This window comes from Myotis lucifugus, unplaced genomic scaffold (assembly GCF_000147115.1).
Source record: "Myotis lucifugus unplaced genomic scaffold, Myoluc2.0 scaffold_3, whole genome shotgun sequence".
Classification (NCBI taxonomy): Eukaryota; Metazoa; Chordata; class Mammalia; order Chiroptera; family Vespertilionidae; genus Myotis; species Myotis lucifugus.
In genome coordinates this window covers 10,130,855-10,202,943 of record NW_005871051.1, presented here as the reverse complement: position 1 = coordinate 10,202,943, position 72,089 = coordinate 10,130,855, and the positions used below count along the sequence as shown (strand labels likewise).

At 39.9% G+C, this 72,089-nt stretch overlaps 1 protein-coding gene across 1 annotated transcript; it reads right to left on the bottom strand.

Annotated features, from left to right (window-relative positions):
• Positions 1-54,314: 54,314 nt before the first annotated feature.
• Positions 54,315-66,143, bottom strand: ZDBF2 (zinc finger DBF-type containing 2). The gene is made up of 6 exons (XM_023763241.1): positions 66,084-66,143; positions 63,075-63,135; positions 62,807-62,963; positions 58,733-61,392; positions 58,305-58,615; positions 54,315-58,193 (listed from the first exon to the last, which is right to left on the bottom strand). Exons 1-6 carry the CDS (start codon positions 66,141-66,143, stop codon positions 54,315-54,317), a joined length of 7,128 nt encoding a protein of 2,375 aa, XP_023619009.1.
• Positions 66,144-72,089: the final 5,946 nt, after the last annotated feature.

The window sequence follows — 72,089 nt, the reverse complement described above, 5'->3', positions numbered from 1 at the left end:
GCCCCCTGGTGGTCAGTGCATATCATAGCGAGCAGTTAAGTGGCCTTAGCATATCATTAGCATATTACGCTTTGGTTGAACAGCTGACTGGACACTTAGCATATTAGGCTTTTATTAGATAGGATTTTTTCAACTTCGTTGAGATATAATTGACATGTAACAATATAAAGGTTTAGGGTGTACAAAATGATTATTTGATGCATATACATATTGTGAAATGATTACCATAATAAGGTACTTAGCACCTTCATCACCTCACATAATTATAATTTTGTGTACATGGGTGGTAAGAACATTTCAGATCAACTCTCCTAGCAACTTTCAGGTATATAATACAGTATTAACAATAGCCACCATACCAAATATTGTATCCCCAAATCTTATTCATCTTATAACTGGAAGTTTATAGCCTTTAACCAACATCTCTCCATTTCTCCATGAACTCTAATTGCTGTGGCCCCCTTGGCTGCCATCTCCTCATAGGTTACAGGGAAAACTCAGTCCATATTCTCTTGTACAAAGTCAAAATTTTCCCTAATGGCATTTTGATGGAGAAAGAAGAAAAAAGTAACAATACTTTTCAAAGAAGAGAATGGAAGGAAAGAGAAGGAGACGTAAAAAAGGAAGAGGTAGAATTTTTAACAACATTGGAGAAAGCTTGTGACTGCTAATTTTTTTAAGAATACAAAATTATACATACAATATGGTCTCAATTATGAGAACACACACACACACACACACACACACAGAGACCTGGGTCAGGATTAACAGAGATACTAACAATACTTGCCCTTCTGAATAGGATTTTTCTTATTTTCAGTTTTCTTTATTTTCCAAAGTTTAAAAGTAGTATTTTCATAATGGAAAAAAATCATAACTGAGACAAACTGGATTTACTTTAAAATAAGAAGGAAAAGAGAGCAAAATGCACCAATTTTGGTGACTTTTTTTCTAGATAGAAGAATTCTATGAGTTTTCATATTAAGACTAAAAATTCCACCTAATATCCAAAATGTCACCCCTCACCATCATCACCACCACTAAAATTGTAGTGGTGGATCCCAGGATCCAAAAGACTTGTAATTTCAAATAAGATGCTGCACACACTAAGTCTGCCTTCTCACTTACACTGACTTGAAGACTCTGTTGATAGTCAAAGGCCCTCTGGCATTTGATATAAATGCCAGAAATGGAACTCCAATTATCTGAATTCTTAATACTATGAAGCTGCCAGTAAGTTTTCAGGGTGGATGTTGAACTCTATGGTAATACTTAAAAATCCATATAACTCAAAGAAAATGGGAAAGTTATTTTAAACAGCCCAAAGAACAAACAAATCTGTAGGGGTTACTAGACGTAGAAACTTAACTCTCTTTGCTAGACTTGTATGTAGCACATGCTCCACTAGGCTTCCTCTGCCATCTTGTATTGATAGATTCAGTATTTGTAAGATTTAAAGAAATCTTGTCTAAAGATCTTATCTAAAGGAACATAAACAAAATAAAAAGTCTTCCCCAAAACAAACATTTGCCTCTTTTGTTCACTGATTCCCCTGTAAAATTCAGTGTTTCTTCTTCTATGTAAACCTTGCATTTGTCATGGCTAACTCAGTTTTCTGCTATTCTGTTCATACATATTGAAGAACTCAATGACATAATTGCCTTTGCTTTTCACTCAGTTGCTTAGGGCTTATAAAAATAAAACACAAATACCCACAGCTGTTCTAGGCAATCACTCAGCTCTTTGAGAAAAAAATACAGATATAGGGACAGGTGGCCTCACTCTCAGCACATTAAGAATCAAGGGTTCAGGGACTGCAGCTGTGTTTCCAGGAGAACTCTAGCAAAACTCCCAAGTTTTCTAGGTTAACTATAGTTACCTATGGACACACAGGATCAAGGGAGAAGCCTTTCTTGAGTCTTGCTTTTCCTGGAAGCTGACCAACTGCTATCCAAGGTCTTTCTCCCTGGGAATACTTCAGGATTTCTGATTACCCAGTGGAGATAGTTCAGCAGTCCAGAAAATGGGGAGTCAGCAGCAGGCTGTCAGGTGGTGACGTTGGTAAAAAAAATTCACCAGGAGATCTACCTGCCCTTCCTACAGCCAGCCTGATTGCAACAACCTGGCTTTCTGAGTATAATTGAGCAAAGGCATGGAGACAGAGCAAAAGAAGGTGATAGCTCAGATGGTTCTGAAGGAGACTAACTGGGTGATACTAATTCTACTCAAAATACTCACACACCCAACCTACTCAAAAATTCTGACTGCTACCAGAAGAAGTGAGATCACAGAAGTCGTGACTCTTGTTTTAAACACTGGCTGCCCTAGTGTTTCAGCTGTGACTGTCCCCAAGGCTTTCCTTACAACCCCTTGAATCTCAGGGCCGTGCAACTGTTTTCAGCTTTATTTACCTCTCTGACTTTAAATTCACCACAGAATTAGGTTGGGAGGCCCCGCTCGGTCCCTTAGCCTCACGGGCCACAGCCCTGGCCAGGTCACCAGTTCTCCCAAGTGGTGAATGAATTAAATAGCAGATTAAATCCCTATACCATCTTTCTCTCCTAAATTACCATTAAGCTTTTCCAAACCAATTGAGCCATTGACGCATGGACTATATTGGCACATTTCTTTTTTTTTTTTTAATATTTTTTTTTATTTTTCGCTTAAAGTATTACAAAGGGTATTACATAAGTGTCCTTTTTTTCCCCCCCCCGCCCTTGACAAACCCCTACCCTCCCTTACCCCCCAGTGTCTTATGTCCATTAGTTATGCTTATATGCATGCATACAAGTCCTTCGGTTGATCTCTTACTCCCCTCCCTCCTGCCCCCCAACTCTCTCTGGCCTTCCCACTGCAGTTTGGCAATCAGTTTGAGGCAGCTCTGCCTCTGTATCTATTATTGTTCAAAAGTTTGTAATGGTCTTTATTATCCATGAATGAGTGAGATCATGTGGTATTTTTCCTTCATTGACTGGCTTGTTTCACTTAGCATAATGCTCTCCAGTTCCATCCATGATGTTGCAAATGGTAGGAGTTCCTTCTTTTTAACAGCAGCATAGTATTCCATCGTGTAGATGTACCACAGTTTTCTAATCCATTCATCTACTGATGGGCACTTAGGCTGTTTCCAGATCTTAGCTATGGTGAATTGTGCTGCTACGAACATCTGGTTACATATATCCTTTCTGATAGGTGTTTCTGGTTTCTTGGGATATATTCCTAGTAGTGGGATCACAGGGTCAAATGGAAGTTCCATTTCCAATTTTTTGAGGAACCTCCATACTGCCTTCCATAGTGGCTGCACCAGTCTGCATTCCCACCAGCAGTGCACAAGTGTTCCTTTTTCTCCACATCCTCTCCAGCACTTGTCGTTTGTTGATTTGTTGATGATGGCCATTCTGACAGGTGTGAGATGGTACCTCATTGTTGTTTTGATTTGCATCTCTCGGATGATTAGTGACTTTGAGCATGTTTTCATATGCCTCTTGGCTTTCTGAATGTCCTCTTTTGAAAGGTGTCTATTTAGATCCTTTGCCCATTTTTTGATTGGATTGTTTATCTTCTTTTTGTTAAGTTGTATGAGTTCCCTATAAATTTTGGAGATTAAGCCCTTATCAGATATGACGTTGGCAAATATGTTTTCCTACGAGGTGGGTTTTCTTGTTGTTTTGTTGATGGTTTCTTTTGCTGTGCAGAAGCTTTTTATTTTGATGTAGTCCCATTTGTTCAGTTTCTCTTTAGTTTCAACTGCCCTAGGAGCTGTATCAGTGAAGAAATTGTTTTGGCATAAGTCTGAGATTTTGTTGTATATTGGCACATTTCAAACATTTTTTATGGCAGCCCTTTTACTCTACTTATTCTTAATTTCCAATGGAAAAAAATTTAAGACTAATCAAGAAATAATACAAGAAAAATCTAACGAAGGAAAAACCTAATGGTAATGTCTCAGATAGGTTAATAAATATTTATTAAATGAATGACTAGAAAACCATTACCAACTGAAGTCAACACTGATGATGGACTCATAAGAATCAGTTCTTCCAAGCATTATGGGAATTCCAATCATCTTTTATGAGTTCCAAATTTTAGTAATCATTAAGTGGATAGAGTGTTCTGGGAATATGGCAGAGTAGAAAGCACCAGGAATTAGTTTCCTCACCTAGGCAACAATTGTACTGGCAAGGTCTGTCTGATGTAACATTTTTAGAACTCTGGAGTCTACTAAAGGTTTGCAACTTTCAAGGAAAAGCTTGGACAGTAAATTGTGGTCAATTTCAGTCAATTTTATCTCTCGGCGCAGTAGCAGCTACCCATTGTCAGGAGGCTATACACGTATTCTAAGAGCTACTTTCATGCTAAGCCTCGGGAGCCAGGATGGCTACGGTAAAAAGGACACCAAGTACTGGGGATCTGTGCTCTGTTAACTGTTTGGTCAGGGATAAAAACAGAAAGACCAAAGATCAAAAAGACTATTTAAATCATTGCATTTGGGCTAAATTTGTTGTGTTTTTTCTTCTTCTTTCTCCTACCTTGCAGGAATTTGTAAAGGAGACCACTTCAGTTTTGAAGAACTAAGGAATCTACATTTACTTAACACATTCAAGTGATAGTATAAGAAAATGGAATGATTTCACAGCAAAAGAATGCAAGAACTCTGATTAAAAACATGAGTCTATATGGCTCATTTGAATATTACTTATTATTGCCTTTTGTCGGGTCCTGGAATGATTGACTTACAGACACTGGAGCTGGAAAATATTTTTGCTCGTGTTTCAACCTTCCCCATTTTACAAATGAGCAAACATCTTATTATTTGTTCATCCCAGTTTGGTTCCTTTAAGACCCATCCCCACCTCAGCAAAGCATGCAGAATTCATGTAAAAGAGGTCCTCCACTAGGTTACATGATTCCCACACCTTCACTCGCCCTGGGCCCCAGTCCTTGCCCCAGGCTCTCAATCTCTGTTAATGCTTCACCCAGACACTCCCATTGATGCATAACTCAGTGTAGTATCCCCCCTCAATGGTTCTGACTGTAGAGCCAGCTCCATTTCTTAAGCAGTTGCTCAAGCTTTGACTCTAGGGTAAAAATAATCATATGAGCATCTTTCCAGGTAATTTTCCTCTTGGTTTGACCTGGCCCTGAAGACCTCATATATTGACCAGTCGGCAATATTCTCAGGTGTATTTTGACCTTGACAATGAGAATAACTCTCTTTTTTCATTTTTCTACATCTTGATCTCTTCAACTATATAGATTATAAATTTTTTGAAACAAGAATTATTCATTTTTATATTCTTCTCCACATTAATTATTATAGTTCCTGGCATATAACAAGTGACAAAAATATTGGTTAATTGATCTAAACCGCTCCCTGATTACCAATACAACCCCCACACCACGTTCTGATGAGCAGTGTAGGCAGCTGCTGGTTTGATATAAATTTAGAGTTTAGGAGAGCTCTCCCAGCTCAAGGACTGTTTCTCTGCCAAGATACCTAAAATAACCACATTACTCACTCCTTGGAGTCAAGGCCTTGAAAATTCTTGTTAAAATGCAAATGTCATCAGAGAAGGATAACATGAAGTTATCAATGCCTATTAATAACATAGAATATTATTAGTTTAGCGGGGAGTAAGAAAGATCCATGATATGGAAGGGCAGACTTAAATCAGCCCCCAAATTTAAAACCTGGTGAAATCAGGAAAAGCATCTTGGCAATTGGTGAATGCATATTAAAAGGGAAAAGGGATCTTAGAAAACTCAAATGAGATGATAAGAGAGGGGGGAAAAAACAACACTTGATACAGTGCAAAACAAATAAGAATGAGAATAGCTAATATTTTTAAGTACATATTCTGTGCCAAATAGTATTCCAAGCTTTACATATATTAACTCACTTTTCATTTCCTCATCTATAGAGTAAGCATAATTATTATTCCACATTTTCAGTTGAAGAAACCAAGGTAGAGAGACATTAAGTCATTAGTTAGAAGGTAGAGCTGGAACTTGGAACAAGTCTAGCTCTAGAGTCTTTTCATCGAATATCCATACCACAACATCACTGTGTTTATTGTAGTTTTCATTCATATGCTTATGATTTTAACCACAGAAAGGGGGCCATTCATTCCTCTTGATCTTGATCGCCTTCATCCCATATATCTATTCCTTTCTGTTTCCCCTACAACCTGGTCCAAGTTCTCTTTACAGTGGGGCCTTGACTTACGAGTTTAATTCGTTCCGAGACCGAGCTCGTTAAGGAGCTCGTTTAACTCAAATTACTCTGTCAACTCAATGCAAAAAATCGGCCGAGAGACAACTGGTATCTCAAAAAACTCGTTAGTCAGGACACTCGTAAGTCAAGGCCCCACTGTATTTCTTTTCTAGGAAGCACTGACACTCGGCCAGTACCTTATCTCATTTAAGCCTCAGATAAAATATTGATAATTTCTACATAAAGAAACTGAGGCACAGAAAAGTCTGTTGTCTGCCCCTCACCCCCAAGTTAATTTATGAACATTAGTCCTGGGATTTGAACCCACAAAGACTGATTCTAAAGCCTTTATTCATATTCCCCATGAGGCCCAACTACCTGGCTATCCTAAGAGTTTCCTAACTTGCCTCCCTTTTGCTGGTCTTTTCCGTATCCTGACCCTTCACATCATAAACCCTAAGGCAGGGGTCCTCAAACTACAGCCCGTGGCCGAAACCGGTTTGGCTCAGTGGATAGAGCGTCAGCCTGCGGACCGGGGGTCCCGGGTTCGGTTCCGGTCAAGGGCATGTACCTGGGTTGCGGACACATCCCCAGTAGGAGATGTGCAGGAGGCAGCTGATCGATGTTTCTCTCTCATCGATGTTTCTGACTCTCTCTCTCTCTCCCTTCCTCTCTGTAAAAAATCAATAAAATATATTAAAAAAAAAAAAAAAAAACTACAGCCCGTGGGCCACATGCAAATACAAATACTGTATTTGTTCCCGTTTTGTTTTTTTACTTCAAAATAAGATATGTGCAGTGTGCATAGGAATTTGTTCATAGTTTTTTTAAAAACTATAGTCCGGCCCTCCAACAGTCTGAGGGACAGTGAACTGGCCCCCTGTTTAAAAAGTTTGAGGACCCCTGCCCTAAGGCCTCCCCTCTGCACTCTAGCTCCTAATCTGCCATTCAAGGAAATGGATGCTGTTTCATACCACCATATATTATTTCTCACCTATTAGATTCGACAAAATTTTAAAGATTGAGGCTACTGCCTTCTTCATGCTGCTCCAGGCACAAGTGCCTATAGAAAAAGCTACTGATTTGACTATATATTTTTAAAAAGTTAAACATTTCTGCATGGCCACAAACAATTCAACAAACAAAGGCAACCCAAGAAAATATTTATACCATATGTGACAAAGGTCTACTTTTCTTAATTTACAAGAGCTCTTAGATATATGTGCCCCCAAAAGAGGAAAAATTGGCATGGGCTATCAACAAGCAATTCAGAGGCTTCAATCCAATTTAAAATGTTTGAACTTAATCATAATTAAAGAAATGCTGCTTGAGACAGTGCCTCAGTGGTCCCGGATCTGTCTCTTGTTTCAACTGTGTTTGGACAGAACAGACCCAGGGATGCCCCTTCTTCCAGCCTCCGACCACCCCCCAGAGTCTTATCCAGTCACCACTTTCGGAACCTCCTCAGCCTCCAAGACCAGACAACACTGTTTTGGTTATGTCTTTTCTTAACTTCTTGTTGCTGAATAACCATGAGCTCCCAAATTCGTCAGAATTTATCCACATGGTTAGAGTCGCCATCATCTGCTTCTACGAGCCTCCCACACCTACCTCTCTCTGGGCTTCTATTTTGACCCGGATGATGTGGCTCTCGAGGGCATGGGCTGCTTCTTCCTCGAGTTGGCAGAGAAGAAGTGGGAGGGCTCTGAGCGTCTCTTAAAGATGCAAAACCAGCTCCGTGGCCGCATTCTCTCCAGGACGTGCTGCAGCCTCCCCAAGGTGAGTGGGAAAAACTCAGGGCTCCACGGAAGCCGCCTGGCCTTGGAGAGGAACCTGAACCAGGCCTCTTTGGAGCTGCAGGCCCTGGTTCTACCCACGCAGACCCTCAGCTCCGTGACTTCTGGGAGAACCACTTCCAGGGCGAGGAGGTGAAACTCATCAAGAAGATGGGCGACACCTGCCTCACTTCGCAGGCGGCCGGCCCCCAGGTGGGGCTGGGTGAGTATCCCTTCCAGAGGCTCACCCCCAAGCATGACTAGGAGCCTGTGGAGCCCAGCAGCCTTTGAGGGGCCCCTCTGCATCCCCTGGCGTCTGGCTTTTACCTGAGCCTCTTTCCAAAACTACTAGCCATTCTTTTAACCACCCTGAAGCCCTCTCCTTTGCATTGGACCAAATGAAACAATAAAGCTTTTAGCAGTGAAGAAGGAGGAGGGGGAGGGGGAGAGGGAGAGGGAGGGGGAGGAGGAGGAGGAGGAGGAGGAGGAGGAGGAGGAGGAGGAGGAGGAGGAGGAGGAGGAGGAGGAGGAAGAGGAGAAATGGTGTCTCATACCACAACATATTATTTCTCACCTATTAAATTCAACAAAATTTTAAAGATTGAAATTTACTTTTGCAGAAAATTTGGGGAAAGATACTTTTATAGACTATCATTTGGAATAGGAATTGGTGCAGCTTTCTTTGTAGGGTAATTTGAGAGTATTTACCAAAATGTAAAATGCACATACCATTTGACTCAACATTACTACTACAAAAAAATTAACTCTACTAACTTAAACAAGGATATGCCCAAGGATGCTCAGTGTAACTTTGGGGGGGGGCTAAGTGGATTATAGAAAATAAATTATGATGTCATGAATACATTTCCAAATATATCTATGCTAAACTCCAATGGTCTCCCAATTGACTTCTACACACCAGAGGTACATAAAACAAGTGCAATATAGGAAGAAAATATTCAAATTAATATTCAATATACATTTATATAGGTTATCTTATTCTTCTTAAATTCATTTTTATGTATGTTTTTAAAGGTACATAATAAGTGAATGAATGTAGTGGTTGAAGGGGTTCAGAATATGGCACCCCAAAATATGGCCCTCCAGCATAAGGATTATTTTGAACTAAAAGCAATTAAGAAGAAACAGACACAAGCAAGACTCTCTACCCTGCACCTGTCTACCAAAAAGGGCAGGATGATTCTTAATCATTGGAGACAACTCTAGACTCTTGTGAACCCAAAGATGGCTCCAGAGAAGCCTACATAACAAACTTTGCTGAAACAAAGTTATCTTCCAGTAGTTCCCCCCATATATTTACATTTCCACAATTTGCTCAAAGTCCTCTTCCTTTGTCTGGTCACTTCTCTAAAAATTTATTGTTCTTTATCAAGATGCTCTATCAACCCTGCTGGCACCTGGATCTTGGACTTCTCAGCCTTCAGAACTCTGAGAAATAAATGTTGTTTCAGCCATCCAGCCTATGGTATTTTTTCATAGCATCTCTCATTGCCACACAAGGCCCTTAGCAAGGGGGCTTTAAAAAAAAAAAATATATATATATATATATATATATAATTGATTTTTTACAGAGAGGAAGGGAGAGGGATAGAGAGTTAGAAACATCAATGAGAGAGAAACATCAATCAGCTGCCTCCTGCACACTCCCCACTGGGGATGTGCCCACAACCAAGGTACATGCCCTTGACCAGAATCGAACCTGGGACCCTTGAGTCCGCAGGCCGATGCTCTATCCACTGAGCCAAACCGGTTAGGGCAGCAAGGGGGCTTTAAATTACTTCTCTCTACTTCTTCCCCACTCCTTTGCTTCCTCCCCAAACCAATGCACTCAGATTTTCTCTTGGGAGATACTCCTCCGTGGGTCTCGTGTGCTCCTGCATATCATGCTGGGTGTGCCAAGAATGCAAGGCCCTAACCTAACTGATCTTTACCAGAACTATTTCTTAGAGTTATGTCTGCAGCAAGCAACTTTTGGAAATCAGGCAATCTCTCTCTTTCCTTCTCTCTCTCTCTCTCTCTCTCTCTCTCTCTCTCTCTCTCTGACAAAGAGCAGGCTTGCTTACTGCTTGCTATAAAACAGCAGGTTTCCAAGCTAGTGTTCCTCTCCTGCTATACAGCTCACTTCAGTTTCCAACATCCATCTGGGCTCTCTGTGTCCCTGTCACAGGGCTTAGGAAACAAGGGAACTGACACAAGTATGTTGACTGATGCTTATGCTAAGGCTGTGAGTAATATAGGCCTTTGTATCTCACCCAGGAATCTTGTGTCTTCTGCCAACATCCATGAAACCATAACGGACTAAGTTATCAGCGTGTGAGTAGAGTAAAATCAAATTTTAGACCTGACAACGGAGCCCCTTTTCTACTTTTGTTCTACTGCTTACATATTCTCTTTGCTTGAACTGTTCTTTCTTCCTGTTTTTGCTTGTTTCTTCTTTTTTTCCTTTCTTTTATACTTATCCCATTTTAAAATTTCTTTTCCTACTGATTTTTAAATTATACTTTATATTTTTATCCACTTATTCTTGTCATGTTTATGACCTCCCTCCAAAAGTTTAATCAGTGTCTTCTTTCTTCTCCCAAATTCTACAAAGATTTTAGAATGCTTTAACACCAATCACACATTCTCTTTCTCCATGCTTTGGTTGTCCTTTATTTTAATTTAATTCCACTTCATTTTAATTTCCTCTCCCTTTGTTCTGTTTTGTTTACTCTAGACAATTATTCAGATTTATCATATGCTTAGCAATTGTTTTGCTCACCATTGCTTCTGGCATCACTGTCCTTTCTTCTAGATTTAATTCCTTTCTTAGATAGTAAAGTATCTCTTCAGTAGCTTTCTCAGCAATGGCTTATGAGTGGTCAATTCTTTCAGCCACTTTATCTGAAATGCCTTTATTTCATTCTAACTTTTTGGAGGCAGCAAGAGCAAATTTTTTCAAACATTAGTGCGCATAAGAATAATCTGGGGAAATTGGTCAAATGTACGTTCTTGGGTCCTTAGAGATTCTTTTTTAGTAGTTTTGGAAGGGGCATGACAGGAATGTACATGTATAAATATGTAAAGGCCACTTTGAGAAGAAATAGGGCTGTAAACAGAGGGATGCCATGGAAACGGTGTTTAGTTTGTTTTGTTTTTTTGCATTTTTCCTTATAGAAGTAACATACACTCTAATAGGAATTTTAGAGAACAGAGAAATGGGGAAGAATAGGTCATTTAATTCTATCCAAATGCAACTGCTGTCAATTACATACAATTGATCATTATCAGTGGATTCCATATTTAAAAATTCACCTACGCCCTAAAATGTCTTTGTAAGTCCAAAATCAATACTTGTGGACATGCACACAGCAGTGAAAAATGCCGAGTGGCCCATCAGACCTGCGCTTGTTTGCAGCTCTCCTGTTCCCCCTCTCACGCACAGGTGGCTGAGGAGGGAGTCAGTAGGGGGCAGTGCAGTGCAGGGCAAGAAGCACCAGCTCTGGGGTCAGCCAGACACGGGCTTTCAAACTCAGCCTTGGCACTTGCTATTGGGGTGGACTCAGGCAAATCACTTTAACACCATTGAGCTTACTTTCTTCTCTTTTGTAAAATAGAGGAAAAATAAAATCTACCAGGATGACGTGCTTTTAGGATTAAAGATTATCATCTATGCGAGGTACGTGTATGTATAGTACATATTTCCCCGGGGAGCAATGAATCAGTATTAGCTCATTCCGTGGTTCCCAGGCTTTATGGAACATAACTACCATCATGAGAATTGACTGTGTTTCCCTCTAGATCTTTAAACATGCAGAACTTGTTTGTGATGTTGTTGTGGAGCTTTGCATGCTAAATGTACGACCCAAGGCCAGCTCCTCCACTCCCGATCGCCTCAAAGGCAGGGGTTTCAACCCGGCTGCACATCGGAACAACTGGGGGACTCTTACAAAACACCGAAGCCAGACCCACCTCCAGAGATCCTCATTCAACTGTTAGGAGGTGGGGCCCAGGTACCAGCAGCTTTTGATAGCTCCCAGGTGGTTCCAGTGAAAAACCTGGGGTGGCATCTCCATTTAATCTCCTTGAAGAAGCAGCTAATGGTCTCAGTGCCCTGTGGAGCCACCCCTAGGCTGCTCCCTCAGCCTGTGGAGGAGTACCCCCCGCTCCCCGGCTCTGCACCGGCCATGCTGATTCCTGTGCCTGCCAGTGCCTGGGACTCAGGCCTAGTGTCCTCCCCAAAGCTGCTTTCTGTGTCACTGACCTCAGGGGACGGGTGAGGTGAAAAGGGCCCCATAGAGCCTTTACTGACCGGCCCCTTAATCTCCCCTCAACAATACCACACAGGCTGGAGGAGAATAATGGGCTTTCTGGAAGATTGGAGGTCATGAAAGGGAATCGCAGAGCAGAAGAAAAAATGCAAACCATGCACCAGATGTGACTGCTCTCATAGTCCAGAAAAAGAACCATCACCACCAAACCAACGTACGTGCAGACCCGGAACCCTGCCTTCTGCCTCCTTCCTCCCTCGGCCAGTCTACAGGACACGCCAAGTCTGAGTTCCTCCGTCCAGAATAAGGTTCCATGGACAATGGAAAGGGGTCCATCTACCCTTGTGAGGTAAAAGATGCCTCTTCTTTCTTCCTGGTAGATGCAGCGGGTGACCACGGAATCACATACACACACACACACACACACACACACACACACACACCCCCTCCTCAGACAGAGAGCAGTCTCTGTTCATACCAAGGGTTTAGAGAAACATTTTCTTAAATGTGAGTCCATATGGTTTTCATGTAAACTGAAGATAACATTTTATCTTTATTGCGCAAAGCAACATCAGCCTCTTTACCCACAACTATGTCTTATATCCCTGTTTACACACCCTTCCCGGAGGCCTGCTGGTGCCCAGCTGGACTGTTTCTGGGGCTTTTGCGAGATCTGAGCCACCCATCTCTGAGGGCCACACTCTGGTTCCACAAAGGAACAGCAAAGCCTTGAAAGTCTCTTTCTTTCTTTCCCATTAGATTAAGTTGATTCCTTAGGCAGGGCATTTCTGAGACTCTTGTCAGTGGTGGAGACAAGAGGTTTATCATCCTCTCTCTCACCTCAGGGTGGGGTGGCAGAGATGGAAGGAGGAAAGAAAACTTTTTTTCTGTCTTTTATGTTTTTGGATATTTAATACAGTTCTGTATTTTAACATGTTTACTGAACTTTGTTGCATAAGCACGTTTTATACTGTAAAATAGGGCAATTAAGTATTTGAGTTGCTGAAAAATATTACATTGGGTAGACCAGGGGTTACTTCACTATTCCCCTGTGTGTCTGTACATGAAGTGTATTTCCAAGTCTTTATTATACGAATCATGCTGTGTGAAACATCTCTGTCTGTACAGCACCTTGCTTAGGACTACTTGCCGAGAAATAGAACTGCTGAGTCACAAGACAGATATAGTCTTTAAATTCTTGATAAATATTGGCAAACACTTTTCAAAAGACGTACACACTGGCACCTTCGCCAGGAGACTGGATGTGAATGGTGTTTAAACCATTGGTGGGGACATGGCATGATCCCACCTGCAGTTTAGAAAGGTAAGTCTGGCTTCATCCCTTGGCCTGGTTCAATGGAACTACGGCCGTCCAGGTGTAGCTGGTGGGGGCCTGGTGAAAAGTAGAGAGAAGGCTTCATCAAGAGGCCTGGCCACCAGACAACCAGGGAAGGAGTGAGACCCCTACGGGCCTTAAAATGGCCATGGATACATCACAAAGTTGAAGAGAACCTGGAGCGGTATCTCCCTCTATCACAGCAGAGACATCATGTAGCGTCCGCTCTAACTGAGTGGAGAGGACTGAAGCCTGGAGGACTCTGGGATGCTTTCTGTCCACGTAAAGTTGCGTTATGCTGGCATGTGCGTGGATACTAGAGTAGCAAGAAGCACACCAAGTGCCCAAATGTATTTTATAGTCAAACTTTTGTGTTTTGAAAAACAAAACTCCTTACTTTGTTTCTAATTGTGAAAATAAGCCATGCTCTCTCCTACTTCTAATTGGCATGCTGATTGTCCCACAATCTAAAGAGCTTTAATGTCTTTTTGATAGTCCATACAACCTCGGGATAATTTCCCTCAAGACCATTTTAGAACCTAAAAATAATAGCTAAAGCACTAGAGTTCCCTTTCTCTTGATTAAGAAATGTAATTTGTATCAATCATTTTAAATTGTCCACTTACAACTAACTAGAACTTATATCTCTCTTTTAAAGTCATTAAAACTTTGATATATTAACTCGACAGCAACAATTTCAACCAAAAAGGATAATAACCATCATCAAAAAAATCATCAAAATGATACTAATCTTCAGAAAAAGGAGAATGCTACCCTGACTGGTGTGGCTCAGCTGATGGGAATGTCGTCCTGTATACCAAAGGGTGTGAGTTTGATTCCAGGTCAGGGCACTTATCCAGGTTTCAGGTTTGAGGCAATCAGTCGGTGTTTCTCTCTCCCCCTCTCTTCTCTCTAAGAAAAATGATTATTTATGTAGTTTTACCTAAGTTGGTTTAACCTTCACATCTATGAAAACGTGCCTAAAGACTGTTTTAAAAATCAAAGATGTCTGTAGGGAAACATGCAGCAACACTTCTTCAGGATAAACCTTAGATATTACTATATCCAGCCCTTATGTATCTGTCTCTATTGATTCTTGTATATGCGATGCTTTTTGTAAAAATTGGAAATGGCTATTTTTACAGCTATTACCCTCATGTTTGCTTTGCCCCCCCCCCCCCACCCCGCTGCTACAGAATCTACTTACTCCACACCCTTAAAATGTTCGGTCTCATTTAAGGATACACCAAAAGCTACGGAGATTGAGCACCTTCAGGGACACAATCAATTTCTGCAGCTGGTTTTCCACAGGCTTTAACTGGCTTTCTTCTAGCACCAACTCAAGAATTTATTAGATTGAAAAATACGGTGTTTTGACCATTCTTTTGACAATCAAGTAACAGGGAGGCAATGACTGATATTGTGTCAAAATTGTGAAATACAAAAATTGCTTTTCTTGCCAAATATACTAAGGGCCGTGCTTTATCAGGTAGCAGTGGATAATTGCCCAGTAGCCTGTGGGGAAAACTTCACTTCAAAAAAAAAAAGTTTTTATCAAGATAGGAATAGAAGCAGGAATAGGCAGCTACTATTGAAAACTCGACTGATAGTCCTAGAAGCATAATTAGTCTGTTGTTCTTGTGGGAAACCACCCGTGCATACACCATGTGTCATACAAGCTGTAACTGCCCGGCACTAATCTGTTATCCTAGTTGCTCCCCACTGGGACCCAGAAATGCCATTCCCAAATGAAAATTACTTCCTAATTTAGGATAAAAAGAGAATAATTGAGCAAAAAAAAATTAGTTTCCTGAGCCATTTTCAAAATTTAGCAGACAGAGTAGATTCAGAAAGACCTGGTCCACACACAGGCTTGCCCCCACACAATCCTCACTGCCCTCCAGTCTTGAGAAGCTGGCAGTGGCCACGAGGTCCCTTTGGGAGGGAGAGAGGGTGGTAGTAGGGATAAGTTAATTTATACATGAAGCCCTTGGACCTGTGTCTGGCACACAGGAAGCACAGTGTGTTAGCTACCCTCATCATCGGGACTGTTGTTGTTGGCTTTCTTCTTGTTAGGAAATGGTGTGTACGTCTTATTCCTCGTCAATACTCTGGGACATTCTGGAAATTCTGGGTCAGTGGAGGAGACTCCAGAAGGTCTCATCTCAAATAGATGCACAAGGCTTATAGGTGCCTCTAATCTTCTCCACTGACAAGGCAGCGTCTCTGGTGGTTTTCTCATGAGAGATCATTCCAGTTTTCTTGCTGCTTCTGTAGCCCCAGCCCCATCTGCTCTCTGCTCTATCACAGTGTCGCCACAAGTAGCAGGCGCAGCGTCCACAGAGCTGCCATTCTCATCCATGACTGCTGATGTTGCCTTTGCCATTTCTATCCAGACGGCTAACGGGGATCTCACCACCAGTACTACAACCCTTCTGCATGGCTCATGGGAATCTGACTCCTTGGTTACAGGTATCTTCTCAAAGATACAGACACATGCCTTTAAGGTTGGATCAGAAGACTCACATGACATCAAATCTTAACAATCTCGAAACCACTGATGCATCTTTATGAGAATAGAAGTGCTGGGGGCTATTCATGGGATGATGATGGTTCTTCCACCATTATGCAGTCTGCATTTCCCCCTTTTATTCTCAAGAATATCTTCATTGTATTCACAACCTCTTTACAGTCAAAGTGCCAAAGATGACCAAGAAGAAAACTCAATGGTTGTCTTAAATTGTGAGCAGGAAACAAAGTGACACGGTGTGACAAATGAAAGGATACTTTTGAGATGGGCAGCTGAGGTCCTTTTGGGCATTTTTAGAACAGCAGGCTTGTGGAGATAAATGTAAAAGAAACGTAAAATGAAGAGAAATGACGCGCATTTTTAAGACTCCAGGAACATTCTGAGATGTCAAAAGTATAGTAAAACCCTTGGGATGAAGGGGTACTCAATAAAAATCTAGTCATTGTAATCCAACTTCTTTGATTATCACTCTCTACTAGGCAATTCCTCTTTCTTCCACTCCCCTTGAAACACTTTGAACTCCCCACAAGCATTCTGTGATGGGAAAGTGAGAATCTTTGACTGACTTTTTATTTCCAAACAACGGGAATTCTGAAGTATTCAGAAACATGATAGAGGCAACTCTGCAGCAGATGTGGGGGGTGGGAGGACAGACAATATTTTCATTTAAAATTTGATAGTTCTACGACTTAAAACCCATTAAGAAATATCATGGGGGCACTTTGTAAAAGTATATGACTGTCTATGATGTACACCTGAAACTAATACAAAATAATAGTGAATGTAAACTATAATTGAAAAAAAAGATTAAGATCCAATGACTGACTTCTCCAATAAAAATAAAATCCATCAAAAGAATCCATTTAAATTATCTCAAGAAAATCATAGCCTGACAATATTAGATGTTTTATGAGAAAGTATGACTCACAGTTTTTAACTCTCCGATCAGATATCAGAAGCTAGTGGGAGGCTTCTCAAAGCCTGTGAATCTTCCTTTTTAAATTCCTCAATCTATCTTATGAAATTCTGAGTCATATTCCTTATCTGTACGGAGTAGATATTCCTTGGGGGGATGTGAAGAATAACTAATTCCTACTTCAAGGGTGGTGGAGGTCATGCTAGAGGCAGAAACAACCACCATCTGGTTAAATATACAATGTGCTACGGAAGTTCTGAGGAAGGAGGTATGAAAGGTTTGACTGGGTAAAGTGAGAGTAACATCAAGAATAATGAGAATTTTACTAGAGATAAATGGCAGTAGGTACTAATCAGACGTACCAATGTTTGCATATTTCCAGAGACCTTCCAGAGAATGACTTAATTTAGCATAATGAATATCATGGTGAGGATTTCAGGCACCATGTCAAACAGAAATGGCAAAAATTAGGGGGCAAATAAACCCTTCAGTATTTTTTAAATCACACCACGTCCATAGGTGTCTGATAAGTGAAGGGAGATAAATAAGGGAAACTTTTTCAGGTCAATAATATATTTAGCAAATACTTACATATATCAAAAATAAGTAAAAATAGCCCTGGCTGGTATGGCTCAGTTGGTTGGGCATCGCCCTGTGCACCAAAAAGTTGCTGGTTCAATTCCCGGTCAGGGCACATGCCCGAGTTATGGGCTCCAACCCAGGTAGGGGGCATGCGGGAGGCCCACCTCTCCCTCTAGCTCCCTCTCTATATATAAATTAATAAAAATATTTTTAAATGAATAAACATGGGATCCAGTTTCAAGAATCTCATATTTTACTGTATATCCATAATGTTTTCATTTTGCTTAATTCCCATTGAAGTATAGCTGCTAACTAGCTACTAAAAAGCTCTCCAATATGATCAAATCACTGTGCTCCAGAACAGGCTGCTCTCTTAACTAAATTATAACTGAGCTCCTTTGAGCTCCAAAGACCTATGACCCAACCCCGATCTGAACAGTTTATATGCCCCAAAAATGATTATGATAATTGTGTTTACTGCAAAACAGGTACACCTTGCAGAAACTATATTATTTAATGCTAAACCATATTCCAACCATGTTATATCTCTTCCAAAAGAGAGGAAATAACATTCCAACTCCAATTAGCTCAGCAGTAAAGATTTTGAATTAAGCCAGCATAGTGAGCAAGACAGAAAAGACAGTTTCGGGGAACCTCTCATTTCAAATGGAAATGAGATGTTAAGCTGAAGACAAGGGGAAGAAAATTTGTTCAAAAGACATTTGAGTTTTGATAGCTTTAATGTGGTACTATAATGACACACTTCTAACTGGTGATTAACTTAACTAGTCACATGAGTCATCAACCTGCCAGTTATGTCAAAATGAGTTGGCCTGAACAATGAATTCTGCAAAGTGTTCCAGCAGATGTGAGAGCAAGTGGGAAGGGAGGTAAAGAGAAAGAGGAGGGGAGGGGAGATTAGTTGGGGGAAAGGTGGGTCCTGGATGTGAAGCAGCATTCTGTTCACATGCCAATTCACTGGCTTTTCTTCAGCACAATGAACTCTTCAACACAGATAAGCTCAATTCAATGCTCCTCATAAAATGAGAAGTAGTCTAACTCCCCACAAGACACTGCTTTTTCAGATTTGAAACCAATTATTCACAAATTCAAACCTAGCAGTCACCTATCTACATTGTATGATTTGAGAGATATTGAAAGGTGCATGTGCCCATAAATTTTTGCACTTCCAGCTTGACGTAGGACCTGAAACCCTCACTATTATAACCTTTCCACTAAATCATAACATTCTCTGGAAGGTCTCAGGGAAAATGCTAATGTTAGTATTTATGCCTGGTACCTACTGCTAGACCACCTTGTTACCTTCCTGCCTAGATATTCTTCTATTTGAATACGGCTGAGGCTTTCTCAGTTGCCTGTGACAATTCTGTGACTACATAAAGCCTACAGAGTCTGGTTGATCTACAAATGACTGACCAAGAGAGTATGCATATTGATAAACATATGGTTTTCAAGAGATATAAGTAAAACACATCCTCGGCTTTTTTAAAAATTAGAGGAAAGGCTGCTTGTAAGTAATCAATTTCAAGTTTAAATGAAAATAAAGGAACTACAGTTACATGTAAAAATGTGGATGACTCTCACAGACAAATGTTGAGCAAAAGGAGTCAGACATAAAAAGAGTACATATTGTGCAATTTCATTAATAAAACAGAGGAAAAGCTCCATGACATTAGACTTGGAAATGACTTCTTGGTTATGATACCAAAAGCACAAGCAACAGCCCTAGCCAGTTTGGTTCAGTGGATAGAGTGTCCACTTGTGGACTGAAGAGTCCCAGGTTCTATTCCAGTCAAGGGCACATGCCTGAGTTGCTGGCTCAATCCCCAATAGGGAGTGTGCAGGAGGCCGCCAATCAATAATTCCCTCTCATCATTGATGTTTCTATCTCTCCCTCTCCGTTCCTCTCTGAAATATATAAAAATATATTTTTAAAAAGCACAGGCAACAAAAGAAAAAACAAACAAGTTGGACTTCATCAAAATTAAAAACTTTTGTGCATCAAGGGACATTATCAAAACAATGAAAAGGCTAAACAACAACAGCAGCAACAAAAGGCAAACTGGACAAAAAACAAACTTAGGAAATTAATAAATTGATATTGATGAAAAAATATGGTGGGAGAGATACAGAATTATATTTTGAACAAGAAATGATGATCTCTTTCCAAGGGCTGTCCCGCCTGGCGCCGTATAGGAAGAGAAGTGTTTCCCAGCTTCAATGTTATACTATCTCCTTTATCTATGATACAAAAATCACAAGCATTATGTAAAATATCAAATTTAGCTGATTAAAAAAAAAAACTCTCACAAAAGAGTGAAAAGGCAACTCACAGAATGAGAGAAAATATTGGCAAATCATATATCTGATAAGGGATTGATATCCAGAATATATAAAGAAATCCTACAGCTCAATAACAAAAATTCCAACAACTCCCTTTTATAAATGGACAAAGGATCAAGTGACATCAACCAAACGATGGAATAGGAGTTTTCGACCATCTTTCCCCCCACGAACATTGATTCTGATAACCATCCACAGATAGAAGTACCTTTGTGAAAGTTCAGGAGTCCAGCGAGGAAGTTCCAGCACACCACTGGAGCAAAACATCCAAAGCTACGTGCATTGAAGAGGGTAAGAAGAATAGTTCCGCTTTACCCCATCACCTCTCCCCCAAGGCAGTACCGCTTAAGAAGAATAGTTCCACTTTATCCCAGTCACCTCTCCCCGAAGGCAGTATAGCTCAGTGCCAAGAGACACTCCACAATCTGCAATTTCTCCCAAAAGGAGAAGGGAAAGCATCCTGTGTGAGCACCCGGGTTCCCTGGCTTTGCAAGGAACACTGCCCAAGAACCCCACTTCGTTCTTGCTCCACACTGAATACTGAGATAACTGAGACAACTAAAAAGGTGGAAGAAGTTGGGAGCACAGCAAGCAGGGCTCATAATTCATCAAAGGAACATGGATTCTACTAACAACTTCATGAATTCCATCAAGAAGCCTGCTCATAGTGTCCACTTGGGACACTTTGACTGTAGATACCTCAGCTGGCCCATGGGTACCCCCAATGCTCCCAGTGCCTCACCCATACACCCTGCATGGTTGGCTCCCATGTACCCTCTGGGGATGGCACAAGAGTGAGCCTTTACAGATGACATGTGAGTCTATGCAGAGAGCCAACCCGAGTCTGTGGGTTTAGGAAAAAGCACACAAACTTGAGCAATCCAGAGCACTGTCCTAGGGGCTCTCAGCCTGGTTTTGTGGGATCAAGAAAACCCATATGATCTTAGGAGTTCCTCTCTCACCCCCCAGGAAGGAGCAAGCGTGTGGAGTGGGCACATCCATAGAGATTCGGAGAGAGCCTCAGAATCTTTAACAGGGCTGAGTGATGAAAGAATTTCTCTCCCACAGCCAGTCAGTAACAGTGGAGGCGGTGATTGCTTCTTAACATGAAGACAGCAATGCACAATCTCAGGGAACATGAAATGTCAAGGACACATGACACCACCAAAGGAATACAATAATTTTCCAGGAACCAGTTCCAAAAAAAATGAAGATCTACAAATTGCCTGTCAAGTAGTTCCAAATAATTGTTTTAAGAAAGCTCAGTGAGCTGCAAGAGAACACTGATAGACAACTCAATGGAATCAGAAAACAATACATGAACAAAATAAAAAGTTCAACGAAGACAGAAATCATTTTTTAATATCAAATAGGAGCTGAAGAATGCAATAAATTAAATGCAAAATGCAGTCAGAAAGATGGTAACACGGGTTGTTCCTAACTTCAGTCTCCCTTACAAGAAAATCCACCCAAGTACCCATAGACGAGACACCCTTGTAAAAATCCCAGGGGTGAGGCTGAAGCGTCCACTGGACCACGGAAACTGAGAAGGACTGCATTAGAATGGTAAGAAGAGGGGCTTCACTCTGACCACATTGCCCTCAACTGGGCTGGCACAGCGCCACAATGAGAGGGGCCCCCAGGCCTATAGAGACCCCAGTGTGGTCATCTGGTTCCCCCAGCATTGGGTTTCACTTCGCAGGGATCTCAAGGGGAATCTGTGGGGCTTGAGAACTTGAGATCACATTTTGACAGAGAAGGGAACAGGGCTTACAGCAACCGGCACTTGCATCTTTGCAGATTGAGTTTCTACTAGCAGCTGCACCCAAGTGGAAATCCCAGCCAGCAGCTTTGCCCATCTGCGGGGATAGGACAGCAGCCCTGTCCAGCTAGGGAACTTGGTGAGCTGTTCTCCCTGATTTAAGACCCCAGACAAGGAGCCTTGAAGCCTGTTCTTCTGTCCTACCTAGGGAAAGGAAGCTAATTCATAACCCTGCCCACTGTTGAGGGTACACCCACTCCACCCTCCCACCCACCCAATCAGTAAGCGTGGCCAGGGAATCCAGGCCACTGCAGAGACCAGTCTATAGCTGCACTTGGATAGGGAACCAAGCCAGCAATCCTATCCAACTGTTTCCAGCAAGCGACATACCTCAGAACTCCAGCAGTGGCCTTGCCCAAAAATAGACCCCATAGCAAGCCCCACCTGGCTAAGGATGCTACCAGCTGACCAGTCCAAAACCTCAGGCTGAACAGTGGAGGACTGTTCTGCCAAAGCAAACCTATGAAGTCTAGAAGAGGGGACTGCTTACTTAATGCACAGATAGAGAATCAAGAATCATAAAAAATCAGGTAAACATGACACCACCAAAGCAAATGAATACAAAGAATACAGAAGTATCCTCTTAAAGAAGTGTAGTGAACTTCCATAACAGCAGACTCAACAGAGCAGAAGAAAGAATCCTGATGTTTGATACAACATGGATGAAACGGAAGGACATTGTGATAAGTGAAATAAGCCAGACACAGAAGGACAAATACTGCATGATCTTAGTTACATGTGGAATCTTTAAAAAATCAAACTCAAAGCAATGATGTAGAACGGTGATTGCCAGGGGCTGAGGGGTGAGAGAAATGGAAAGATGTTGGTCAAAGTATTTTAATTATAAGGTCTAATGTACAGCCTTGTGACTATAGTTAATAATAATGTAGTATATAATTAAAATTTGTTAAGAGACTATTCTCAAGTGTTCTCACTACACACAATCATACTTCAATAAAGCTGGAAAAAATAAACAAAGGACTTGAATAGACATTTCTCCAAAGAAGATAATACAAATGGCTAATAAGCATATGAAAAGATGCTCTCCGTCCCAAATCACTAGAGAAATGTAAATCAAAACCACAATGAGATACCACTTCACACCATTTGTATGGCTATTATTTAAAGGAAAAGAAAAAAAACAAGTGTTAGTGAGAATGTGGAAAAATTGGAACCCTTGCCCACTGATGGTGTGAATGGAAAACGATGCAACAGCTATGGAAAATGTCATGATGATTCCTCAAACAATTAAAAATAGAATTACCGTATGATCAAGCAATCCCACGTCTGGGTATATAACCGAAAGAACTGAAAGCAGGGACTCGAACATATTTGCACACCCATTTTCAAGCAGCATCATTCACAAAGCCAAAAGGTGAAGCAATCCCCAGGGTCCATCTACGATGTGGTACATACATACCATGGGATATTATTTAGTCTTAAAAAAGAAAGGACACGCTGACATGTGCTACAACATGGATGAGACTTGAGGGCATGAATACTAAGGGAAGTAAGCCAGTCACAAAAGGACAAACACTGTGTGATTCCAGTTATATCAGGTACAGACTAATCAAATTCACAGAAACAGAAAATAGAATTGTGGTTGCGGGGATTGGCAATAGGAGAGAATGAGAAGTTATTGCTTAAAGGATGCAAAGTTTCAGCTGGGGAAGATGACTGGTGGTGATGTCTACACAACAATGTAAATGTACTTACGGCTTCAGAACTGCACACCTACCACTGGTTCAAATGGTACATTTTGTGTGTTTTATCATAATAAAAAAGTAATGTGCAACAAGACATGGCCTGCAGCTATTGCTGCCTATGCCAGCACCTCCTAAAAATCTATCAGGACACCAGACTAGTGCCCAGCCACCTGCATAGGAATTACTTTAAGACTCTGGATAAAATACAAGCACTAGGGCCCACATCAAGACTCTAATTTATAATGTGCAGGGTGGGGCCTGAACATTTTCATGCCCCCAGGCCGATTCTAAGGTGCAGCCGGGTGTGAAGGAAGCTAGTCTGCCATTTCCCCATATCAGATTTAGAGGCAAAAAAACCAATTCTTCTGTTTATAACAAACTCAACTCTAACTGTATTAATTTTATATAACAAAACACACATTTTTGTTTGTTTTGTTACATTATGCTATATTGACATTCAAGAAAAGCCCAAATTGAATAAATCAAAGTCTGAAACCTTCACGCCACAGACATTTATTACCAAACAATTGACGGATGTTAATCTTTTAAAATTAAGTTTTAGACACATTTTCTCAACTCCCTGTTAACTTCGCATTGAAATTTCTTAAAAAGTCCACGGAACACTTCCTGAGCAGCAGGAAAATGTCATCTCACATTGTGCTTGGCAAGTGCTGGCATTATAAAATGTCTGATTCTTTGCTCATGGGCACATCACAGTTTATATTGTAAATGTCAGCTTCCACCTGAAATAATCAGTGGCTTGCTCAGTGAAAGCACTACATAGTAATTACATCCCATTTGCACCTACAGATTCATTCATTATTAACAACTTTATGATTTTATATTACCAAACAGCGTCTTTCTGGAGGCAGAAAATGTATTTAATTACACGCTAAATCAAAAGCCTAAAGATGTCTACAGGCAATTCTTGATAAGTACTGACACATGGTGTCATGGAAACATTGAACTGAAACCCAAAGACCTGATAAGCTAGACCGTGTGCACCCCGACCCCCTCTTCTAAGCACTCATTGCCTCAGCCGAATGAAAGATAGGGCCGCCAGCCAAAAGGTTATGTTTCCTCCCAGAATCAGGCTACGTATAACGACTGATGGACCCAGACCTCTTGCCTCAGTTCACATCTCTGCAGGCTCAGCCCCACTTTAGTTTCCTGGCTAAGGCTTGCCTGTGAGGCAGCTGCATCACTGTTCAAGCTCTCTCTGCCCAACCCTGCCTCCCTCACTCCAAAGAGCTAGCTCTAATAAATCCTTGGCAACAGAATCTTCATTGCAGAATCCGTTTCCATGGAAACCAGACCCGCATCACCTATTCTCTCAACTAGCTCGGTAACCATGGCAAAGTCACTTAATCATACCACTGTCTGTAATTGAAGAAGTCTCACTGAGCTTGAGGCCACCGGAAATCCCCCAACGCCACACCGAACAATGTTCTGTGGTGGCAGAGACCTGCTCTCAGGTCTGCTGTGACGAAGTTCATACATTTTACAATCCATCCCTTTGTATTCCACCCCCATTCCATGGCGAGGAAGAGAAATTCTGTATCACGACCAGGTGCCTGTTTAAGGCGCATCAATTCCAAAGGCATCTATGGCCTTTTTCTGGAGAGAAAATGGCCTAGGGTGGGGGTCGCTTAGTGTGATCAACTCACCTGCACTCACCCAGGACTTCTCCAGCTTGAGCACTAACAGTCCCATGTCCCAGGAAGCTCTCAGTCTCCGGCAAACCTCCACCACCGTGCACCCTAATGTGGTTTCCTATGTCCCCTGGTCATTGGGCTTGCACAAGGGCTGCCTGACCGAGACACAAGGCAGAATATAAGTCCCAACCCACAGGGCCCTTTTGTTTTTCCTTTGTTAGACTTAGCAGACTTGCAATTAGTTGTCTAATTTTTGTCTCCTCAGCTAGACTGCAAGAGCCAAATGGACCTCTGTGCCTGGCTCATGATGGTATCCTTAGTGGCTCGCAGAGAGCCCACATGCAGGCAATGGTCAGTCAATATTTGTGATGAAGTGGGAAGGAAGGAGAAGGGTAAAAGAGGGTGAAAGACTAAGAAGAGGACCAAGTGCAGGTAAAGTCAGAGTGGAAGTAAATAAATGTCCGTTTTCCTATGTCACACCACTATATCGCTGAACTATCAAAAAATGTTCAGTAAATTCTGACACTCAGATTTGACATCTATTCATAACTTACCATCAGGTCAAGTACACTGTGCCTAGAATATAGCAAATGCTCATTTTTTAAAAAACAAATACTGTCTGAATGGATGAACTGCATTGCCATTGCCAGGGTCCCTGTTTCAGATCAGTTCCCTGACAAGAATACAGGGAATTAAGTTCCTAGGATCAGAGCACTTGAGCTAGAAGAAATCCTAACAGGGATTTGATCGAGGCTTCCTCTTTCTCTCTCAAGGCAACTGCATATCACATCTTTGTTTCCTTAATGTAGTATTTTCTGTGGGTGTCTATTTTTTTTCTGTAACTACTGCTGGAATAAAGCAAGTCCTTTCATATCACTAAAAACACTGAAATTCCCTTTTTGTATATCCTTGGGACCATAATAAGAATTGTTCTAGTATAAATCCCCACCCACATAACAGCTTTTTGATCTTGATGCTTAAACTGAAACGGGCTTAAATTGAAACATATGCTTCAAGAAAACAAGGAACTTGTGTGTCCTGTGAAGTTACTTATCAATACTGAATGCAATCCATTTTGAACAGCAATTCATAGAAACAGAATTCATGTGGAAAATGCCAGCTGATCAGATGCTGGTCTGATGATAATTACTTTTGGAACACCAACCTGGATGTTGCCAGTATGAGATACCGGAATTGATTTCTGCCCTCATTCTTTGCTTCAAGAAGTGACTTTTATCCCTGGACCACCTATAGCTCTATAGAAGTTGAACAGCTTCATTTGTCAAGCTGAAAGATTATCTTTATCTCATCAATCTATTTCGTACCAACTATAAAATATTTATAAAATTGTATTGATGAGTTCACTGCTGTAGCTTATAATGTAAACCATGTGAGCCACGCAATATAAATAGCAAACAAAGCAGATGATAAATAGGTAGTTGGTAGACTAAACAGGTCAGAGCTTCTTTGTCTCACTCCTAAGTCCAAAAGTGTGACGTTTGCAGCCCCCTGCCTGCACTCTCAGGGCTCCGTGGCTGGGATGGGGAGGGAAGCTCTTAGGAGCAGTGCATTTGGGGGAAAAGATACTCAAAGGCAGCAGTTCCAGACCATGACCCGTAGACCACGGGGGATATTGGAGACCTTTTCGTGGCGTCCATGAGATAAAAAAGCAATTTCATAATATTACTAAGACATTGAGGGTTTTTTTGCCCTACCATGTTAACATTTCTATTGATAGCACAAAACAATAGTGAATGAATCTGCTGGTCCCTAAGTACGTATCAAGACAGTGGCTCCAAACTGTGCTAGGGGTCATTACATTCTTTACCAAAATGCACTTATTGAAAAAAAAAGTAGGTTTCACTTAACAATTCCCTTGATGAATCAGTACAAATTATTAAGTTTATTAAATGTGGATTGTTGAGTACATGTCTGTTAAATAGTCTGTAAGATGAAACGGAAAGTACACATAAAGAACTACTGTATGCTAACGTATGATAGTTGTTTCTAAGAAGAGCAATTGTGCATTGATTTACAAACTGGACTAGCTGCCTTTTCATGTAATACCGTTTTATTTGAAAGAACAGCTGGCAGGCAAAGCATGCTTATTCAGATTGGAATCTTTGGCAGACATTTTATTGAAAATAAAGTGAGCCTTTAGCTTCAAGGAAAACAACTGACAATATTGCTGCCAAGGATAAAATACAAGCTTTCAAGTAAAAATTAGGGTTTTAGAAATCTGTATTCAATACTGTGAGTTTAACGGGCTATCAATACTTAAGGATTTTTCTGACGAAATTGGTAGCAATATAAACAAATGTGATTTCTTGATATTGCATAATGAAACATTTGGAAGATCTATGTAAACTCCGCGACACAATACTTTCCAAATGACCAATGCATAATGTAACAAAATCATGCTTGGGTAAAAAATCCATTCAAAGTGCAAAACAGGCCAATGGATTTTAATATAACAAAGTATAAAAAGATCATTGGTATGGTTTTAGATTCCACTTTACAATTCTCCTTTATGAAACCGCCACTTGTCAAGTTTTGGTGTAATTTCCAAGACAAATATCCACAACTACCTGATGAGGCTATTACAATACTCCTCTTTTGCTCCAGTTTACACCTCTGTGAGGCCAAATGTTCCTCATAAGTCAATGACAGCCACAGATCGAATGCAAGAGGAGATATGAAAACCCAACTGTCTTCTATTAAGCACCAAAAGGATTTGAAAAAGTGTAAAACAATGCCACTCTTCTCACCCATGTTTTTGTTTTGTAGAATAGAGTTACTTTTTGTTAAAGATGTATTATTTATGCCAGCATATAGTGGGATCTTTATTGCTATTTTTCATGCAATTAATAAATATTTTAAACTTTCCTCAGGTTTAATTTTAATGTAATAAATCTCAATAGATATAACCTATACAAACAAACAAAAGCCCTTTGAGATCCTCAATCATTTTTTTAAGAGTATAAAGAGGTTCTGGGTCCAAAAATTTGAGAAACACTGATCAGGATGGTTTTTTGTTAGTTCGTTTGTTTTGTCACTTGCAACAAAGGTTGGAAATGAAATGGAGGGAAAAGAAAAGAGCTGAGTTCCCAGTTTGGCGTCACATCAATACAGAGATAGAGAACCAGCCTCAATATTCATAACAAAGAACAAGAATGCTGCCACTGCAGGATCTAGGAACTAGAGGTGACTGAAAATTTCAGCCTTCCTTACGCCCCCTACTTAAGGATCTATAGAAATATTGGGGATGCTCAGATTTGGAATTTATTCAAAATATGAAGAGGAAAGCTGATTCAATGTAACATCTGGATAATAAAACATTCTAATAGAAATAAATTTGTGCTACCAAAATAACCCCCATAGAAATTTGATTTCAAGAAATTATACCCAAGTGTACATCAATGATGAACAAATAAACAAAAAGTGGAATGCCCATACAATGGAATATTAATTGGCCATAAAAAAGGAATGAAATGCTGATTCATGCTAAAACATGGATGAACCTTGAAAACATTATGCTAAGTGAAAGAAGCCAGACCAAAATGCCACATTTGTATGTTGCCATTTACATGAAAGTTTCAGAACAGGTAAATCCATAGAAACAGAAAGTAGATTAGTGATTGCTAAGGACTGGGGTAAGGAGAATTGGGGAGCTGCTGATAATAGATATGAAAATGTTCCGGAATTCGGTAGTGGTCAGGCTGTACAATTTTGTGACTATACTGGAAATAAATCACTTAATTATACATTTTAAAGGGTGAATGTTACGGCATATGAATTATATCTCATGTAAATAATATTATAAACCTGGTATATTAGCATCACATGGCTGCTATAATAACCAACCATGAATTTGTGGCTTAAAACAACTGAAGTTTATGCTCTCACAGTTCTGAAGGCTTTGATAGTTGCTGGCATTCCTTGATCACATTATTGCAATCTCTGCCTGTCTTGTGTGTGTGTGTGTGTGTGTGTGTGTGCGCTCCCTCTGCCTCTTTCTAGTAAAGACACTTGTGGTGGCATTTAGGGTAATATTATCTCAAGATCCTTAAATTCATCATATCTACTCAGATTCTTTTTACAAAATAAGTATTGTGCAAGTTCTGGGGATTAGGAGGTGAATATATCTTTGAGAGTCATTATCAACCTGCTACACCTGGGTGTATATGTAAATAACTGATGTGGTATGGCAGCCAACAATGTGTGCCAATTGAATCTGTCTTTGAGAAAGAACTTGCCAATCAGCATATGGCATGCAGTTAGCTGGCATCCTCCAGTTACAGCACCTTCAGGAAGTGCCACACTCCTCCTGGCAGCCCCTGCCAATAGCCGAGCATGGCACGTGTACAAGGGGATTGGTCATCTGCACAACATGGGACCCTCTACCAGCAGCCTTTGTGCCAGAGCTCTCCATTGAGTAGGCTGAGCTTTGGCTCTTCCTACTTAGTTTATCTTCCTTTTCCCTCTCCTTACCTACCCATTCTTATCCCTCTCCCTTTTATATTTCACAGGGTCACTCCCATGAATCTCCTGTGCTGCCAAATTCAGCCTGACACCTTCTTCTCAGCGGATCCAAGTTCAGTCAGTTAATGCTGAGAGTGGTTCAAGACAGCTGATAGCAAAGTGGACTTTCAGTACTGTTACTCACTGCCCAGCTGCAAAGGATGACCCTTTGCCCCAGACTCATTGATGGTCAATGGCACAAGGTAGCAGCCTATTCATTCAACTTGTACCAGTGGTGACTCCGAAGAGGGTTCTGCTGGAGGAGACTTCTCTGGCCAGTGCAATAATTCAGGCATTTGAGAGTGAACAACACATACGAGGGCAATGGAATTGGCTGGTCATGATTAAGGGACATGAAGGGATCATTAGAAACTGAAGGCGGTTAAGATGTAAAAAATAAGTGTGAGCGCCAACAGACCGCTCTGACAACTTACAAAGAGACTTAGCTCCCGCAGTGAAAGAACAGACACAGCTGTGGAACAAATTCAGGACATCCATACTTCAAAGACTATTGAATACTCAGCCAAGCCAAGTCTGTTATGCTAAGATGAGGGCTCTGGATAGAAAATACAGGACCCTGAAACATGGGAAAAAGACTTTGGCTCTATAGCTTACCCTGAACCCTCAGAGACTTCAGACACTGCCTATGCCTCCTCATTAAGAGTTAGCACTTTCTCCACGAGTCCCCATAGTGCATTGGGACTTCCCCTTTGCAGAATGACACTGCAGAGACCTCTCCCCTAAAAAAACAACTGGTCCCCCACTCAGAACCTGACTCTATCTCCTCACCTGGTACCAGATCAATCACTAGAATGAATGAAATCACAACTGGGCTTGTGCCAGAAAGGATTAGAAAAGAGGAGATTACACCCTAAAGGTGATGGAAGGATTCCCCAAGATGTACTAGCAGAAGCCATAGGATTGGACTTTGAGTGTGCTTGATCAACTCCTGTACGTACAAGCAAGAATTTATTGACTTAGGGTCACTCTCTGAGAACACAAGATTTAACACTTGGCAAAGAAGAACTCAGGGGAATGGGGCAAACTCACTGGTAGAGTGGCTTTAAAAACCTGGACAAAGCAATGGCCCATGCTAAGTAAATTTGAAATGTGTGAGTTGCTATGGCAAGAGGGAGACAAAGTAATTGAAAGGCTCAGGGAATTGGGCATGCTGGGATGCATATATCATGTGGGTCCAGAAGACCCATCAGAGGATTTAGTTCTACAGGAGAACCTAGAGAACACATTGTTCACAAAGGCTATCAGAAATGTAGTGCTGAGAAGGCCCCCAACATCTCTAAGAAATTCAGTGGTGTCTTCTTCTGCAGTTTAGGGCTGACCATAGAAGAAGCAGTCACAGAGAATGGCTTGTTATTAGCAATGGTGGTAATGGGTCCCTGAAATAGTAGAGACCAGGTAGTGGCACATAACTGTCCAGCAGAAGCCCTTTATAAGATAGAAAAGTACAAATGGGATCAAGCATATGCAGAAGAAGAAGTAGTCCAGACTCCCATTTACCCTCCAGGATGGTACCAATGTCCCTCCTTTAGCTTAAACCTCGTGCTCATGTGGATGGCCCCACAGGACCACTTGAAGCAGAAGGAGGAAACTTGAGTTCGGTTTACAAGTGGGTTATCTCTGAATGTGGGAGAAAGCTGAAATAGATGAGGCTGCATTACAGTCCCAGGCAGGGGTGATGTGTAAAAACAGGGAAAATCTTTACAATGCCTGGAGCTTTCAACTGGTACACCTGATCTTTCACTTTGTGTGGAAGGAGAAATGTCTCTCGGTGAGAATATATGTAGAATCACAAACAGTAATGAATGCCCTGATTAGCTGGTCATGGGCCTAAAAGGAATATTCTGGGAGTTTGGAGCAAAGACTTCTGCAGTTGAGGCAAGTGGATGGATACATGGGAATGAGCACAAAGTGTTAAGTTATTTGTATCACATGTTAAAGCCCGTTTGAAAGCACCCACCACGGAAGAGGCAATCAACAATCAGATAATAAAATGGCTCAGCCCGCTGACATTAGCCAGCCTTTGGCATTAATCACTTGAGAACTGAAAGATGGACAGTTAAGTAGATTAGTCACCATGTCGGAGATGGAGGCCACACAGGGGCCCTACAGCATGGACTTTCACCTACCAAGGTCAATCTAGGCACTGTCACCTCCAAATGTCTAACCTACCAGCAATAGAGACCAATTTTGAACCCACGATATGGTGCTATTTGTCAAGGGAATCAACCAACTAGTCACTTGATAGCAGGTTGACTACTTTGGACATCACATGATCTAGAAGGACCAGTGAGTCATGGACATTTACTTCAAATATGTGGTTATCTTTCCCGCCTCCACCTGTCTTCCAGCGTCATGATCTGAGGACTTAGAGTGACTTAATCTGCAGCTATGAAATCACACAATATAGCATCCAAACTACTTCGCAGCAAAGGAAGTACAGTAATGGGCTCATGACCATGGGACCCACTGGTCATGTCATACACAATACCATCCAAAAAGCAACCAGCCTGCAGCCTGCTGAGGTGCAGGCTTAGAGACAGTAGCTCTGTAACAACCCCTGGTGAAGCTTCTCCCCACATGTATAGGGAGAAGTGTGGAGCTGCATGGTTCAAGGAAAGGACTGTGGTAACCATTACCCATGGAGGTGTGCCTCTTGGGTGTTCCTTTAAGAAGAAGCTGCTGGTCAGCAGTTAGGAGGGCCGTTACCTGACAGCTTCTAGCTGCAACACCCTCAGAATCCAGTAAGTGTTTGAGGTGAGCCCACCAACCTCCAGGACAGCCCCCCGTCAGTGACTGAGTCAGTCATTTTTGTCCAATATGGAAGTCTTCTATGAGCCGTATTTGTACTGAAGTTCCTTTGGAGTTGCCCACGACTTTATCAGACTGCACCACAGCCTGTGGCTCTTCCCACCCAACCCTCTTTCTTTCCCCCTCTCCTTTCATGGGTATCAGACATTCACTGCATCTGAAGGCTACCCGCTCTTGCTCCCCTCTTATATTTCACAGGCATTTTATGGGACAGGTGTGTTCCACAGTAAGTCTCTTCCTGTGTTTCCCAATGTTTCATCCTGGAAGATCTGAACTGACACATGCAATAATTAAAATTTTCTTAACAACCAATACAATAAAATTCACTTACATTTCCTGCCTCACCACTACCCCACCAATGGACCTCTACTTAGCACCATGCAATTCAAGCATTCATTAATGACCTCAATGTGTATCGCCTTAGCTACAGTACCTATAAAAAGCCCAGAGTCATTAATTTATTCATTCAGCAATTATTTACTAAGGATCTACTCTGTGTTAGATATAGGCACTGGAAGCATAGCAATAAACCATTAAAAAAATGTCCTTCCTTTAATGGAACTTACATTGTATTGGGGCAGACACACAATTTAAAAAGATAGACTGGAAGTGCCCAGCTAGCTCAGGCGGTAGAGCATGAGGCTCTTAAAAAGATAGACCACCAGAAAAATGCATATCTGCACTATATTGCTTTCTTTCCTTAGTGGAATCACCTTTCTCAACATGACAGTAAGAAAGCCTGACTGTAGACGAATATAAGAAAGAGCCATTTGTAAAACCTCTGCTGCATTGTTTTGGTAGAACAACTAATTATAAAACCAATTTAGCCTATATTTGAAAAATCACTTATTAAAAATGCACATAGGCTTTGTTCCAACAATTTCATTTCTAGGAATTTATCCCAAGAAAATAATCATGAATATTCAAAAAGGTTTTTTTATTGTTTTATTGCTTAAAGTATTACAAAGGGTATTACATATGTGTCCTTTTTTTTCCCCGTCCTTGACAATCCCCTGGCCTCCCCTTCCCCCCAGTGTCTTATGTCCATTGGTTATGCTTATATGCATGCATACAAGTCCTTCGGTTGATCTCTTACCCCCCCTCTCTCCTGCCCCCCAACCCTCCCTGGCCTTCCCGCTGCAGTTTGACAATCAGTTTGAGGCAGCTCTGCCTCTGTATCTATTATTGTTCAAAAGTTTATAATGGTCTCTATTATCCATGAATGAGTGAGATTATGTGGTATTTTTCCTTCATTGACTGGCTTATTTCACTTAGCATAATGCTCTCCAGTTCCATCCATGCCGTTGCAAATGGTAAGAGTTCCTTCTTTTTTACAGCAGCATAGTATTCCATCGTGTAGATGTACCACAGTTTTCTAATCCATTCATCTACTGATGGGCACTTAGGCATTCAGAAAGCCAAGAGACATATGAAAACATGCTCAAAGTCACTAATCATCCAAGAGATGCAAATCAAAACAACAATGAGGTACCATCTCACACCTGTCAGACTGGCTATCATCAACAAATCAACAAACAACAAGTGCTGGAGAGGATGTGGAGAAAAAGGAACACTCGTGCACTACTGGTGGGAATGCAGACTGGTGCAGCCAGTATGGAAGGCAGTATGGAGTTTCCTCAAAAAACTAAAAATGGAACTCCCATTTGACCCAGTGATCCCACTTCTAGGAATATATCCCAAGAAACCAGAAACACCAATCAGAAAGGATATGTGCACCCATATGTTCATAGCAGCACAATTCACCATAGCTAAGATTTGGAAACAGCCTAAGTGCCCATCAGTAGATGAATGGATTAAAAAGTTTTTATCCACAGGAATATTAGTTGCAAGTGTTTTTATACTTGAAAAAAATAAACTGAAAACAATAATCTAGAACCATTTAAATAAACATTTTGTCACACAGGCGATGGAATACTGCACAGCCATTTTAAAAATGTTGTAGAAAAATATGGCAAGGAAAGATGTTCATAATGTATCTAGTAGGACAGTGGTTCTCAACCTTCTGGCCCTTCAAATACAGTTCCTCATGTTGTGACCCAACCATAAAATGATTTTCGTTGCTACTTCATAACTGTAATGTTGCTACTGTTATGAATAATAATGTAAATATCTGATATGCAGGATGGTCTTAGGCGACCCCTGTGAAAGGGTCGTTCAACCGCCAAAGGGGTCGAGACCCACAGGTTGAGAACCGCTGCAGTAGGAGGACAAGCTAGTTACACAGCAATGCTTCATACCCATTTATAGGATCGTACCATTAAAATGTGGATCTGGAAGACATTCTACACCAAAATACCAACTGTTGCTTCTGAATGATGGGATTATGAACAATTTCAATTTTCTCAGTTTGCTTGTCCAGAGCGTCAAAAGTTTTACAATAAACAGGTAAATTCATTTGATCTGCTAACTTACATTTCTTAAAGTTGTGTTTTTGGTTTTGGTTTTGGTTTTTTAAAAGTCACTCAATATTTCTGCCTTGAATGTCAATGAGTAAACTTTTCAAATGACTTTCAAGTAGCTGGAGATGTTCTAGAAATAAATATTTTGGTGGCCACAACTCTCCCCATGACAGCACTCTAGCTGGGAAGGGGGTGAAAGTGGCCTTAGCTCCCTAGTCACTAGCCTAAAGGAAAACTAGTCCCCAAACAGTGTCCTCAGAAGCCTCTACCAGGGATGCACAGGTGCAGAATATGGACATCAGAAATGCTGCTGGGACAACAATGCTCCTTTGACACATTGATTATTGAGTAATTACAATCCATCTAACCTTTCTGTGTCACAGTTTTCTCCCATATAATAGGACTTCCCCTCTCCTATCTCTCCTAGTTAAGAAAACACACACATGTGAACACATATGCTCTCTCTCCCTCTCTCTCTGTATGACCTCCCCCCATAGGATCCTGCGATGGCAATTTATTAGAGAGGATTTTTAATGAAATGCAAGGAAGAAAAGAGGAAAAAAAACCCTCTTTTGCATACTAAGCCAAAAGCTTCATGGGAGTTGACAAGAGATTAGTTCTTCCAGAATCCAAATGCTAGGGTTTGAATTTTAATATCTGTTTTCTAAATATATGTAATATTTATTATAGATAATATTATATGATATTAATATATAATACATTATCATTTAATAATATAGAATTTATTAAGTTATATATTTTAGACATCATATATAATGATTTATAGTTATATATTTTCTAAATAATTTATTGTATGTAATTTACATATGTAGTATAAAAATGATTATGTATAATTTTATATATGTATTATCTTTCTCAAGGCCAATCATTTAAAAAAAGCAAGCTGACACTCCAAATGTATACCTCTCAATAAATTTTCTCTTCTCCATCCTCAAGATATTTTTCTACTTGACTTTCAAAGTTGAAAAGAGTGACTCACAACCCACAACAAAGTCTTGAAAATTCAAAAATATATAGGAGAAATAACCGAGATCTTGAGTTCAAAGCCTATGGGCTGAGTCCCACAGAGGAGAGAGGCTCAGTCAGGTGAAGAAGGTACACCCCACGGGTCTAGGTTGAGAGGACTCCCATTCTGGATCAGGGTCCTGTAAAGCACACAGCAGCAAGGAAGATCAAGGCCAAGGTTGGCTGACGAATTCAACTAGGATGTTTTAGATTTAGACAGGTTATTATTTACGTGGGTGGCAAAAGAGTAGCCAAACTCCAACTCCCTGTTATCCTTGTCCCACACAATAAAAAAGATGGCCCCAAAACAATAAGGACCAGAATATTGCAACACAAGCTCTGGCACATCCCATTGCTGCAGAGCCAACTCTAGACTGCCACTGGTTGGTCTTATAGTCTACAGCTGTATTCCAAAGGGGCAAGGCAAAAGCTTCATACCTCAGCAGTATCCAAAGGCAATGAGAAACTCAAGGGTGACAGCCTTGGACCAGCTCATCACAGACCTTCTATCCTCCTGTTTTCTGGGAGAATAATAAGGCATATTCTGCCAACACTCATATTGACTGTCTTTCGGGTGTTTGCCTGTATGATTTATGTGGGTATGTGTAAGGTTGCCAGCGTGCCAAGTAGAATTGTTCCCCTACGGGCCTCACATGGAGTGTATGATTGTGAATCTTATGCAAAGACTCAAACAAACTTTTGGACTTAGGTGGATGCTCATTTGCAAAGGTTAGGCGGAAACCACTCAGCCAGTCATGCCTATTAGGGAGAACCAGGGAAGTCCAGAATTTCCTGCCCTAGAGATCATGTGAATGTTAACAGTGAACCAATTTTATTAATGTTCTTTCCCACCTACAAGATAAGAAAATTAGTGACTGAATTATAGAGATAATGATATCCATCCTAGAGTGGTTGTGAAGCCTAAATTTAGATAAACAAATAATTCTAGCACAGTGCCTGATATGTAACAGATGCTCATCAAATGATAGTTCCTTTCACTCATTAATTTGTTTGTAATTTATTTATGGAACATATACTTTGTAAAAACTTACTGTCAGCCCAAAATTAAATCAGATACTACTAGATCAGTGATGGTGAACCTATGACATGCGTGTCAGAGGTGACACACGAACTCATTTTTTTGGTTGATTTTTCTTTGTTAAATGGCATTTAAATATATAAAATAAATATCAAAAATATAAGTCTTTGTTTTACTATGGTTGCAAATATCAAAAAATTTCTATATGTGACACGGCACCAGAGTTAAGTTAGGGTTTTTCAAAATGCTGACACACCGAGCTCAAAAGGTTCGCCATCACTGTACTAGATAGATACTGATGAGTAAAGTAGAAAAGTCCCCATTCTCATGAAATCTCTAAGCAGGTAGGGAAGACAAGCACACAATAAATATATATTCACAAATTATGTATTCTAAGTGCGAAGCAAAAAAACCATATATTATACTAGACATTTTGAGGGACACAAAAATGTAATTATTACATCTTAAAGGAGCCTACATCACTTTGTAAAGAGGACAAGATGTATAAGCTTTTCAGCTCCAGAATTTCTATTTGGTTCTTTTTTCCAATTTCTCTTTATTGGTATTCTCTGATGAAACATTTTTTAAAAAAATACGTTTTTATTGATTTTTATAGAGAGAGAGGAAGGGAGAGGGATAGAAACATCAACAAGAGAGGAACATCATCCATCTGCTGCCTCCTGAATGGTGGTGAAACATTTTTAGACAGTTTCCTTTAATTCTTTATATTTATATGTTTTTAAAATCAATATTTATAAATATTTATTTCTATATTTGTCATCAATTTTATATATATATATATATATATATATATATATATATATATACACACTTAGGACTGATTTAAAGTCTTTGTCTAGTAAGTGCAACATTTGGACCCCTCAGGGACACTTTCTATAGACTAGTTTTTTCCTATGTATCAACCATACTTTTATCTTTCTTTGAAAATATTTTAAACTTTTTCATTGAAAACTGGACATTATAGATGATATAATGTGGCAACTCTGGAAGTCAGATTTCCCCCACCCTCAGGTCTGTTGTTATTGCTATTTTATTGTTGTTGCTGTTGCTCTTTGTTACTTTAGTAACCTGACTGGATTAATTCTATAAATTATTTATTCTATGTAGGGTACAGCCACTGAATTCTCTGACCAATTAGCCTAGTGGTCAGCTAATAATTGGTCAGAGATTTTCTTAAATGCCTTAAACAAATAAGTAGCTTCTGCTGAGAAGCTTTATGTGTAGGGCATGACCTTGACACTCAGGCAGTTTCAGCTCTGCCTTAGCCATCACTTCCTGCTTGTGCAGGGCCTCTAGTCAGCCAGAAGTGTGAGACTGGGGTCCCCCGAGTTTTCCCAGAAATGCACACAGCCTCTCACATTAGAGCCTTTTAGATCCTCGAGACCATATCAGTTTTTCAACACCCCTTTCCTCAGATCTGCCTTTTAAGTCTTGGCTGGGGTCCTGTTTCTCCCAACTGGTATCACAGCTGTGATGTTAAACAACTGCCTCTGGTTGTTTTCAACAAATGCCCTGAGGATGGGCTTCTCCACAGATTAAACTCAAAGTCAGGACAAAGTTAACAACGTCCCTCATTGAGCTTTTCTTTCTTTTTATTTTTTTAATATTTCTATTGATTTCAGAGAGGAAGGGAGAGAGAGAGATAGAAACATCCATGATGGGAAAGAATCATTGATCGGCTGCCTCCCATAAGCCCCCCGACTGGGGATCGAGCCCGCAACCCAGGCATGTTCCCTGACCAGGAATTGAACCACGGCCTCCTGGTTCATAGGTCGACGTTCAACCACTGAGCCACGCCAGCCGGGCTCATTGAGCTTTCCCAGAGAGCTGCAAGATATGTCAAATAGTGTCAATGTTTTGGAGATAGAACTTTCTGAGGAGCTTCATATACATTCTGTCCCTTCTAATATCTTCAAGGCTTATGGGGAGAGGGTGATGGGAGCAGGACAGGTTAAAATGCCACAAAGCCCACTGTACTGAGATTCAACTGTTTTTCTTGAACATTTCTCACATTATTGCAAGCCTTTGGTTAATTTACAGCCTGAAAAACTTGATTTTGACCATTTTTGCCATGTTTTTATGAAGGGAAAGTTCACAGAGATCTTCATTCCATTATTCCGGGAGCCCCCACTTCTTTTAGAATAAATCAGGCATGAGACGATGCAGTTCTAGAGTAGGTTACTGGTCACAGGAGTGGAGATGACCAACTTTGGAGAAGTTTTAAGTCAATATTTAATACAACGTTCTATTAGGATCTGGTGGCCAAGAAGGATGTGGGGAGACAGAGATGGTGCCAACCTTGACCCAACTGCAGGATCATTATGTTCATTCAGAGGCTGAGAGATTCACAGCCAGAATGGGCTCTGCTTAAAGAATGGGCCCTGTCCTAGCCAGTTTGGCTCAGTGGATAAAATGTCATCCTGTGGACCGAAGGGTCCAGGGTTTGATTCCAGTCAAGGGCACCTCGGTTGCAGGCTCCTCCTCGGGCCAGGACCCTGGTCATGGCTGGTGAAGGAGGCAACCAATCCATGTGCCTCTCTCATATTGATATTTCTCTCTATCTTTCCCTCTCTCTTCCATTCTCTCTAAAAATCAATGGAAAGCCCTAGCCGGTCTGGCTCAGTGGATAGAGCGTCAGCCTGCGGACTGAAGGGTCCCAGGTTCGATTCCGGTCAAGGGCATGTACCTTGGTTGCGGGCACATCCCCAGTAGGGGGTGTGCAGGAGGCAGCTGATCGATGTTTCTCTCTCATGGATGTTTCTAACTCTCTATCCCTCTCCTTTCCTCTCTGTAAAAAATCAATAAAATATATTAAAAAAAATAAAAATAAAAATAAAAATAAAAATCAATGGAAAAATATTCTTGGGTGAGAATTAAAAAAATAAAATAAAATAATAAAGAATGGGCCCTCTTTCTTTATTCAGGAAAAGCTCTCAATGCCTCCACTTAACACCATGCACTGGCATCTCAAGCAAGTGTTTGAATGATTTTCATGTGGTTTTATTGTGGTTCAAAAGGAAAAGATAATTACTTTGGCATGAATGCTAAGCCCTAAGTACTATACTAGTATAATGTAAACCTTTCTCTATGCCCAAGAGAAAGATAGGTCGCATATTGATGATGCAATCCGAAATTTTCCCATTGGACAGGGGTTGAAGAAGGATATCAGGATTCAAGATCATTCCACAGAGTAATTTTAATTCATAGAATATGCATTAAAAATACTTTGAGTATTTACCCTGTTATATAAAAAAATCTGTGTCCACAGTATACCTGCACATATCTAAAATAATTTTTTGCCCAGTCTCACCTATGGCAAGTAAATGAGCAGTATCATGACTGAAAAAAAACAGAGAGAGACCAAGATGGAGGCAAACGCCTGTACTCTCTGCCTCCCACACCACATCAAAATTACAACTAACATACAGAACAACCATCAACCAGAACCGCCTGAAAGCTGGCTGAATGGAAGTCCTACAACTAGAGAAGTAAAGAAGAAAGCACACAAAGACCAGTAGGAGACACAGAGGCGCTGAACGGGATGGTCTGGCACCCACGTGTGCCACTTTTTTCATCGGGAGGGAGATTGTCTCTGCAGAGGCCGCCTGAAGGAGCAAGGGGTCCCAGACACCCAGCCCATGGTCCCAGAACTGGGAAAAGAAGTCTCCGTAACTATGGGCCATAAAAACCAGTGTAGATTGGGGCTCAGTGACACAGAAGCTGCTGGAGACCCAGCTGCTCCTCTTAAAAAACAAGCACCATGAACTGAACTTACAAGGTCCTGCTTCCTCTGAGCTCCAGCACCAGGACGAGGCTCTGGAGTACAGACACGCACGATGAGGAACTGGATTGTCTGGCACCGGGGCAGGAACTCAGGGGCAGCTTTCTCCCAGATGGAGATGCTTGTAGAAGTCATTGTTCCTATGCTGGGACCTTCCTGGTTGCAGGGCTTACTGGCAGCCATTTCTGTTTGCTCCACCCTGGTGATTCCCTGAGACCCTGCCCCATCCAATTTGTAAACCCAACCAACCTGTGTGGAGTGGATTTTGCATATAAATGGCCTGTCCTTGAAAATCTCAAACAAGCTGCAGCTGGGTCAGAGAGCCCCAAACCTATCAATAAAAGGCCCAAGACCTGGCACCAGCACCAACTTGCCTTGCTTCACAGCTGGGCCTTGTCTGGGCATTTCCAAACCTGATACAAAGAGGAGGAATCTGCAGATCTCTCTGTAGCTCCTGTTGGGTGGCCTCAAGCAGTAACTGACTTTACTCCTCCCTAGAGACCCAAGAGCCAGTGTACCCAGTGGTCAGTGTCAGACCATACCAGATTATAATTCTACACATCCATTATCAACACACTCAAGGGGCAGATTTAGTGAGGACCAAAGCCCCACTGAAGCAGTCCTGCTCCACAAGGGTGTCTCCTGCACAGCAGCTCTCCCACTGTAGTTGCAGCTGGTCCTCACAGTCAATTGGCTTGGAGGTCAATTCCTCCCAGTGACGCCAACAGCAAACAAGTCTCAACTACAACAAGACTATGCACACAGCCCACAGAGGGGTGCACCTAGAGTGTCCACCTCAGGTGATTGGGGAGGCTGAGCCACTGTGTCCAACAGGACCATTCTATCAACTCTAGGAGACATAGCAGCTCTACCCAATACAAACACAGGGAAGCAGCCAAAATGTGGAGACAAAGAAACATATCACAAATGAAAGAAATGGAAGAAAGCAAACTACTGGATATAAAGTTCAAAATCACAGTTATAAGGTTACTCAAGAATCTTCTAGAAACCTCCAAGGGACTTAGTGAGACTTTCAAGGATTTTAGTGAGAATGCCAAAAAAATGGAAAAGGACCAGTCAGAAATTAAGCATACACTGATTGAAATAAAGAATAATATACAAGGATTCAATAGTAGACTAAAGGATCCTGAGAATCAAGTCAATGATTTGAAATATGAGGACAATAGGATGGCAAAGGCCTAGGGTGGGGCAGGAACCAGGTGGAAGGGGGTCATGGAGGGGGGGAAGAGGGACATCTGTAATAATCTCAACAATAAGGATTTAAAAATAATAATAATAATAATAAAAAGAACATAGAAAAAAAGAATATGCCTCTTCCAGAGAGTTTAAATTTACATAACTTAAGCCACATCATCTGGAAACAGTAAAATCATTATTACCTGAGAAGAAGCTAGTCATCCTTGATTAACACTTAAAGTGGCCGTTTTTCTTCAAAATAATGCTCATCAAATCTATAAATCAGCAGTAACTTCATACATTTTCTAATTATCTCCAATATAGGAATGTTTGTCTGAATCTCAGAAAGTGCCCTGCAGGACCCATTCTGATGTCCTCTGTGGGCTTCATGGTTTTGTTCAGAAGTCTTCAGAGATGGTTGCTTAGAAATAATCACATAGCAAGTTCTTGCCACTTTTCCTTAAAAAATTTCTCCCTCAAAAAGGGGAAGGGAAAAAGGGGAAGGGATATGGCTAAGATTGGTGATCAAATTAAAAAAATTTGAATACTTTTTTTAAAATATATTTTTATTGATTTGGGAGAGGAAGAGAGAGATAGAAACATCAATGATGAGAGGCTGCACATTAGACCAAGCCCACAACCCAATCATGCGCTCTTGAAGGGAATCAAACCTGGGACCCTTCGGTCCGCAGGTCGACACTCTATCCACTGAGCCAAACTGGCTAGGGCTTAATACCTTTTTTCAAAAAAAGAGGAAGTAACTTGAAGGAAATATAACACTATGTTAGCCACCTGGATGGAAACAACATGACGTTTACTAAATATTCTTGCTTTTTCCTTTATTTTATGAATCTCTCAACATAAATGATAAGATAGATGGTGGCAGATGTGCAAAAGGTGACGTCCAGAAGGAACAGCTGAAGATGGGCCACACCAAGCTAGGCCTGTTGCCAAGTTGCAGGAATCCTATATAATAAAAAGCTAATATGCAAATTGTCCCCTCAGGAGTTCGACCAACCAGCAGTTCAACCACTCCCCATAACATGCATTGACCACCAGGGGGTCAGCGCAGAATGAAGGAAGGCCCTGGCTGGCCACCAGCAACCAGGGGAAGAAAGGCCCTGGTCAGCAGCTGGAGGCCCCAATTGGCCCTGATTGCCAGCCAGGCCTAGGGACCCTACCCATACACAAATTTCAGGTACCAGGCTTCTAGTGCAACAATAAAAGGCACATCCCTGCCTTTACAGTGTTATATTGGAGTGGTAGAGGGAGGAAAGAATTTCTCACAATTCTGTGATAGAGGTGAGCCAGGAAAGACCTCCTGGAGGAGATAGATAACATCAGAACTGTCATTAAAACCAAGGTTGGGACCCATCAACTGATGAACAGATAAATAAAATGTGGTATGTCCTTACAATGGAATGTTATTTGGCAATAAAAAGTAATAAAGTACTGACACCTTCTACAATGATGAACCTTAATAGCGTAAAGTTAAGTGAAAGAAGTCAATCATAAAAGGCCACAGATTGTATGATACCATTCTTATAAAATGAGCAGAACAGAAAGTAGAGGCCGGAAGTAGATTAATGACTGCCAGAGGCTGAGATGCAGGGAGGTTGGGGAAGTGGAGGGAGCATTGCGGGGAAGGGGGAACAACTGCTAAAGGGCAAGAGTTTCTTTTTGGTTTCAAATGCATGATAAATCAAATGGATTAAACTGTGTATTGATTGCTAATGTGCATGGCGTTTCATTGATAAAGATGTGCTAAAACTGATGGTGATGATGGTTGCACAACTCTGAATATACTAAAAACCATTGAATTGCACTCTTCAAATGAGTGAATTTTATGGCATGTGAATTCTATTTTAACATAGCTGTTATATTGAAAAATTTAAGTGCTAGGTAATTTTTTTCTAGCTATAAGAAACATTTATACTTATTGATTGATTGATTGATTGATTGATTGATTTTAAATAAATCTTTATTGTTGAGAGTATTACATATGTCCCTTTTTTCCCCCTATTGCCCTCTCCAACCCCGTCTTCCCCACCAAGCCCTCACCACCCTACCATCTGTGTCCATGGGCTATGCACATATGCACATGAATTCATTGGTTGGTCTCGTCCCCCACCCTTCCACCCTCCCCTGCATTCCCTTTGAGGTTTGACAGTCTGATCGATGTCTCCATGTCTCTGGGTCTATTTTTTTTTTATTAGTTTACTACAGGCCCAGTGCATGAAATCATGCACTTGGGGAAGGTGTTCCCCAGCCTGGCCTGTGCCCTCTCACAGTGTGGGAGACCTGTGATCGATCTCCCCAAAGAGGTAGGCTCTGCCCACCCATCCGGGGCTCCTCGATGGATTGCCCCGAAGAGGTAGGCCGGAGCAGGGGGGTTCCGCCTCCATGCCATGCACACAACATCAAGTCCCCGCCCACCCTTCATGCGTCCGCTGCGCATGCAGCCTCCTGGTGGTGGATTGTTACGGCATGAGGGCATCACAGCGTGAGGGTGTGACGACCAAATAGGCTTTTATTAGTATAGACTAGAGGCCCAGTGTACAAAATTCATGCATGGGGGTGGGGAGGATCCCTCAGCCCGGCCTGTACCCTCTCACAATTCGAGACCACTGGCTCCTAACTGCTCACCTGCCTGCCAGCCTGATCACCCCCAACTGCCAGCCCATCCGCTCACAACTGCCCTCCCCTGCCACGACCCACCTCTTCTGCTGGGACCCACCTCCTCCACATAAGGCGGTATAAACGCCAGGACCGGCCTCCTCCATGCCACACAGAACCACAGGACCTCCAGGTCTCACTGTGCAGAGCGGACAGCAGGCCCTGCCTCAGCTGTGTGCATGGCCATCCTGTGACGGCCATCTTGTGATGATGTGAAGGCGTGACACCACCTAGGCTATTATTAGTATAGATGGTGTTCATTAGATTCCACATATGAGTGAGATTATGTGATATTTATCTTTTTCTGACTGGCTTTCTTCGCTTAGCATAATGCTCTCCAGTTCTATCTATGCTATTGCAAATGGTAAGAGTTCTCTCATTTTTACAGCTGCATAGTATTCCATTGTACTACAGCTTTTTAATTCATTCATCTGCTGATGGGCACTTAGGCTGTTTCCAAATCTTAGTTATTGTAAATTGCATTGCTATGAACATAGGGGTGCATATATTCTTTCTGATGGTGTTTCTTAATTCTTGTGATATATTCCTAGAAGTGGGATCACGGGGTCAAATGGTAGTTCCATTTTTTTATTAAGTGCTAGGTAATTTAACCAAATGACCCAAACATACTAAAAATGGCCCAGCTGTCATCACCTTTTAAGGGGGCCACTTGATGATAGTTTATACTAATATTTTTGTTTTTATTCTGCCACTTATAACTATCCTCATGTTCTGTGCTCTCACGTGATCATCTGGTACAGTTGAAGAAATGAGTGGCTCCCAATACTACCTGGCAGTTGCTATTGATTCTACTGGGCAATTTGGGGTTACTATGATTTGTTTGTTTCTCAAAGGACTGTCACACATTGTAATGTCACATTTTATGTGAAACTTCAGCTTCTTTCTCTGTAGGAACAGGAAGAAGAGGAACTTTGCAATTCTGCTAGTTTATAGATGTGTTAAGTGGTATGCCCAGTATGAAAACCTAAAAATTATCTACACTAATAAAAGAGAAATATGGTAATTAGTGTACGACCGCTACCCTTTTCATTGGCTAATCAGTGAGTATATGCAAATTAACTGTCAGCCAAGATGGCGGCCGGCAGCCAGGCACTGAAGCGAACATGAGGCTTGCTTGCTGCGGACTCCAACGTTCCCTGCCTCACTTGCCGGCCTCTCAACTGCAAGTCTAAGCAACTATGTACTATGTTGCAAATAAGAAGATAAACAAAACCCCAGAAACCGGCAGACTGAAACTCAGCCGGACCGAAACATTGTATCCATGTTTTCAGCATCGAGGCCTCAGAGCTAAAGCTGGCCCAGAATAAAAAAAAAGAAGAAGAAGAAAACAAGGAGCGGTTGGGAGCTTTAGTCACTCACCACCCGGAAAACAGCCCTCAGCCCCTCACCCAGACTGGCCAGGCACCCCAGTGGGGACCCCCACCCTGATCCAGGACACCCTTCCGGGCAAACCAGCCGGCCCCCACCCGTGCACCAGGCCGCTATCCTATATAGTAAAAGGGTAATATGCCTCCCAGCACCGGGATCAGTGGAGCAGCGAGGCTCCCGGCACCGGGATCAGCTTGACAGGGGGCAGCGCCCAAACCCCCTGATCGCCCTGCGGCTCTGTGTGTGACAGGGGGCGGGGCCACAACCTCTCTATCCGCCCTGCTCTGTTCGTGACAGGGAAAGGCGCCCCAACCCCCTGATCAGCCCTGCTCTGTGCCTGATAGGGGGGAGCTCCCCAATCCCCTGATCGGCCCTGCTCTGTGTGTGACAGGGTGTGGCGCCCCAACCCCCCCCCCGCCCCCATCGGCCCTGCCCCGAGTGTGACAGCGGTGGCGCCCCATCCCCCTGATCGGCCCTGCTCTGTGGGTGATAGAGGGTGGCGCCCCAACCCCCCTCCACAGGCCTTGCTCTGTGTGTGACAGGGTAGAGCCATAACCTCCCCATTGGCCCTGCCGAGTGTGACAGGGTGCAGCGCCCCAACCCCCTGATCCGCCCTGCTCTGTGTGTGACAGGGGGCAGTGCCCCAACTCCCCTATCGGCCCTACTCTGTGAGTGACAGGGGGGAGCTCCTCAACCCCCTGATCGGCCCTACTCTGTGCGTGACAGGGGGGAGCTCCCCAACCCCCTGATGGGCCCTGCTCTGTGTGTGACAGGGTACGGAGCCCCAACCCCCCTGATGGGCCCTGCTCTGTGAGTGACAGGGGGCAGTGCCCCAACCCCGATTGGCCCTGCTCTGTGCATCACAGGGGGTGGCGCCACAACCTCCCCATTGACCCTGCCTTGAGTGTGATAGGGGGTGGTGCCCCAACCCCCTAATCAGCCCTACCCTGAGTGTGACTGAGGGTGGCATCGCAACCTCCCAATCCTCCCTGCTCTGTGCATGACAGGGGGCGGCGCCCCAACTCCCCAATCAGCCCTGCTCTGAGCCCGACCAGGGGCTGCACCTAGGGATTGGGCCTGCCCTCTGCCACCCAGGAGCAGGCCTAAGCCAGCAGGTCGTTATCTCCCAAGGGGTCCCAGACTGCGAGAGGGCACAGGCCGGGCTGAGGGACACCCCCCCTTCCTCCCCGAGTGCACAAATTTTTGTGCACCGGGCCTCTAGTCAGTTATAAGAGTCAAGCTGTTTCTTTGACCCTATGGAGATATCAGTGCTACCTCAAAGACTCAACTAAATATATCCTTGATCCATAGTATTTCACTGTGTAAAACTTCAGTAAGAGGCTACCATTTGGTACAGTAAAATAACTCATTTTGTTTATGTTTTGTTAATCCTCATCTGAGGATATTTTTTCCACTGATTTTTTTTTTAGAGTGGAAGGGTGGGGGAGAAACAGAGAATAACATTGATTGGTTGCCTCCCACATGTGCCTGGGATTGAGCCTGCAACCGAGGTACGTGCCCTTGACGGAATCAAACCTGTGACCCTTTAGTTTGTGGGCTGACGCTCTAACCACTGAGAAATCAGCTAGGGACGAACTCATTTTCAAGTAGTCATTTACCTAGTAAAATAGTTTCAGCTCAATGGATGACAGATATCACTTATTTCATTACCTGTGACTAATAATAACTATTTAAACAAAATCCTCTGCTTTTCAAGTGCAAAAGAGCTAAAATTTCTCAACTCAAAAACTAAACATCTGATGAATATACCTAATTGTCCTTTGGAAGTCATTTTTGTGCTGTGATAAGATGGTTTACTGAGTCTGTGTATTTGTTTTGTTTTGTTTTTTGTTTTCTTAGTATAAGAATGGTCACTTTCTTATCTTTATTGTTGAAAATATTACTTATGTCTCTCCCCCCCCCATTGACCTCTTCTAGCCCACCCCCACACCTCACACCCCACACCCCCAACCCCAGGCCTTTATTTCCTAATTGTTTGTTCTCATGGGTTATGTATACAAGTTCTTTGGTTGACCTCTTTCTACCCACCCACTGTTGAGGGGATTACAGATGTCTCCCATTTCCCCAGTTCTTACCCCACCCCAGGCTTCACACACTATTATTGTCTGTGTCCATGGATTATGCATACATGGATGTAAGTTCTTTGGTTATTCTTTGCCCATCCTCCCCCCTTCCCTCTGAGATCCATCAGTCTATGTCATGCTCCCATGGCTCTGGGCCTAATTTGTTCATCTGTTTATTTTGTTCATTAGATTTCACATATTAGTGAGATCATGTGATACTTGTCTTTCTCTGACTGACTTATTTCACTTAGTATGATACTCTCCAGGTCCCTCTGTGCTATCTCAAAGGATAAGAGATCTTTCTTTTTTACAGCTGCATAGTATTTCGTTGTGTAAGTGTACCACAGCTTTTTTATCCACTCATCTACAGATGGGCACTTGGGTTGTTTCCAGAATTTAGCTACTGTAAATAGTGCTGCTATGAATATAGGAGTGCATATATCCTTATTCTTAAATAATGCAAACACAGGAAAACAATTTTTTTGGATAATGATGAAACATGCTTTGCAATGGGTCTCAGTGCATGGAGAAATTTTCAATGCCTAATAGCAGTATCTTGTGTTATCTCTAAGTTTACTGATGAGCTTTTGAAAGCATGCAAATTATGTTGCAAGTCCACTGACTTACCACTGTTGAAATTCCTTCACTCTTATCAGTTAATGAGAGGAAGAGAGAGAGATCTGCTTGGTTAATGCCTGAAGCCTTGGCACCCACCAGAGAGCCAGGCACATAGTAGTGGTGCAGTATTTGTAAAATGTATGATTTAGCTACTATCTTATCTATGATAAGTTAGATAGTAAATACCTAAAATGTTCAGTAACAATGGCCTCAAAATTCAATTGTGAAAAAATGTAACTACTTGTTAACTCACCCTCTGTAAGAACCCCCCATTATAGATTATTGAACGCTCACCTTCTAAAATAAGGACAAAGACTGGATATCTTTAATCACCACTTTATTTAAACAGACATCACATAGTTGCTGTTATGATACACTGATAAGTCCACAAAATTACTGCGCCCCCCCACAAAAAGCATTAATTATAAAGAAACACCAGACAAACTCAAATTGAGAGACATTCCACAAAGCAACTGGTTTATACACTTCACTTCAAAATGTCAAGTTATCAAATACAAAGAAAAGCTGAGGAACTGCTCCACACTGATAGAAACTGAAGTCTTAACAGTGTGTGATGCTGGATCAAATCCTGGACCTACAGAGGGTATTTTGGGGCAATCTATAAAATCCGAATAAGTTATATGGAGTAGAGGGTTATATCATCTCGATGTTAATTATATCATATCAATGATTTTGGTGATGTGATGGTGGTTATGTAGAAGAGTAATCTTAAGAGTGTCCACCATGACAAGTACCATCAATACTTCCTGGCTCTATGGCACATGTAGATTAAGATAATGGGCATCCTGGATATGATTCTCCGTTCGGTCACCTGTAAGCAATATGTGGTGAAAGGACCTAGAACACAAAGCAATGTGTTGACACTGAACGTGAGAATTCATAAAGCACAGTAAAAAAGAATGCCCAGATAGGCAGTAAAGGGGATAAGAGTCAAAGACAGACGAAGCATAAAGCATTCAAGTATTAGATAAGAGCACTCAAAAAGGCAGATAGCTGGTTGGTCTTGGAATTGGGGAGCAATCAAGGATAACAGGTATGAGAAGTAAAAACAACAGCTAACCTCCAGCCCAACAGCTTCTATCATATTCCTTATCAGAAGACCTGCATTCTGTTGCCAGCTTTAGTGAAAACTGTAACTACTATTCAGCAATAAAAAAGAAAATGCTGATCCATGATACAACATGAAAGACCCTCAAAAACATTATGGTAAATGAAAGAAGCCGGACGCAAAAGACTACATACTGCATGAGGCCACTTATATGAAATGTCCAGAAATGTCTGAACTGTAATGACAGAAGATAACTGGTGGCCTGGGAGTAGGAATGGGGATGGCAATGGAGATTAATTGTAATTTCGATTTGATTACAGTTAATAACTCATTTGTAATCCCAAAATTGAGGGTCTCTGCCTCACTTTTCTCATTTTCTATTCGTGACAATTACAGTAACTAATAAGGGCTCCTTGAAGATCAAATGAGATCATTCAAGGTTGAAAGCTTGGTACAATGCCTGGCACTTAGTAAGGGCTCAAGATATACACACACGTCCAGCTTAAAAACTGAGAAAATAAAATGCATGTAGAATATAGCATGCATGCAATAAATTATACACATAGGGAAAGTAAATTCATACTTATTTAAAAATTCAGCAACAGCCCTGCCGGGTGGCTCACTTAGAGCATCGTCCCATACACCAAAAGGTTGCAGGTTCGATCACCGGTCAGGGCACATACCTAGGTTGCAGGTTCAATTGCTGATCTGGGCACATGCCAGAGGCAACTAACTGATCGATGTTTCCCTCTCACATGGCTCTCTCTCTCTCTCTCTCTCTCTCTCTCTTTCTCTCTCTCTCTCCTCCTCTCCCTTCTTCTCTAAAAATATATCCTCAGGTGAGGATTAAAAAATGATTCAGCAACAAACTATACTTCAACCTATGCCTTAATCAAAGTAAATAGTTCAAAATACATTGGGAGAACTTTTAAAATATATTCATAAATGATAACAAAGGAAACATACTAACTGTATTATTTCTCTAAGAGTATAAGGAAATGTTGAGATTCTTCCCCAGCCTCTCATCTTTGAAAGTTGACATTTTGATGTGTAATTCTCTAATTACATGATTTTTCAGTACTTTCCACATTTTTCTATACATTAAAGTCCTTTGTGGAAACTGGACTTCCATTTTATACTTTTACTTTAGTAATTTTTTTATTATAGAGCAGGCTGTTGTTCATCTATAATACAATCTTGGGACCAAAAAAAAACAAAAAAAACCCAAACAAACAGAAGTCACTACTACTGAGGCCAAAGGCACCTACCTCATTGACATACATACACTCTTCCATGTTTTCTTGTCCTTCGTAACATACTCTATGGTATCAGAGGAATCAAAATTCTCTTCCCGGCAGGTGTCAAATAATGATAGAGATACTGCCTCCAGAACTCAATCCTGTTCATTGACTCTTTAAATACAGGTACACAAAGTGAAAAGTTGCTAACCCACCACTCCATCAGACAAATAAATACTTGCTTAATTTTAATCTTTTGAAGTAACTATTCCATTGAACATAACCTGTATATCTTTGGTTAAACAATATTGTCTCACCAGCATCAACATTTACATTCTCTTATTTGTCATCTCTAAGACCATTTATAAAACAAACTTCTGTTTTCATTATTCTCTAATTCCTTAAGTATTTCCAGAAAAACCTCCTAACATGAGAAAGTAGAGACAACTTTCAATATTTGATAAATTTTATCTTGATAACATCGAAAACAATTTTACTCTTTAAATTGCATTATAAAAAATACATTTAGTCTTCACATTAATTTCACATGGAAATATATAGCTGCTTGAATATTTAAATATAGCTTTTCTTTACCAAAAGTGTCACTCAAAGCCCTACTTACACAAATAATTTAAATGCACAAATGCCAACACACTTTACACAATATTGCCCACATACTATTTAACTTGGGACAATTATAATAAGAATCTATGCAAGATACTGAACAAGTACAAGATTAATAAAATATTCATTGTGGTGGTAATTCAATTTTCACTATTAAAAGAACTTAATGCACTCTTGAATACACAAAAAACATCCAACTGTTTAATCTGCAAATGAAGCCAAAGTATATTTTGACACAAGGGGCACATCTTGTAACCTACCAAATTCTGAAAGTAACTCATTTCTAATTTAACTGAAATTATAATTTTTACAATTTTCCATTCTCAAGCTTGTCTCAAATAATAATGATTACAGAAACTTAAATAGTTCCAAAATGTTTTAAAACACATCAGGACTGTATACTTTAACATTTTTAGTAATATAAATTTTTCAATATAAACCTTTTTCTTCTAAAAAAATGGAACTTAGAAGAGTTTCTAACGTGGAAAAGCTAGTAAATTTTTATGTTTCATCATTTGAATGATAAGAACTGTCCTCTTTGCATGATGTAATCACAACAGATATGATACATCATAATTTCACAGTGCATTATTTCCATATGATCTGTAGCTTTTAAATTTACACTAAAAGTATGCAGAATGCCTACTGATAGTTCTTAGGGGAATTATATGTCTATTTCATAGGAAAAGAGACACCAATACCCACAAATAAAATATTCTTATATATTATCTGCTTGTACTTCCTAATCAGTAGGACAGTATTCTTCCTAAATTAAAATTGGAAAATTATTTTAAACCAGTGATCCACAGTGATATTTTAAGAAAGGAAATTAAAATATTTTATATGAGGCAAAGTTAAAGTTGCTTTACAACTAAAAATATAAACATTTGTCCATTTTTTCAACATAGTTACTGTTTTAAATTTAAAAGTAAATAAATTTAGAAGTAAAGAAATTAACACCATCACAGCATATGCACAGGTTAAATAATGGCCCCTGAAATAAAACTACACTTAGAAATCAACTGTTACAACACTATACTTCATTAATTCTAAGATAACAACACACTTATATCTCTGAAATCATGGTACACTGATATAGTTTCAATGAAGTATGGTTTATACAATATAGTTTAAATTCATGTTTTCCTTTAACATTAACAATAAATAATCCAGAATCCTTGGCTTAAGGATAAATGGACCCATCTGAACTAGCTCAACCAATGTCCTTGAATAAAGGATCTAAACACATTCTGAGTATCTCAGACTGAAAATCTGCTTATATTAACATCTTCTATTTGATCATTAAAATAGTTAGCAAGTTGCCCGGCCGGTGTGGCTCAGTGTTTGAGCGTCGACCCATGAACCAGATGGTCACGGTTCGATTCCCGGTCAGGACACATGCCCGGATTTCGGGCTCCAACCCCAATAGGGTACGTGCAGGAGGCAGCAGATTGATAATTCTCTCTCATCATTGATGTTCCTCTCTCTATCCCATTCCCTTCCTCTCTCTGAAATCAATAAAACATTTTTTTAAATAAAGTAGTTAGCAAGTTCAAGGAAAGCCAACCTAATGTTCAAATACATAATTTCTCACTTGCAAAATGAGCCTCCATTGGTTTGTCGATTTTATTAGATCTTTTCAGGTATCAAGATTATAAATACGTAATTGGTTCATGACAACGATCAATGGTCTGGTAATCAAATTACCAATCCAATAATTTCAGTTTAAGCTATTAAAAGTAGTATGGTAGTGTCTAAAATATTTTTAAGAGATACGACCATAGATAACCTGGATTCTCATATTAAACCACCAACCCTTCAAGTGCGAGGGAATAAAGGTGATAGAAAAGTATACTCACATTGGCAAGGTTGTTTTCCCCTTAAGATACAATAATGCTAAAGGAAAACAGAGATTGTTTATTACAGAGATTGTGTATGTGCATGTGTCCAGATGTGGAAAGTTAGAGACTTGTAGATCCATTTTAAATAAAGCAGAAAGAGTTGTGCTATGTGTATAAAATTACCAGGCAGTTTTTAAAATCTGGATTAAAGATTATGGAATCTCATTATCTGGAATGCTTTTGAAAGAAAGGTTAAGTCATATCTCGTTTGTGATTAAGTCAACCTCACTCAAAAGTTGAGATAATTACAGTTTCTTCTTTTTAATTATCCAGTTAGAATACAATGTTGATAGTGCCATTCTGAGACACACTGAATATAAGTAGATAGTCATTGTTCCAATATTGAAAAGTAAAAATAAGATAGCGTTAAATGTTTGGCATATTAAATCTTATAATGTTATAACCTGCTGACATGAGATACAATCAGATAAAATAAATACGAGGGACTTGAGTTGGGGGAGAAAATTATATATTCTGTGCTAAATTATGTGACATAAATTAAGATGAAGCTCTTCTATAGCAAATGGACAAAGGGTCTTTTGAATCTCTTTTAAAAAAGGACCTTAAACACTAATTTTAAAATAATATAAAAGTTCTGATATGTGATGTCTATAGCAAAATAGTTGGTTAATTTTTTCGCCAAAGTTGGGAAAGCTATGTTCTCTAATTACCAAATATATTTCAAGTGAAGCTCTGAATCTCAACTAGCTTCAGCACAAACACTTCTTGTTTGCCTTGCTGAGCAACAATTTGTGTAATAGGCGAGTCATCCTTCTATGAGAATATGGCACCTGAGAATATAAGCTTCTCAACTCATATACTCTAACAGGTTTAGGACGCTTTTTTTGCTTTCTTCTGAGGCGTTTTTTATTACCATTCTTCTTAGTTTCTGCAATGCTGGAAGAATCCTGCACACATTGCTTGGGAGAAGAGCTCTGGACAGCACTGAACTGCTTTTCGGCATCAGCTGATGGAACCGAGCTTGAAAGCATCTTGGCTGGTCTCTTCGCCTTCTTTAACCTATTGAGAGCAGATTTTGTCTTTTTAAGATGCATTCCAAAAAAAGCCCTCCTGGACTGATACTTGCGACGCAAAAAAACAGAGTATTTTGAAATATACTTTCTAATTATATCGTTTAGTTTGGTAGGAATCCAAGTTGACTGTTTTTCTGGGGTGATTCTGGTTATTTCCTGAACAACAACTGGTCTGTACACCTTTTTGGGTAAACCTGGCTTCTTCTTAGTTGGCACCTTCCTTCTCTGAACTTTCTTTTTACTTTTTAAGTACTTATTTCTCACTGATTTTTGTGAGATTTTGGCAGCATCACCATTTAAGAGGGTTAACTGGAAATTCCTCTCTTTCGGAACTTCACTAGATTTCAAGATCTCTGATTTTGCCAGAAATACGGAAGACCCATTGGCCCCCTGGTCAGATGTTAATTCATGTCTTACTGACACTGTTATAAAAGGTGACGAAGTAGAGCTTTGTACATGAGCATCGTCATCTCCTTCACTGGAGGTTAGGTCACTAAAGCGAATTTGAATCCAGTCATCATTCCTGTCAGACTCTAGTATTTCTGTGTTCAGAGGAGGATTAATTACAGTTTGTTTATTCAATGAGTCATAACAATCAAAGGAACTCAGTTTATATTTGTACTGGATGTTAATGTCCTGATTGTTTTTATCATTCTGCTGGCTAATTTCAGAGACGTTGAAGGATTCACCTTCATTCAGCTTAACATTTGAAGAAACAACATAGACTAAGGCATTGGGGTGCAAAGGCTTCAAAATGTTAGTATATGATTCAAGAAATTCAAATCTTCCAATCTGGATTTTCTTTTTTGGTCTCCTGTCGTTGGGTAAAAGTAAACGCTTCAGTGATGGCGAGTATGTCTCATGTTCACTTACTCTTTTTGTCACTATGTAACTCATGAGACTGGTTTGAGCTCCACTGCTGACTTTTACAGTCTGGACTCTAGAAGTCACTCGCCAGGTTTGTTCATAAGGCATCTTTTCTATAGGGTCATGGCTAGGTTTATCTAAGGCTACTGAAAAGTCATCAACATTATAATCACATTCTAACAGAACTTCAATGAATGCAGTGTCATTTAGGTCTGATGAGACAATCTTTCTTTCTTCACTCGAATATTTTTTTTTTACTTTCCTGGGTTCTGAGTCATCATCAAAGTAACAGTGGAAACGACCTTCCTTAAATTCCCTCACAAGAGTGTTAATTTTTATGTCATCTTCTATCATGATTTGAGACCATGTTTTCCCCACAAATGAAGGAGGGACATGAGGCAAGGCTTCAAGAACTGGTTCATCAGCCTTATCTTCCAAAACCAACTTTGCTTTTTTTGATCTCCTTCCAGAACCACCCTTAGAACCAGAGCTTGAATAGGAGTCACGCTTCATTTCTTTCAGGCTAAAAGACATCTTCTTCACACCTTTTTGAGTACGGTCATTGTCAGACTGAAAAGAGCGATCACACTGAATATTCACCCCAGAAACACAAGCTTTAGAGTCCTTATTTTTTACATCTGTACGTTTTAACTTTAACTTCAGCTTCAAACGGTTATCTCCATTAGCCATTTGAAGGTCTGCCGACTCAGGCGAGGCATTACGGCCCTTTGCAGAAACACTGCGTCGACCGCGCTTACCTCTCTGGCCTTTCTGATCTTTCTGCGTGTTGTCTTCTTTGTTAGCTTTCCGCTGTTGACGAGTCTTTGGCTGAGAAGTCTCTTCCCAATTACATTTTCTTTTAGGACTAGTAGATTTACCTCTCCTGCCTCTTGGGTTACTTTTTTTTGCCCTTTTTTTATCAGGCGCTGGTGGTTGGTGAGTCTTGGACTGGCGAGAGGCATCCTTTTGAACATTTATTTCAGAACCATAAGGCTCACAGGTTGACTCTTCCAGAATGATATAGTCTTTCTTCTGGTTTACTACTTTGAAAGTCTTTCTGGATTGGTTTGACTCTGATTGAGGAGAGCCTTCACAAACATATCCTAGTTCTGAATCACAACAGTCACAGCATGCACCTTCTAGATCAAAACTTTTTGCATTTATACCGGCAATGCCTTCGACAGTCACTTGAGGTGAGTCAATCACTGGCTGACAGGAGGCATCAGAATCAGCAATCACTTCACAATCACTGTCACCGGTCACCAGGTCCACCAACAGCATCTTCTGAGGATCTGCTTCTTTGACTGACACCTGAAATTCATCCACTATTATTTGAAGAGGGACATCAGAATCAGACATTATTTCAGAATCACTAGTCTTTTCTTCCATGCCAAGATGCGATGTCTTCTGAAGGTTCATTTCTTTGCAAACCATGTGAGGTTGGTCGACTTCTAACTGCAGATGAATACCAGGATCACAGTTTATTCCAGAAATGCTCGGTTCACAGTGCTGATTTCCTAAGTCATTATGGTCCCTCTTTTCCAAGTTTATCTCTTTGACAGCCACGGGACATTGACCAACCACTAACTGGACAGGAGCATCAGAGTCACAACTTATTTGATAACCAGATAGTTTGTAGGTATCTCCCAGGTAAAAATGGCCTTCCTTCCAAAGACTTACTTTACCAGCGTTTTCAAGCTGGTCAGCCACAGACTGAAGAGGATCGTCACAAGTAAAACTTATTTCAGGACCACCAGAATCATTGCTCTTATCGTCCAAATTGGCATGTTCCTCTTCCAACATGTGTGGTTGCTCAACTGCTGGTTGAAAATGGACATTTGAAACATAAATCATTGCAGAATCCTTGGGATCATAGCCCTTGTCATGCAGACAAGCATGTCCCTCCCTCAGAAGATTTATTTCTGCAGTAGCCTCTTGAATTTCATTAGCCACAGAATGAACATGTTCATTAGAGTCAAAATTTAGTGTAGAATCACTGGGTTTGACAATCTTACCTTCCATGTCTACAGGCTTCTTCCAACGGTTAATCTCCTTGATAATTTCCTCAGTTTGGCCCGCCACTGACTGAAAATGAACATTAGAATCATACATAATTGCAAAACCATCAGATTTATCCGTTGTCTCTTCCACATCTTCATCCTTCCACAGGCTTATTTCTTTAACAGTTTCTCTAACCTGCTCAGCCACTGACTGAAGAGGGTCATCAGAGTCAAAACTTATTTCAGAACCACAGGATTTACGGTGTTTATCTTCTAGCTCAATATGCTCTTTCTCCAAAATAGTTATTTGAGATTGATCAACTGTTGACTGAGCCAAGTAATCAGAATCCAAGCTCATGTCAGAACCACTATATTGGCTGTTATTATCTTCCAAGTATACATGACCTTCATTCTCAAGGTTTATTTGTTTAATAGCTGCTTCAGGTTGATCAGGCACAGACTGAGGAGAAATATCAGAATCCTGTATTAATTTAGACTCACTAGGTTTATCGACTTTATTTTCTATGTCAATATCCTTTGCCTCCCACAGGTTTGTTTTTTGAATCACGTTCTGAAATTGTGCAGTCATTGGCTGAAGAGGGTCATTAGACCCCAATTTTACTTTACAATCGCTAGATTTGCTGCTTGTGTTCTCCAGATCAACATGTTTTTTCTTCAAAAGGGCTAGCTGAGATTTCTCAATGACTGATGGACGAGGGGGACCAATATCCAAATTTCTATCAAAACCTCTAGATTTAGTACTTTCAACTTCTGGGTCAACATGGTCCTCCCTCAAAACAGCTAGCTGAGGTTTTGCAGTCATCAAATGAGGAAGGACATTTATTTCAGAGCCACTATATTTATCACTCTTGTTTTTTAAAACATATTCATCTTTCTGATCATTTTTTTCTTTAACGGCTATTTGAGGTTCAGTCACTGAATAATGAGAGACATCAGAATCTAAATTTATTTCAGAACTGCTAAAGGCAGCATGCTTTTCTTTTTGAAGCAACATTTGTTTAAGAACTACATCAGTTCTTTGAATAACTGACTGAAAGGGGATACCAAAATCCAATCTTGCTTCAGAAACATTTAATTCATTACCCTTGTCTTTTATTTGTTCTTCTTTCGGATTGTTTCTTTCTTTCACAGCTCCGTCAAGATGATGGGTCACTGAATGAGAAATAGAAGATTTCAAACTGTTTTCAGGAACATCAAGTCCATTACCCTTATTTTCCAGCTGTACATACTCATCTTTCTGGAGGTTTACTTCTTCACTGGGGTTTTCAGAATGTCCAATTGTTGAGTGATAATTCAAACTTAATCCAGAAACACTAGGCTCAATGTGCATCGGTTCTTCTTCTTGAAGTTTCAGTCTTTTAGCAAGAACTCCAGGAGAATTTGTCACTGAAAGAGGAGGGACATAAAAATCCAAACTTATTTTAGAACCACTGGGTTCATCATTCTTCCTTCCTAAGTGTTTATAGTCTTCTTTCTGATTAATTACTTCTTTAACACCTAGTTCAGATTGATCAGTCTCTGAAGGAAGAGGTACATTGGAATCAAAAGCCATTTCAGAACCACAAAATTCATTATTCTTATTTACCTGATCAACAGGTTCCTCCTCAGCTACTTGAGGTTGGCCAACTACTGGGCAAAGATGAATATCAGAATTAAAAGTCATTTCAGAACTATTTGACCCACAGCTCTCATCTTCCATGTTCATGTCCTTTTTCCTTATTTCTTCGCCATTCAGCTCAGAATGCTCAGTAACTGACAGAAGAGGAGGGTCAGAATCAAAAGTGAACTCAGAGCTAGAGCATCCATAGCTCTTAACTTCCACATCAACATTTAACTCTTTCATATTTATGTCGCCCAGAGCTCCGGGAGGTTGTTCATTAGCTGACTGTTGAAGAGAAGCATGAGAATTAACAGTTAGGTCAGAAACACTAGAGTTAGCACTCTTATTCTGCAGGTCAATAGCTGCTTCTTGAGGGTTTACTTCCTGAACTGCTACTTGAGGTTGGACAGCCACTAACTGAGCATCAGTGTGGAGATTCATTTCAGGACTGTAATAGTCACAGTTCATATCCGTAAGGTCATTGTTCTCTTTCGGAAGATTGATTCCTTCAGCAGCCCTCTGAGGTTCATCAGTCACTGCCTCGAGAGAGGTATCACAGTCAAGATGTGCTTGAGCACTACTGGATTTGTTGCTATCTTTCAGGTAGACAGGCCCCTCCTTTGGGTCTCCTTCTTTGACAGTCGGTTGGGGATGGACAATTACTGACTGAAGAGAAACATCACAACCAACACTTGTTTCAGAACAACTCGACCCATAGTTCATATCAACCAAGCCAGTGTACACCTTCTCCTGAGGTTCTGTGTCAGTGACAGCCACTGGGAGTTCCTCAACCACTGACTGAAGTGGTACAACAGAACCAGCACTTATTTCAGAGCTATCAGATCCATAGTTGTTATCTAAGTCCATGGGTGCCTCCTGAGGAAGGTCTACTTCTTCTGCAGGCTGCTGGGCGTCGTCATCAGTTGGCTGAACTGAGGTGTCACCATCAAAATTCATCTCAGAATCACTGGAGTCGTAGCTTTCATCAACCAGGCGAACATGCACTGCCTTCTGAACACTAGTGCCTTTAACAATTACTTGGATTCGGTTGGTAGCCAACTGCAGAGGGCCATCGTGAACAGAACTTATTTCAGAAGCACAAGATTCATTGCTGTTCTGCTGCAAATCATCACGCACTTCCTCGGAAAGGTTTGTTTCTTGGGCAGTCACTTTCGGTTGGTCAGTCACTGAATAAAGAGAGGAACTGCAATCAAAACTCATCTCAGAAGCTCTTGATTCATAGGTCTTGTCTTCTTGGTCAATTTGCCCCTCGCTGCAAAGATCTTGTACAGCCACTTCAGGTTGATCAGACACTGACTGAGAGCCACAAGCAAAGTCCATTTTAGTAATCACCGAGCATTTCTGTTCCAGAGAGGCTGGCTTGTTAAAAACCACCTGCTTTCTGTCTTGGGTACGATCCACATTCGGAAAGGATTTCTCCTGGTGCTTTGGAATGGCACCTTCAAAGGTTCCTTTATTAGAAGGCATATCAGTTTTATTCTGATTGATGGTGGGGTTAACTGCTAATTTGGAAACTGACTCAACCTTTAAGGAACCCTCAGGACCCATAGATGCACGTGATTGAAAGCCAGGTGACGGAGTTTTACCCCGAGATTTTACATCTTCCTGTATAACCGATTTATCTGGATTTATACATACAGATTTTCTATTTGACTCTTTAGGTTTCGGATTTAAACGTGAAGAATTTTCTAGACTGGTTGAGGGCATAGGATTTCTAGAGCCCCCGTCTCCCTGTTCAAGGGATCTGTCAACTTTGTTTGGGTCACATTTGTTAACCGAATCCAAACTGGCTGCTACTGGTAACCTAGCAGTGCTAGTTATAACTGGTCGAGCATTAGAACTCTCGGGCAAAGGACGAGCAGGAGCAGTGGAAATCACTGAGGGACCTAATGGGTTTTTCCCAGTATTTGTAGCTTGACCAACACCTACTGGATTAAATCCTTTCAGGCCACTCCCAATTTTATAAACAAACTCCAAGGGCTTCTGCTGCCCCTTCTCCAATTTTTGAATAACTGATGGCCGAATTGGAACACCCTGCATACATTCCTGTGACACACTAGGTCTAGAATGCAACTCTCCAGTAGGTTCAGAATTGTGGGTGGGTATCTCTCCTCTGGCTCCAGGAGCATCATCAGCCATTCCTTCAGAAGCAGAGTCATCCATGAGAATCACTTCAGCAGCTGCGTCATCCCTGGCAGGTGCATTATTCCCAGCAGGCGGGGCGTTATTCTCATTTGGTCCTGATCTAAAAAGAAAAGGGGAAAATCGTAAAAATTTTTAATATCTGTTTAAAATGTTTAAATAAGGACACAATGGTATTTTCTTTTTATCCTAGGCGAGATTCTTAGAGGACAAATAATTGAGCTAATCACACCAGGCTGTATAATGCATTTCAGTGAGGTAATGAGTGCAGCTGGAAGTAGCTCCACCAATTGCTACTTAATAAACACAAATGGCTCCCAGACATACGAAAAATGTAAAGCCATACCTCATTTTTTGGTTATCAGAGCAGCAAATAGCACAAAGTTTAACACAAGTTACTTAACCTTTTAGGCTTTAGGCCTCCCCTTCCCCCAAAAAAGGAGAGAATACTATTTCCCTCATTAGATTGTTTTGAAAAGTAAACTAGTTGTTACATGTAAAGAACATTTTTTTTAAATACTGGAAAATAGTAATCATTCATAGGTATTAACTATTATTATTTTAACACATTGGGCAAAGGTGCAATAACAGGCACTTTAACACATTATTGGTAGGAATATAGATGAGTTTATATGAAGAAAAATTTTGTAATGCCTATTAAAATTAAAAATGCCAGGAAGAGTCTAAAGAGATATAACAAGCTAATGCAATCTGATTATCCTGGATGGGATCCTGAACCAAAAAAAAAAGACATTAGGTGAAAACTAGGGAAACCTGAATAAATTACAGAATTCAGTTAATATATTACATTGGTTCATTAACTGTAACAAGTGTACCACACTAATGTAAGATGTTATTAATAGGGAAACTGGGTGAGGTGGTATATAAAAACTTTCTGCACTATCTTAATTTTTCTGTAAATCTAAAACTACCTAAAAATATAGTCTATTGAAAAATAATAAAAATTTTAAATATATTAACACCTAAAAATACCGTTATTACATATTTTTAAATTTGAGAGATGCCACAATTGTTTAAGAGAATATGCATACATATAAAAAGATATTATCGCAATTAATATCAAGATAGTGCTTTGGTATTGTAAAATAAAAATGTTAACCCTGGCATCAAAAATAATATCATGAAGAGCCAAAAATTGCCATCATTTTTCATACTTCTGAACTCTAATCAATAAAATTGCAGTACAATAACCACTCTACCCTAGTTTTTCAGAACCCTAGTGGAGTATCTCCATTTGTCTTAAACACTATCACAAAATTCTCAAAATAAAATCAATTTTGCATCATTTGGCTAAGAAAAGAAAGGAAGAAAAAGACACGCAGAATCATGAAATCCACCAAGATGGCAATGTGCAAAGGGGAGTTACTAGATACCATTTCACATTATATTCCCTGATTCAAAGATGCACTTTAAGAAGGGCTGAATGTTAACGCAAATATCTACTGTAACACATAATAACAACTATGTACTAATATTATTCCACTCAGTTACTTTACCTGCTTTCTTGATAATGATAGGGGTGGTGCAGCAGGACATCCTGCAAGAAACGTTCCATCAAACTACTACTGGGGACCTCAGCATCTCGTTCTCCTGCTCCTGATCCTGCTCCTCCTGATCCTCCTGGTCCTCCTTGTCCTGCTGGTCCTCCTTGTCCTGGTGGTCCTCCTTGTCCTGCTGGTCCTCCCTGTCCTGCTGGTCCTCCTTGTCCTCCTGCTCCTCCTGCTCCTCCTGCTCCTCCTGCTCCTCCTCCTCCACCACCACTACCACCACCCATCCGTTCTCTATTCTGTGCGGTCATGAATTTGTGTTCCGGACTGTTCACATGCTGTACAGAAGAAAGAAACTGAGTATTTTTAAAAGGGTCATATTCGGCAGTGAGAGTTTCACAAAATGGATTCATTTACAAATACACTCCTGATAGACGTATACGTTGACATACCCTTTCTATAAAGCAATTCTAAAATATACATCTAAAATCCATAAGATTACCTTTCTCTTAGATATAATAACTACATCTCTCTAAGTCTCTCCTAAGACAATCATCTTAAATGTGGGCGATTTGTGCAAAAAATGATGCTTAATCACAGCATAACAAGCATCTCTTCTTTAAGATTGTTTTGTATCGATTTTCAGAGAGAAAAGGAGAGGGGGAGAGACATCTATGCGAGAGTGAAACATCAATTGGCTGCCTCCTGCATGCCCTGTACCAGGAATCAAACCCACAACTTCTTTGTGCTCGGGATGATGCCCAACCAACTGAGCCACCCGAGCCAGGGTGTAAATATCTTTTGTAAATCTCATTTTCTGTGTGGTGTTTGTATATAAAAGTACAGTATCTTTTTATGTCAGCCCCACAAGTTTTTAAACTCACTTGTCAATATTAACAGTTTATCTAGATAACTTTAGAATTTTCTATTCCACAATCACATTGTGTACGAATAAGAATAGTTTTATTTATTCTTATCTAATCTTTATCATTGTAATTCTTTTTTTTATTTATCTGACTAGGACCTCTGGTAAAATATTGCATACAGTTTAACTCAAGCACCAAGTCTATATTTTCCTCAATATATTTGGATCTAATCTTTGTTTTTATTTTTAAATCTATTTTTATTATTCTTGCTAATACAATGTCCTTATTTTTCTTCTTTCTTACTGTCTTGTGAACTATTTTTATTATTCCAATTTGTTCCTATTAACGTAGTTACAGATATACTAGTCCATTAGTGGGAACAGTATATAACAAGCAACCTGAACTATCAAAGTCTAAAATTATTTGTTACTTTTACTCTCTTCTTGAGCAATGCAACGTCCAATTAACTCAATTTACTTTCCTTCCAATTTATATGCCATTTCTGTTAATCCCATGTGACATTAATTATTTAGATTGCCTACATATTTACACTTCCATTGCTCTTTATTCCTTCCCATATCTCTGAGCTTCCAACGGGAATTCTTTTCCTTACACCTGAAGAAATACTTTTGCTATTTCCTTTAGTAAGGGTCTGCTAGACATAGTTCCTTAATTTTTGTCTTTGTAAAATAAAATGTTTCTATTGCACCTCCTTTTAAATGATGTACTTATTAAATATAGAATTCTAAGATGGTGTTATTTTCTTTCTTTTGGCTTCTACTGTTTTTGTTTAATATTCAGCCACATCTGAGTTCCTTATTTCTTCACTGCCTTAATAGTTCTCCAAAGCCTTGAAATTTGAGCTTTCAAAGATAGGACAAATTATTTTTTGCTGTCATTAACACAGTCTTTTAAATGTCCATTTAGTGCAGGAATATCCAAATGTCTAAAAATTACTTTAAGCAAAAAAAAAATTATACAAGAGCTTATTGCATAAAACGTGTTGTTAAAGATTTAATATATTTTATCATTATCAAAGGTTCAACAGATAATCTCCCAGTCAAGTGATGATATAATTTATGAGAGAAATATTAAAAAGAGCTTTGAGATTTATTATCTGCCTCCTCGTGTTTATAACCAGCATTAAAAAGTATTTCTTTTTTAAAAGGCGGAGGTGTGGAAATCACAATAATAAAAACTTTTCCTTAATATAAATTTAAGTGATTACTGTTAGATAATTAAACAAGGCAAATGCCACTAAACAGATTTTTTCACGTTATAAACCTGTGTTTGATATATAAGCACTAGCAGAACCAGAACTTGATTATACTACAACTTCACCTATGACATTATGACATGATTCCCTTATGAACATAAATGCAAAAATCCTCAACAGAATACTTACTAGCAAATCAAACCCAGCAACACATACAAAGCATTATACACCATGATCAAGTGTAATTTTTCCCCAGGAATGCAAAATTGGTTTAAAATCTGAAACTCAATCAATTGTAATTGCTATAATAGACTGAATTCTGTTCCCGCCAAATTTATATGTTGAAGTTCTAACTGCCAAAATGACTCTGTTTGGAGACAAGGCTTTTAGGAGCTAATTAAATCACATCATCTAGAAACATTTACTCAAAGTGAATCAAAGATCTAGGTGTAAAAACTAAAACTTTAACACTCTTTAAGAAAAACACAGGCATAAATCTTCATGACCTTGGATCAGGCAATCCTTATGAGACCCATAACACATGCAACAAAAGAAAAACAAAGTTCAACTACTGTAAAATGTAAAACTTTTGTTCATCAAACCATAAAACTAAAAGTCCTTACCTTATTTTACAACATCTTACAGAATCTAATTCTCTGAATTCTTTGCCTATCACTCAACCCTCTCCCACCTCACCCTCTCCCTCTACTGCAGTCACAATGACCACTTGGCTTTTAGGCTAGCATGCCAACCACCCATCTGTCTCAGGGTCTCTGCCCTTGCTCTCTGTTCTCTCTACCTAGAAATTCTTCCCCCAAAGGTAAGCGAGCCTGGCTCCTACACTTCATTCAAATCCCAACTAATGTTATTTCCTGAACCTCAGCTAGCCAGCCACCCTACCTAATATTATACTCCCTCCCTCATTTTATTTCCCTTGTAACATTTATCACAATCTGACATAGGTATTAAGTTTATATATCTATTTTCTGTTTGATTGTACCATAATATAAGTTTCATAAATAAAAGGACATGGTTTTGTTCATGGTCATATCCCTAGAACCTTAAACAGTGTCTGTCAATGAGAAGGTTGTTATTATGATCTGTTTAATGAATGAATTTTTTTAAATGACTAGAATGTGAAAGAAGAGGTAGTCACTCATAAGTCCTTTGAGGTGTAATAACCATATTAACAGGGTCCTCTCACCTCGTCCAGATCGGTATAGCGCAGGAGGCAATAGCTGCAATATCCGTATCTGTTCGGCATGTTGAATAATCAAAGTCAAAAGGTATTGTCGTTGAATATTCAAAGACTGGGGAAAAAATGGCAAAAATCACAATTCCTTACTATCACAAGGAAAATAGCTACGATTAATATCAGAGAACAGAATTTCGTTCTTGAAACCTAACCACTCGTTTTTCTCATAATTATGAAAATAGATAAGGCTTCTTCCCATGAGCTACGGAATCAATCAGTGAACCTAAAGTAAAGATGATAGCATTAGGACTGATACAGTATTGAAGAATACCGTACTCAATTTTAAAGACAAATTATTATTTCTAAGTTGTTATTATCATATATTTTCTATACAATAATGAGGCTCATGAATTTTCCCATTATGTTTCTATACAAAATCCCAGGTTACTTAAATTGCCAGTGTCATATATAACATCTAATTCTCTGTCATGAGAGGAAAGATCACACTTGGATTTTCTGTTTAGTCCAGAGGCAGATTTTGAAATAATTTACCCAACAAAGTTGCTGAAAATAAAAATAACAACAAATTTAACCTCTGAAATGCAAGACATTTCTCTGACAATTACATAAACCAAATGAGGAATTTTTTTCCAATTGGTGTAATGAGATTTCTCTACAAATATTTTCCAAGTTTCTACCCCTTAAAACTATAATCCTTTAAACATTACATACTGCAGTGATTTCTAAATGAGAATGAATATCAAAATCATCCCCAAAAATTTTGATTTAGCAGAACTGAGACAATCTAGAATTTAGAATTTTTTAAATTCCCAGGTAATTTTTATCCACATCCAATTCATTCACTGACACAAAGTACATATAGCTTATGATTATTTGAGTAACAAATTCAATACAGTTTTTGCTGTTTTCTTAAAGTTAAAATAAAACTGTAAGAAATAATTTTATCACATTTTAAATTCTAATTATTGTAAACATTGTAGGTTGGGAAATACATAACAAAATGATCCTATAGCATTATGAATATTTCTGACAAGAAGGGTGGCTCTGCAACAGAAAAAGTTGACTCATTAAAATCAATGTTTAAAAATTATTTCAGTCTTAAAACCAGTAAAACGAGAACAGAAAATAGCTTCATTAAGTAAAATTCTGTAACGTTCACTTACCTATTAGTTTTTATTATGAGAAACTGACTTTTCTACTTCCCACACTTATGTGGAAAGTGAATCAATTAAACCAGCCTCTGAAATAAAGAATATATAAGAAATGACTTACTTGTAATTTAGTCTTATTTCCATTAATTTACTTCATTTGTAATCTGAAGCAACAAAGTGAATCAAGCTTTAAATTGTATTTATAGATATGAAAATTTTCAAGTTGAGAGAACCCTAGAGCTTAAACCTAAACGTTGAGAATCATTATATAAAAAACTTTTTAGTGCTTTCTTAATGAAAACATTCATTGAATGAAAGGCAAAGTGAAAGCATGAACCTAATATCATAAATACACACACACAAAATCGAAATACTTCAAATATTTTTAAAATCTTTAACCTTTATGTCCTTCAACTCCCGCTGCATTATTACCTGCCATGTCCATCATCTTCAGTGTCATATACATGCTACAGTGACAACGAGCTACAATGAATCAGAAGCACCTGTCGGCATTTTTTAAAACTCACATGCTAGGACTCACCTGAAAAACTTACTGAATCAAAATCCGCTGAAGAGACAAGCCCATGCATATTCCACATATTTTTTTAAAATATTTTTTTATTGATTTCAGAGAGGAAAGAAGGAGAGATAGAAACATCAATAATGAGAGAGAATCATTGATCAGCTGCCTCCTGCACTCCCCACACTGGGGATGGAGTCTGCAACCCGCAACCCGGGCAAGTGCCCTGACAGGGGAATTGAATCATTAAGTCCTGGTTCATAGGTCCACGCTCAGCCACACTGGCCCAGGCAATTCCACATATTAAAAATGCTCCCGGGTGACTCTGATATAGGTTGAACCAATAATATGTCATTCCATTATGTACTAATAAAATTCTTACTTAAAAGGATCATTTCTTTGGGGTCTGGGATTATATCGCATTGCATGACTAACTAGGTCTTTTTATACAATCTCTGAATTCTACTGGTACCTGGTATTTTTAAGAAGTAGCAAGTCATTTACCTTCAGCAGAAAAGGGCAGGTATTTCATCAGCTGTATTAGTCCCAGCAAACATCTGTAAATTAAAATAATTTTTTTGAAAAAGATAAGCTCCGTAAGTGTCTAACACTTGCCAAATAAACACCTCCAAGTTATATTTGTTTGAAAAGAGACATAATTAAGTTTCCAAAAATAAGAAGAGAAAAAATATTAACTCTTGAACACCCTACATGACCGCCTAAAATGCTCTAGAACAGAGTAACTGTGATGGTCCATATAATCCCCATCAAATGCATCAAATCTCTGGGGTTTGAGACTAGCAGCTGGAGGAGAATGTAAGGCAAAACTGTGCCTCTATGGTTAAGAACAAAGATACCATCAAACTCCAAATAAGCTCCATAAGAAACTTTTAAAAGAAATATTTATGTGAAATTAAGTTTAGGTTCTGAACTCACCACCCCACTCTTAGTTCCTGTGTTAATTTTTATGAAAGATACTGTCAATTCTTTACCATCTATATCTATTGACAACTCAGCCAAATTATCAATTCTTTTTTTTTCCACACTGTTGTAAGCAAAGTGCTGACTCTTATCCCGGATTACTGGTGAACACAATATGCCGCTGCTTTGACTCAAAAGAGCTGGTGACAGCGCTGTATATTCAAAGAATAGATATTCAGCACCTATGCTGTGTAAGGTGCCATGGTAGAAGCTTTAAGGGATAGAGAGAAATATAAGACAAGCTTTCTTGCCCTTAAGAAGTTTAAAATGGAATTAGGAAATTTACGCAAAAATACCAGGTGGTATCTGAGAAATGCGTAAGCACAGATAATAACTGCTGATTTGTTTTTAACAGGAGGGGCCAGGATGCATAGTAGATATGAGTGTTTTTCGTTTTGTTTTTTTAAACTGGAAATTGGAAAATGGGTAGAATTAGCTTACACAAAGGTCAGAAGAAGATATTCCAAGTAACAAAAAAGCAAAAGTACAGAAGCAAGAAAGCACAAGGTATATTTGGAGATATTGAGCTGACAAGTACAGATAGAGCTAAGGTTTCCTTTAAGAATTTAAGAGGCAATAAAGCAAGAAAAGTATGTTGAGTTTTGACATGATAAGGTTTCAAAGTGGACTAAAGAATCTAGACCATATCTTTAGGCAGTATGGAAATATTTTGGAAAGAAGCATATATATATACTCAAAGAGTGCTTTAAGAAAGTTCTGGAACAATGGTTATTTCCTACTCAAAGGAGCTTTTCCACGGTAAGGAATATAACTGCTACACTATTCAGCACCATTTCCTAGAATACTGGAGAAATTAATTTATACCCAAAATATTCAAGTTCAAAGAAACAATATCCTTTAGAGCAAAAACTTAGTCTCATTATGCTTGCAAATTAGGAAAACACTCACAAATTTTTTCTTTAAAAATGACTTTTATTCATTCTTATTATAAAAGTAAAACGTACTTATTATAATGCAATTATATAGCTAAAGAAATAATGAGCATACAAATCAACCATAATCCCACTATCCACCATTAATTAACATTTGTCATATATTCTTCTTTGTTCTAAACGTGTTTTTATAAAAATTGAATGATACTATTTGGTCCATTCTATAGCCTCCTCTGTCACTTAACCCAGTGGTTGGCAAACTCATTAGTCAACAGAGCCAAATATCAACAGTACAACGACTGAAATTTCTTTTGAGAGCCAATTTTTTTAAACTTAAACTATATAGGTAGGTACATTGTTATTAACTTAATTAGGGAGTATACTCCTAAGGCTTAGGAAGAGCCACACTCAAGGGGCCAAAGAGCCGCATGTGGCTTGCAAGCCGCAGTTTGCCGACCACGGACTTAACCATATATGATAAGCACCTCTATATGTTCCAAAACAGAATTTTAATGATTGCACGTTATTTATTTCATCTTATTAGTGTAAGAAGAAAGCCTTCTTATCTGCTAGAACCCAATAATTAGTGAACTTTTAAAAAACTGTATACACACATAATCTTACTATTTTATCTAACTTAAAATATAGAAATGTATGTGTGTTTTATTTAAGGTCAAATCAGGCTTTTTTGTTTCACTGAGGGCTTTTTGTGCATAGGAGAGCGAGAGTTCCGAGTCATTTTTTCCCCCGTGCTTTCAAAAACCTCATCATAATAATAATTTACACTCAACAAGTTTCCATTTTGCTCCTCTAAAGCAGAACAAAAACTTAAAGACATACTCAAAACTGAGAGCACCATTATGAGTGTTTAGGAATTTGTGCAACCTTTTACAGTTGTCCTGCCCAATTAAGAATTTTTGCACAAGCGTTTTTTTATAGTCCAAAGCATTTAACTTATTTTTCATAAGTATAACTACTATAAAAATGACAATGCTTACACTCTTATTTCATTGGTGTATGTAATGTTTAAAACTGCCTAAAGCGACAGGGGCAATGAACAGAGACTCTGGACTGTCTGAAAGGATTTCACAACTGTCTCAAAACCGACATAAAATTGCATTTATTTTTTTTCCAGATTATTTCTTGCACACCTGTTTTGTTGACATGAGTTCAGAGCTATAGTGTGTGTGTGTTTCTCGAGCTGACTTCGGTGTTGAAATAGAAGCTAACAAAATTCAGAATCCCTATGGGAAATATTTGTCAACAGTCTGACAAGAGAGACACCAATTTACTAGAAAAGACAAGAGAACAGCAATTGGTCTGTTGAATAAAATAATTTAATTACCTGTCTAGGAAAGGGGGCAGGATTGGGAAGCAAATACTATTTTTTAAAATCGTAATTCGTTGTCTCTTTCTTTACAACGTTAAACTGATTCGACTTCCCTTTTCTTTCTTTTTTTAATTATCCATTTTACGCTGGTTTAGCTCTAGTGACAAGCATTATCCTGGACACCTCAATTCAGTCTTATTAAAATAATAATAGCTAGCTTTTAGTGAGTACTTAATCTGACCCAGGGAGTATGTCAACAGTTTCACAAGCATTATTTCATCTGAATATCAAATAGATTTACAAAATCTAGAAACTGAGGTTCAGAGAGAAGCGGGATTTTGTTCCAGGTCACACACTAATACCCAGTGCAGCAGGGATGTGACCCTAGGTCAATCCGAGCAGTCCCCGCTCCTAACCTCTTCGCTACTATAAAATGCTCCCTTCTCTGCATTTTCGGGAATGCTAATTGCTTGTTTTAATATTAAGTGAAAACAAATAATTAGGAATCTAATTTGCCTCAATAAACACTGTCACATATTCCAAAGAAAAGAGTAAAACTAATATTTAGCATAATTGCATCATTGCTCCCATTCTGAGATGAGCGCTGACAGTACCTTGGATTAGTGACTTTCAAAATTAAATATCGTGGCACAGGAAAGCAATACATTGTATATCACAACCCAGCAGGCACACATGCACGAAGGCGAAGGCGAAGGCGCGCGCGCACGGGGGCACACACAAACACACACACAGTTTTGCGAAAACAATACCTTCATGATGCGTAATGTAATGCATTCTGGTCTTTTCTATGCTATTTTGTTTCCCTTTTTTTTTAAGTGCTCATTATGACTCACCAAATTAATTTCACAATTTACCAATGAATGGATTGAAAACTACAATTTGGAAGAAAAAAACACTGCCTCACATTATTAAGCAGAACAAACAGTATTTTATAAAAAATGGTTGTGACCCTTAATTCAGTTTATTGCCATCCAATATCTTGGCCATTATAGTGATGCTTTTCAAGTATTTCACGAGTGTCTTTACTAAGGCTGACGGTTGTTGGCCAAGGAGCAGGGGGAAAAAATCACTGCCTTTCACGCTTTGGGTCCAAATCAG

What these genes read in the sequence shown, in the direction of transcription:
- ZDBF2 (XM_023763241.1), bottom strand. Translation starts at nt 66,143, where the DNA reads ATGCCGAACAGATACGGATATTGCAGCTATTGCCTCCTGCGCTATACC. An exon ending in TAGAGAACGGATGGGTGGTG is followed by an intron (nt 62,964 to 63,074) that starts GTAGTGGTGGTG and finishes GAGGACCACCAG; the next exon opens with GACAAGGAGGACCAGCAGGA. An exon ending in CTGCAAAACCTCAGCTAGCT is followed by an intron (nt 58,194 to 58,304) that starts GTTTTGAGGGAG and finishes GAGAAATCTCAG; the next exon opens with CTAGCCCTTTTGAAGAAAAA.